The sequence below is a fragment of the Haliotis rubra genome, unplaced genomic scaffold (genome assembly GCF_003918875.1).
Source record: "Haliotis rubra isolate DU_JTF1 unplaced genomic scaffold, ASM391887v1 Scf130, whole genome shotgun sequence".
Lineage (NCBI taxonomy): Eukaryota > Metazoa > Mollusca > Gastropoda > Lepetellida > Haliotidae > Haliotis > Haliotis rubra.
In genome coordinates this window covers 1,430,171-1,491,118 of record NW_025765226.1, presented here as the reverse complement: position 1 = coordinate 1,491,118, position 60,948 = coordinate 1,430,171, and the positions used below count along the sequence as shown (strand labels likewise).

The window sequence follows — 60,948 nt, the reverse complement described above, 5'->3', positions numbered from 1 at the left end:
GCAATACGTATCGTTTTCATGTCTGAACCGGTAAATTCCGGTAAACCGGTTATATTGCGCAGCCCTACAAATAACCCATTGCATGCTCTCAGTAAATACAGTCTCGTTCCTCTTATACTAATTATCTGCTTTCTATACAAAAGATGACTCAAGAAGGAAAATTATAATCGCATGTTGAGATGGTCTCTCTAGTGATAAGCGAGGTTATAATGTTAACTTTTTATATATTTCTAGTAACATTAGCTACACAGGGGGTGATACATGTACGTTTTAATCTGACAAATGATATAGCTTTCAATGGACAATAGGCAATAATTACGCCTATACAAAGCCACATTATGCTCCTATCCATGTGATAACACGTTATCTGCGAGTGGTTTCCTTTTCAAGGAATTACTATATCCGTTTGTTCTTCTTTACCATATACTTAATTCTATACGTGTCTGTCTCCCACATTGAAGAGAATATTTTACAAAAGGAGTTCAGTTCAGCTTTAGTTGATTTGATAAGTCTAGATTGCCCCGGCCATGAAATAATAAGCATTGTATATTGTTCTGAGTTCCTTTTTATTTCTTCTCTTACAGATTTATGATTTAAAAAAAAAAAATTATTTCTGGTACTATATATCAGGCTGTTTTATACATGAAATTAATAATTCCCACCACAAGCCATTGCACTATAGGGGCGGTGGGGTAGCCTAGTGGTTAAAGCGTTGGCTCGTCACGCCGAAGACCCGGGTTCGATTCCCCACATGGGCACAATGTGTTAAGCCCATTTCTGGTGTCCCCCGCCGTGATATTGCTGGAATATTGCTAAAAGCGGCGTAAAACTAAACTCAGTCAGTCAGTCAGTCATTGCACTGTTGTATAAGAGTGAGTGAGTTGTGTTTTACGCCGCTTTAGTAATGTTCCAGCAATATCACGTCGGGGAACACCAGGAATTGGCTTCTAACATTATGCCCATGTGGGGAATCGAACCCGGACCATCGGCGTGACGAGCGAACGCTTTAACCACTAGGCTACCCCCCACCTTCCCGCTTTACTAAGAAGCTTTCAAGTTTTCGCCATGTCCCCTCCATCTTTCGTGGAGTGACATATACATATGGGAGCATAATCGATGACAACTATACATCCTTCCAAACATCACATACTTTCCGTCGTCTATCTAATTTCCAAGTCCTGTGTATGTTTTCCTCGATGAACAAGAATTGGTACAAACCGTCATTTCAACACTTTTCTGTCTGTACGTTCTTCAAGACACTTCAATGTGTAATGTAGCGAAACTGCTGGTTACAATAGCTGGACTAAGCCTGAGGGAATAGGAGAAGCTTCTCCAAATGTCTATCTACAGATTACCCTGATCCAAGACGCCAGCGATATAGCTGAATGGGTATTATATAGAGTTAATGGGCCTTCTATACACCTGAAATAACGAATACTGTCGTATATCATACAACAATACTACCCATTGCGAGTACTGCTATTCTCAGCAAACCTTATAATTATGCGTGTTATTTATAGAAAGTGGCCGTAAAGGTGTTGCTGGGAGCATTTTCGGCGAATGGATCTTGACATTGTTATTGTATTGCAGGGCTTACATTACGTCCGTTTTTTCTTGCGTTGCGTCGTGCGTTACGTCAAAAAAACGCAAGTCAGTTATTTTATCATTTATACCTTACACTACGTCCGTTTTTTGGGTGCGTTGCGCTGCGCTGCGTTGAAAATAGGTCTGACAGTATTTTTGACGCAACGCAAATTGAAACGCAGAGGGAATTCCCTTGATGACGCCATTTTAACAAGGTATTTTGCCAACACGTGAGTAGTTCCGGTGAGTTGATTTTGTAATTTCTTGAACGAAACAAGCCAATGTAACATGTAATCCTCGTAATTGGATGACTTATCACTCCAGAATGCTTTATCTGTTTGTATATGACTTAAACTATGTCATAAATATTAAGTAATATACCATATAATACTATTTACATAACTGTTGTGGTTGTGATTAATTCCTCCTCTTCTTCGAATTCCTCCTCTTCCTCCAACACCATACTCATCACAGCTATGGCCGCCATCTAACGCATGTTCAAAACGCATATTCACGCATATAGTGTAAGAGCAAAAACGCAACGCATAACGCATGCGTTAAAAAAACGGACGTAATGTAAGCCCTGCCTAAACGTTTGGGTGTATGTTCTTTCTAGCATCACTTGTAAATACAAGACAAATCTTATGGATATCAACCTCTTGATTTATTTTTTTCACAGCGTTTCTGGGCTCGTTCTTGTCCCTCTTCTACATCCACCTGAAAGAAGGGGCAAGAACTAGCCCAGAAACGTTGTGAAAAATAAATCAAGACGATGTTATCCATAAGATTTGTCTTGTATTACAACTGTAATACTACACTAACTTCTAAATGCCTTTGAAGAATTTCATCACTTGCAAATCCGACCTAAAAGGAGAACATACATATTTAAACACAGTAATTGAAAACACAACTCATATCATAATCTAAGTATGTTAAAATGTTCAGATACGTGAATAAAATGTAATATCTGCCACCTTTCCTCTTAATAAAATCACTGAATTAATGAAAATATCGAAATACATTAATAGCATATTCTCAAATGTCATAATAATTGATATAAGTAACTAGGTCATAAGGTTATTGTGACGCTGTAAAAACCAAAATACCAAGTGTCAAATAGGAATAAATTATGTGACGAAATAGCGTGGTTCTCGACTGTTCTCGCTCCGTCACAATCGTCCCTTGAACGCACGTGTTAATGTTTTGATCCCATTTGTTCTCGCGAGAAAATCCTTTTATATCACGTGACCATTGCCCATGAACCAATATGGCGGCCACCTGCCAAAGGAATTGGTGATTGTTGACAGTTTCATTGGATATTACTTGATGTGTTTATGAAGTAAAAGAAATTTTGACGCTATTGAAATATGGTTCTTTCTAAAGTCGAGGCATTTGAGCTACTGGAATTACCTGTTGGTAAGCACATACGCTGTTTCAAAACCAGTATGTTTGAAGCGGAATCTGTCAACGTTGTCAAAATTACGGGAATCCCCGCCAATATTGCAATGTAATAGTTGAGTGTTTGTTGAGATAACAACATAGTGAGAATATGTATGAAATTATGTAGTTTTCTTTAATTATGTGATGAGTAAAGTGACGTTTGTCCTCCTATATTAAGAAACCGACAACAGTATATTCTGTCTCTGTGTCGGTAATGGCACCACAAGGTACGAGATAACGTTAGCAAGTTTTCCTGGTTTTCCCGATCACACTGTCAACTAAATCTTTGTAGGGTCAATTTATTTAAACAGATGTGTAGTTCAGAATCCAGTGTTTGAATTAACCCAGTAATTTCTGTTATTTGTCTGTAACTGTCACAGTATGATACATCCAGGTCAGTGTGAAATGTGGGATATTTCGTCGTGGTAGCCTAAGCTTTATTTTTATCCACAGTTACCATGCTAGATTATCTGAGTATCGTCAGTGTCTAATTATAAACGCTGACAGATTTTCTAAATAGTTATTAGTCTCTTTTGGTCAGAGGAAGAAATAAACATGTTTGGGCATATAATCATGTCCTTTAAAATCTTATAGTGATAATAGGTTTACAAAAGCCTGGCCACATGGTGAGGCTACTAACATAAAGGCTTTGCATTCTTCTAGCCTAGCATATATAGAAACTCTGTCTTGTTCCTTATGCTTGTGTGTTAAGACAATTTGCTTTCATGAGTACAGTAAAAAGATTGATAAGATTAGGAAGTCATATGTCTATTCCAGTTAAAGTGTGAACTTTTACTTTCTGTTTTGAGAATTTGAACATTATATGGGTCCTGTTTGTAAAGGCTTATGGAATGCAACTTTATCTTTGATCAAGAAACAAAGGAAACATGCAAAGAAACGAAATATGTTGTAAGGGTTCAGTTGCTCTTTAGCCAAACATTTTTGTATATATCAAACGTGCAGTCATATTTTTTTTTTTGCTTCTCTGTTAAACAATATTTTTTATGGGCCAGTAATCAGAGTGAAAGGTGTTTTTAGGACAAATGAAGACAATGAAGTACAAATGCAGTTTCATCTAAGATAGCAATGATGATTAGTTGATTTTTGTTGCAAATATCATGAATATGGACATATGGCATATGTACTTTTGGTTGTTTAAACATGTTAAAGGCACTCTCAGCAATATGCCAACTCTATGTTGCACAATTGTGACCTCCAAATAATCAAGTGTGGACAGATAATCCAGTATTGTGAGGTAGAATTTGTTCGGGTACAATGACCTGCAATCAACCATGTGATGGACACCACACATGATGAACACAACAGAACACCCTGTGTATATGGCCGCATCTTACGACCAGCATGCAATTGCTAGGTGTCTTATCTTTTTACCTAGATACATTTCTGGTGTCCCTCGCCATGATATTGCTGGAATATTGCTAAAACCAGTTAAAGCAGCGTAAAACTAAACTCAGTCAGTCAGTTTTACCTAGATGTCTAAGGTATTGGTACTTTTTACATAGACATGATAAAAAGAAGGCTAAGACTTAATCACGGCAATGAAGTGTCTTCTGTTTGATCAAACCGACCGTCTCCGTAGTGTAGTGGTTAGAACTTAGAGCGTCCGTCCGGAGAGCGGAAGGTCGCGGGTTTGATCCAAACCGCGTTAAAATATGGTACTTGTTGGTCCCAGTCTGGTTGGTCCCTGCCTGGCGCTCGGCATTAATGGGTACAACAAGGACTGGTCGGCTCGGAGTCAGTATAATCTGTCTGAGTGGTATTCATGCTTCACTGAGGCATGGTATCTCAGTGGGCTAGCACTATAGTATAAAACCAGCTTAAGTCTGGGCTAGTACAAGCAGCCGCACATCCACATACACACACATGCACATCGTCATATGAGCGAAATATTCTCAAGCACGACGTTAAACCCAATTTCACCTCACCTGAGCAAACCAATTTGAACATTTCTTATCTCCACTGATAAGAGGTTTTTAATTGTAGGATAATCATCCAAGGACAGCTAAAAAGTTAGGCTTAACTTATTTAAGTCAGTGATGCAAACCATTTTTCAAAGGTCTGTCATGGTAATCACTTCTTCATACAATGCAATGGCATTCAGATGAATGGGTGATTATAGTTAAATGCTACATTAGCAACCTTGCCAGTTTTAGCGCGCCAAACTGTATTCAAACTTAACAATTTGGCGCTAATGACACTCCCCTGTATTGGATATCACAATATCTACCAGAGGGCAGATAAAATGCATGCTGTTGTGATGTACCATCTTTGTAGGTTTGCAGTGTAATAACATAACAACAGGAACAGAAATAAGTCGTCGTGACCTGGTAGTATAAGACTAACAGTTTTAGTCATTTGAAATTACCATGATATTTCAATGACCAGAAGCAACTGAAACCTCAACTGGATATGTGTGCTCCTTACTATGAAGTTTGTACCTGATTTATAAGTTGATTATCTCGTCACGCGGAAGACCCGGGTTCGAATCCCCACATGGGTACAATGTGTGAAGCCCATTTCTGGTGTCCCCCGCCGTGATGTTGCTGGAATATTGCTAAAAGCGGCGTGTAAAACCAAACTCAGTCAGTCAGTATAAGTTGATTATGATACATATGCTCGTGACTGATCAATATTTATAAATAGGCATGGTTAGGATTATTGAAATGTGCAGGGAATTTTGCAGCAGATGTCTGGTTGAGTTATCAGTGAACAGTGTGTCCTTGTGGTGTGAAACTTGTTGCTTGATGAAAGATGTATAATATCTGCTCTGTTAGAAACTGTGATCCTTGACATAAACAGCCATTGTATATGATTTAATCTAGGTGTATTTCTTCATCCTTGAGTATTGTTAATATATTGGTTTTACTGCTTATGACAAGGGCCCTTGATTTTCATTCTTAGTTTCTAACATTGATCTGTATTTGGTAAAGAGGTTAGTCTTTACCAATACTATAGAACTTCTCTATTTTTCAATTTCAGTTAAATACTTTTTTACAACACATGCATTAAATTAAATATAGAATACTACACGAGGTCTCATTACATACGAATTATACGAAACAAGTGTCATTCCTATGGTCTCTGACCGAGCGAAAGCGAGGTCAGACACCATAGGAAGGTCACGAGTTTCGTATAATTCATATGTTATGAGACCGAGTGTGGTATTTTTTTATTACCCACTTTTACATGCATTAAATTGACAAAATAGCGTATTTTTGTTATTTTTATGGTTTCAAACCGAAACCGGTTTCAGAAAGAGGTTGCGGAAGAATTTTGTTCTAGTACACTTTTTGCATGACGTCACACTGTAATGACATCACTACGTCTGTCCCCTTCGTAACCGACATCACGATGCATGTCAGTTGTGATCACCTCATACAGCCTCCTACAATAAACTACTCCGTAGCACCCCATTTCTTAGTTTGCAGTTGCTTCACTCGGTTAACATCAATGGTGGAAACATTGCGTTTATGTCTGATGGATAGTATGTCTCAGTTCGACTCACAATTAAACAGCGATACGGCAACATTCGCAATGTTTACATTCCCACAATGCATTTAAGCTGTAGAATGAATGAATTCACGTGTTTGTCATGAATGAAAAAGTAGTTTTGTCACAATGTGACCTAATTGAGAGATCATCGGTTATCCAATCAAATCGTTAGAATCTCAGGTCAAGTCATTACGACACAGGTCAACGCGATACGACACTCGTGTGACGTACAAGATCAGTATGCAAGTACCCATACGTTGACCACGTGGGTAATAAATGACATTATTGCATGAATGTCTTATAATATGTCTTGTGATGTTTGATTGCAAGTTTCATGTACATACATCTATTTTTTATTTACAAAGTTTTGTTTTTTTTCACCTCCAACAGTACGATATAGTTTTGACTGGGCACAATACACGAAATAGCAGTTTTGTTATGTCCATGGAAAATACGATTTTACTTGGCCTTTGTTCCTCGTTATGTAATCGTTACTTATAACGCGGGTGTCTAATAACGCGGGGGGTCATCCATGGACCCCAAGACCCGCGTTATGGCGAGGGATGCCTGTACATTATTATGATATGAGATTGGCTGATCAAATCCCGACTTTACCATGGTAATCATGTGAAAGGCATTTATAAGTGATATGTTTAGGGGAATGTTTATGAGTGAGTGAGTTTGGTTTTACTGCACTCAGCAATGTCCCAGCTATATGGCGGCGGTCTGTAAGTAATCAAGTCTGGACCAAACAATCCAGGGATCAACAGCATGAACATCGATCTACACAATTCGGATACAATGACATGTGTCACTGTCAACCCAGTCAACCGATCCCGTTAGTCGCCTCATACAACAGGCATGGGTTACTGAAGTTCAGTTCTAACCTGGATCTTCACGGGTCGGAATGTTTGTGAATGTCAGTTTCTTTATTATGTGGAACACAACATCTTCGAGTTTATTATTAGATCCTTGTCTTATGATACTTGGTTGGTTATGCTTGTGCTTTTCACTGGCACTCATTCACCCCTGCACATTACAATTTTATATAAATATTTTCAATTAAAATTCGATTTTTGGTCTTGTTGATCATGTTGCTATGTTTGTATTATGTTGGTGATGATGACATGTTTGTTTACGATGTTAATATATCCATGTATGGTATTGTTTTGTTTGTTTATGATGGCTGTATGTTTTAATATGTTTGTTCATATGTTTGTCAATCAGTGGCTGACCAGGATTCTATCAGGACAAGCTACAAGCGACTGGCTCTTAAATGGCATCCTGAGAAACATGGCAATTCAGCTGATGCAGTCAGGGTTTGTATTCCTTTATCAAAATAATATTTCTTTATAAAAAGTATTTTTGTATGAAAATAGTATTTTTTATGAAAACTGTATTTCTAGATCATGTTTGGCAATGCAGGATATACTTCAGACGGCCCCAATATGATATTTGTATGCCTGGAAAGCCAACTGATAAAACATTTCACTTCTTACCCAGATATTCTGTCTTGTAATTGTCAAGGAAACTCATCAATAATGGAAACAATGAAATTTTTATGTGAGGTGTCAACACATCAGCAACACATCATCGTGTCTTTATTAAAAAATTAAAAAACCCATAAATGTACAATAAAACAATTTTCCCTAATGTTTAATCAACACAGGCATGTTTGAATCAATATGACGAATACTGGTTTCCATTCATTTACTGTTTTACACCTACATGGTATTTTTAACTGTAATACGATGACATTCTTTGCATGCTGAATTTGATAAACATGCTATCTCTGCAGTAAATGAGCCTCAGCCTATTCAGGCCGTATGGTTGCCGTGCTAAAACTTCTAACGAACTGGCACCCAGGCACCTGCCATGAGAAGGGAGCTTCTCTAACAAGAGGCAGGCATTTCAGTATTTAAAACAACTAAAACTGAACAGCTAACATTTATGTTGGAATTTTAAGATAAAGTAGAGTAAGACTGGATTTGATGCGCTTTGTATTCTGTTACCATGGTTTTTCATAAGTCTCAGACTTTAACAAAATTACATTGTTAATTCAACTTTAAGTTGTATAAAACTTGCAATGGCCAAAAGAAAGTTATTCAGCATGTTAGATCAACTCAAACATATTCAGAAGAAAAGAAATATTTTGCTGCCTGAGGTCAGCTGTTGCAGGCCAGGCTGCATTCCAGGCGTACATGTTGTTTCAGTGTCACTTTCTCTCATTATAGGGACATATTTTCTTGTATGTGGTTAGGGGCGGTGTGGTAGCCTAGTGGTGAAAGCGTCCGCTCGTCACGCTGAAGACCCGGGTTCGAATCCCCACATGGGTACAATGTTTGAAGCCCATTTCTGGTGTCCCCTGCTGTGATATTGCTGGAATATTGCTAAGAGCAGTGTAAAACTAAAAGTCGCTCATATGCGGTTACCTACCACACTGAGTTCATTTACACCTTTGGATACCTGTGGAATAAACGTGGTAGAATTTTCATCATCTTCCTTTCATAATTGTGAAACATTTTCCAACAAGATTTATGAATTTAGGGTTTTCATTAAAGTAAACCTTAACAAATACCATATTGGTAATGTGTAGAACACATATATCAAAACTGAATTGTCATGAGCTATTGTAGACAAACTTTTAGATAAATGAATTTCCTATACAATTACCCTAAAACCCCATGTGCCCAAAGAATTTTTACAGAGTTGTTATAATGTGGACACATGGCTACTGTGAAATGAAATATGACCAAGTATATTTTTTCCCCCCGTAACGCGTTTTGCGGGGGGTATTAAAATGGACTCCGTCTGTGCACATTTGTCTTTTCCGGAGCAGAACTCTAAAACCGTTCAATATTTCTTCACCAAACTTGGCACATAGATAGATCTGGTGGTGTAATGGTGCCTTTTGGTAGTTTTGGAATTCTGACTAAAACATTTTTGGCGTTTCCATGGCAACAAGTTCGACTTAGCCTGAAATTAGTGGTAGTGCTCTTTTCCGGAGCAGAACTCTAAAACCGTTCACTATTTCTTCACCAAACTTGGCACATAGATTGGTCTGTTGGTGTACTGGTGCCTTTTGGTAGTTTTGGAATTCTGAATAAAATATTTTTGTCTTTTCCGTGGCAACACTTTTGACTTAGCCTGAAATTGGTGGTTGTTCTCTTTTCCGGAGCTGAACTCTAAAACCGTTCCCTAATTCTTCACCAAACTTGGCGCATACAAAGATCTGAATAAAATATTTTTGGCATTTCCATGGCAACATATTTGACATAGACTGAAATTGGTGATAGTGCTCCTTTCTGGAGCAGAACTTTAAAAACCTTTCAATACTCTCCTTCCACTTTTCTTTATACACACCTAAATATTTGACATAATCATTACTCGTAGACGTAATCATGAAGAGTATTTTGCCTTTGCGGGGGATATTGATGACTTTGTCTTCTTGTTTTATTTCATCTATTTACCATGCCTACCATGTATTACCATACTTGTCATTATTTTCCCTTCTGCCTTGCCCTCCCTGCAATGGTAAAGCCCTAAATGAAGCAAGTCCAGATTTCCTCCGGTTCAGGACCCGTGAAGGTCCGGGTTAGAATATTGATCTTCAGTAACCCATGCTTGTCGTAAGAGGCGACTAAATGGATCGGATGGTCAGGCTTGCTGACTTGGTTGACACATGTAATCGGTTCCCAATTGCGCAGATCGATGCTCATGCTGTTGATCACTGGATTGTCTGGTCCAGACTCGATTATTTACAGACAGCCGCCATATAGGTGGAATATTGCTGAGTGCAGCGTAAACCTAAACTCACTCACTCACTCCTCCGGTTCAGGATCTGAGTCTCACATCTCACTGGGGCTTTTCAATTTAAAGGGAATTGTTTGTGTCTATCAAAATTATATACGTTCAGAGACTAAGCAATAGTCTATCTGGAAACAAGTTCTATTAGTTTTTGTAATCAGTGAGAAATAGGGATAATGTAATATTTTGTTGTCCTTATTTTGTTTTCTGTGTTACAGTTTCGCAAGGTATATGATATTTTTAACTAAAAATAACAGGAACTATTGATGCCTAAGAAGGCCATTCAATCAGTATAGGACAAGGTCATTGTGACCTGACTATTTCAGTTAGGAGACCTGAGCCCAGGCTGTGTTTGTTAGTATAATGAACAGGGCTACAGATAAGGGGCGTACAGGTGTAATGTACGCCTCAAAAAATAAGTACGACATAATATAAGATTTCAAGCGTATCGTGTACGCGCATAAATACCTTTGTACGTCTAACATTTAATTTCCGTGTGTATCCTGCAAATGGAAATCTATTTCGGATAAATACTTGTCAAGTTTCTTTTGCGAAACAAGATTTGACACATGAGGAAACCCCGACAGTAGGAATCACTTGCGTTGCCATGCAAGGATATGCGTCACTATTTTTCGATTGGCTAGAAACTCCACTGTTCCTATTTATATCCAGTCGGACCTGACATTTCGCGCATCACACGGTCGCTCAGTTATTTCTCACGCGTCTTCAAATACAAATACATGGTTGCAAATAGTGATCGATGAATCGTCCAGACAAACCACATCACCAATTCGCTCACACAAAAACATGTCAGTACTCCTTCAAAATTCTCAGTACACCTCCCCTTGCAATATGATGTGTAAGTACACTCGCACCCCCAAAAGTTATCTGGAGCCCTGATGAAACTCTGACACCTATGCAGGTAACACATATTTGTAGCTTATTGATTGAATGATAGTGTCAGCCACATGGTGTGCTGATAAACATGAATAAAACATGACTATCCACTCCTTCAGTCATGCTATATATATGTGCTCCAATAAGCATGGCTAAAAGCAGATGATTTTTTCAAACATTCGCTGTTTCAGAAAAAATGCTTTTGGTTTCACACACAAATATGTAATTTTCCACAGGATGTTTTGAAAAATGTGTTGTGAGGCCCAAACAAGCTTGTTTGTCTCATTCCTTTAGGGAAAAAACATATGCACACCTTTTGAATGTAGCACAATTTCCTGTGCACTGGGGGTGGTGGAATAGCCTAGTGGTTACGGAGTTCGCTTGTCGCGCCGAAAGACCAGGTTTCGATTCCCCACATGGGCACAATGTGTGAAAAGCATTTCTGGTGTCCCCCGCCATGATATGGTTGTATCTATGGACAATTTACGAATGATCTCGGTGCCATTTGGTGCACTTTTCCTATTCTATAATCTACCAGATAGCGAATGTTTTGGAATGGTAGATCGTAAAATGAAAACATCAGTTGACATCAGTCATCTTGTATCATATTACGGTATGCATGAATAACACATACTTTTGAAAATAATCATTGGGTGATTTTGTGATTGAAAAGTATTGTAGTGAAAGAACACTGTCAGGATAATGCGGATTTGACCAAGCAGTAGGCATGAGCATGTCTGGTGATGCCATGGAAAATCAGCTGTTGAATTATTACTGAACACATTTAGTCTGTGAAAGTGGTGTAAATGCAAGTTCTTTGACAATTTCCATTAACCCAAATTTTCATAGTATTCTTTTGACATGTTTGTGTGAAAAAAGTATAAAATATGTGAAAGCCAAAAAATTACTAACATACCCCCAAAAAGCCTTGGCTCCCTTCCTTTAAAATACACGAGAGGGGGAACAATCCCCGTCAATTACCAGCACTTGTCTTTCTTGATGTTTTCATTACAAACCAGGGCCTAGATTTTCGAAGCTCTCTTAGCGCTAAGATACTCGTAAGTTAATGTTTATGTATGGCACTTACGAATATCTTAGAGCTAAAAGAGCTTTGAAAATCTAGGCGCAGGAGCCTAAAGATCTAACTAATTTATTACAAAAAATTCCCATGCTTTGATAAATATACTTGATATACTCCATTCCTGTGTAATGATGCAAATTAATGAATGATATTAAAATATATATATGTACATTAGTTTCCATTTATTGTCCATTTAGTCCCATAAGTTGAAAGTGAAATATAAAATATATTTAAAATAAAAGGGCTGTCATAAACTGACGCTTGCTATAAACATCGCCACAACCTGCTCTATTATTACAGAAATATTGACTCCCATCATCACTGGCCTTACTCAATGACAATATATATAGAGACTATGGGAGGAGCTCAGGCACACTTGAAAACCCTGCAAATTTCTGACCTCACAGAACCCGTGAAGGTCCAGGTTACAATGTTGATCTTCAGTAACCCATGCTTGTCGTAAGAGGCGACTAACGGGATCGGGTGGTCAGACTCGCTGACTTGGTTGACACGTCATCGGTTCCCAATTGCGCAGATCAGTGCTCATGTTGTTGATCACTGGATTGTCTGGTCCAGACTCAATTATTTACAGACCGCCGCCATATAGGTGGAATATTGCTGAGTGCGGCGTAAAACTAAACTCACTCACTCACTATGACCTCACAGGACATTGTTTCACTAGTGTATTTGTAAACAAAGTTTCACAAATAACTACCTGAGGTAGTGTGATGTTTTTTGGAAAGTTCATGGTGCTGAATTCTAAAAGCAGGCCGTGAAGACATACAGTAAAATATAAATAAATATATGATATTCTGTGTATGAATAAAAGAGGCGTCATGTGTCAGATGTCAATTTTGTTGATAATTGCTCATCTATGATGTGTGAGGTTAAAGCTTCATATGCAGCCATACTGCTGAATACAAAAATCATCTCATTTACATGCTACACACAGAGGAATCAACCATCAATGTTTTGGCAAAATAATTGCACTTTTGACCCAATTGTTACTCTATTACAGTTATCTTTATACTTTTAGCAATTTTTCTTGAAGTATTTACCTGTATAAAAATAAATTTGAGATCAAGATCAGAAATAATACAGTATACCTGACAACTTCCACATGGTTTTCCAGTGCCCATTTTTGTCACCAATAGCTTGAAAACTAGTTTTAGATTCTATTCAAATTTGAGAACCACCTTTTTCGTCTGAAGGAGAGGTGCATCGTTTTTGCTATTTTAATTGTTTTAAGAATTACAGAAATGTACAAATATGAACTAAAAATAGATCAAATTTATAAAACAGTTTCTATATCAAACGGAGAGATGCAATGCAATGTTTAAGAGTTGCAACATTTTATATATTTTCAGAATTTTTTCTACAACCAATAAACTGAACACATGTGAACATATTGTATTAAACTTGGGGGATCACCCTCCATATCTATTCGATAGATGCAGTGCACAGTAATTTTAATTTATCAAGAATTATCACAGTTCTCTAGTTCAAGCAATAACTTTACAGTCATTTTATGGACAGTTTTAAGATTTGGGTATTGGTTTGTTTGTTTATAGGAAAGGTGCAGCGGAAAGTTTGATACAGATCTTATATTTTTGTCAAGAATAATCATTATTAATTGTACTGCAGAAGTTAGGAGTCATGGTCAGTGGTATTAGTGAGCCTTCTTCACATTTTTTGTCTTGTTTCAAATAGTGATGCTGTCTGAGGTGGCTTGCTGTAAGATTCTCTTCATGTGTATCTGTGTATTCCTCTAGTCCTTGGGGTGGTGGGTAGCCTAGTGGTCAAAGTGTTCGCTCGTCATACCGAAGACCCGGTTTCGATTCCCCACATAGGCAAAATGTGTGAAGCCCATTTCTGGTGTACCCCACTGTGTGCTGGAATATTGCTAAAAGCGGCGTAAAACCAAACTCGCTCACTCACTCACTCCTCTAGTCCTTGAAGCGAAAACCTGTATTATGGTACTCATACTTTTTACACTACTCCAAAGCTTCAATTAAGGTTGGCGTCTATACATACATTAATGATACATTAAAGTGCTATTTTATTACATGCCCGATATCCACTTAAGTTTAAAGAGTGCATGATGTTAACAGGGTCCTTGAGATAAGCTGACTCTTGAGTCTGAGGAGCCCACCAGTCTTCATTAGTGTTTATATGAATAATAATCAGGGTTATGTCAAGAAATCCACACAGTTGAATTTTGATACAGATAAGCAATATTAAAATAAGGCCAATGCTTTTCATGGGTTGTAATTGGATACAGCATTTAGTTTTTACTTTTGCACTTGCAGATTCTTGTGAACTTGTACAATCTGCAGTGTGTGCAGTTTGGTTATATTAATTTTTTGGAATATCTTATCAAAGGGAAGGTAAACATTAACTGATTAAAATATGCTTGTATTCACAAAACATGTTATATCTGCAATAGACGATGCTAAACTAAATAAGTCAACAGGAGACGATGGTATTCCAACAGAATTTTTAAAGAACATTAAGGATATGATTGCACCCTACCTTGCTTTATTGTTTTCACAAATATTATGTAAAGGTCATTTCCCAGCTGCATGGACTACTTCTATTATGATATCTACCGGTATGTATAAAAAGGAAAGTAATAATGAACCTAGTAACTATAGGGGCATATCGTTATTGAACACTTTGTGTAAGTTATTCTTTAATCTATTGTTCAAAAGCACATAGCTCGAAGAAAAGGCAGATTCTACTGTGCTTTCGTGGTTTTCAAGAAAGCGTTCGATATGGTTAACCGATATAAATTACTTTATCTTCTTTTAAGAAATGTTACGTATCCATGGAAAAATATTTTGATTGTTCCACTGGTGTTAGACAAGCATGTTCAGTTAGTCCCTTGTTGTTCTCCATATTTTATCAAAGTGTGGACCAAGCCAATTTTAATTAGGGGTGACCAACATGGTCCAATTAATTAGTGTGCTATTTTTATCTGCATTTTGGAAGGGCTTCGTTTTGGGAGGTCTGCGTTATGGGAGTAAACTGTTTGATGTTGCTATATTAATTTGTCTTCAGTTCAGTCATTTGCCAATTAGCTTGGTGTCAGTGATTTTTGCCATTTGGCATTGACCAGTTATCAGGGTTTTTTCACAGTCTTTCATGCACTATATGTTATAATCAGAGACTGCTATTTTGTGTATATTCCTGTGTGTATTATCAAGCACCTGTTTCCACCTTGCAAATGGTATTTTTAAGTGAATAATACTAGGGAGAAGTCAATCAATATGTGTCAGTCACGAATAGAAGTTAGGCCTAAAAAAAATGTTGTGGTTCCGATTACCCGACCGACCCTTGAATTCTGGTGCCAACCCTATTTTTTTTAAGCGGTATGTATAAAATAAGTGTTCAGATACCATTGTTTTTTGCCAGCCCCGATGGACATCGGTCATTCTGATGGAGAAAGTTGACATGATGGACACAAGCTTGATTAAATAAATAATTTTGTTTGTACTTCACTTCTAAAGGAAGATGAAAAAAAGAGAAGTAATTCCGACCTACCTACCCTAAATTTTAAAGAGCTGTAATCAGAACCACAACATTTTTTTATTTGGCCTTATTAATGATTGAACGTTTTGAACAAACAGTTAATTTTTTCTCCATTGTCTGCAATATTGGCAATCGATCATTGCATCTGTGCAGAGTAACTGGTCAATCGTCATTGACAGTCATTCACCAGAATCTCATTAATTACTGCATAACTGCTTTGTCAGTTACATTTGAAAATTTGACATTTGCATTCTACACTTGTGAATATGAAAGCTGGCTAACAAAAGTAAAATATAAATGATATTATGATCATCATTGTTACTGGTGATGTAAGTGAACTGATTTAACTAGAAATATAATTGAAACAGCCTTTTTGTAATTCTTGCCATTTGTTCGGGGTTCCTGCATAAATTAAGCAAAATACTATTTCCTCTTTCTGCTAATGTACTGTGTCTGCCAAGAACTTGGTCCAGAAAAATTGTCTAAACAACATACAGGACTTATTGTTACAAGAGCAGTTGCATTTCATGAAATGTTCATTGGGGAGAGTTCATGTATGATCAGTCCTTATGGTTTTAAGAACACTGTTCTGAGATGCAACTTAATAAGAAACCTTTACCATCTCCGACATCAGTGATCAGGGACAAATGGCATGAGGATGTGATTGGATGACCTTGAGAGCCAAGTATACTCAGTTATTTTCCAGGTGTCACAGCTTGTGTACGTGACATAAATCCAAACTTGTACTATGTACTCAAGAAAATATGTTGCATGATCAGTAGGCAGTTCATGGCTGAGTTTGAAGGTCAAGGTTATTGAACAATAAGTGAAAGTGTGAGTTTGTTATTATGGCAGTTAGAGGCATGGGACTTTTTATAAGAAAGATATACTGGCTTTGGGCATGTGTTTTCCCAAATTGAAAGTGCTGTCATTAAACTTTGAATGCTTGTAACTTTGTTTCAAAGCAGTCAAGAGCCAAAGACTTTTCTGTTTCAAATGCGTGCAGTAGTGGCCATGTGAGGGGTCAACGTTCACCTGAGTGAGTGAGTGAGTTTAGTTTTACGCCGTACTCGGCAGCATTCCAGCTAATTGGCGGCGATCTGTAAACAATCGAGTCTGGACCAGACAATCCAGTGATCGACAACAGCATGAGCGTTGATCTACGCAATACGGATACAATGACGTGTCAACCAAGTCAGTGAGCCAGACCACCCGATCCCGTTAGTCACCTCTCATGACAAGCATGGGTTACTTAAGATCAAGTCTATCCCGGACCTTACCGGTCTCGCCTGATAAAGTCGAAATGGTTCATGATACATTCTGATCAGAAGGTTATTGGCATTCATGGAAAATTGGAATAAAATTTGAAGGACATTTAGGAATATAATAATGTCACAGAAATTGAACCCCTAAAAAATATCATGCTAAATTTCCAACATTTTCAATGAACATCAGATGAGATGTTTTTTCTTGAAAGTATTCTCCTCAACGTTTGCTAAGGACCACACCTCTCACTAAGTAGTCGGTCAATGATAAAGGTGATAGTAATGACATGATGATGGTATAATTCGATGAGTAAACGGGGCGGTGGGGTAGCTTTGTGGTTAATGTGTTCGCTCACGTGGAAGACCTGGGTTCGATTCCCCACATGGGTAGAATGTGTGAAGCCCATTTCTGGTGTGCCCTGCCGTGATATTGCTGAGATTTTGCTAAAAGCGGCGAAAAACTCACTCACTCACTGGATGAGTAAACACTTCATAACAACATTAGCAATTAATTATTATACCTCTACAACTAACTGCTATATTTGTTCATAGAAATATAGAGTAGTATCTACTACGGTGTGTTCTGCAATTTTCTCACAGTATTAAATGATGTTTATTACATTGCATGTGGCTGTATTTTAATATCAACACTTGTCATTTCAGAGGTTCAAACAAGTGAGCAATGCATACAAGAGACTGCAGACAGATAGCCAATCAGATATGACGCTGGTAAGTGCCACTCTGTGATTGGCCAATTTGTAGGTCTTGTTCCCAAGATTTTTATGTGACTGATGTCATTCCTGGGTCTGATTATACTGAATGGGATTGGCATCCACATCTTATCTTTTAGGACAGTGTTAAGCATGTTAAGTGTGTCAGTCTTGCTGGGACAATGCTGTAATACAGTGGACCGTTAGAGAGTTTGTTTGTGTTTTAAGAACCACATTCAGTAATAGTCTCTCAATGTGAAAACATTCTGTAAATATTTGAGTCTGGATCAGTGGATGAGTCGATTGACATTAGGAGAAATTATTATACTGTCAGATATAAAGACAAGCAAACACACAAGTTTTACTACCTGATCCCTTTACTCACCTCTTGCAATCAACACAGATTACTGAGAACCAAATCTGACCTGGAATCTCCATTGTCTCTGAATAGATATGGTTTTGTGCCACTTTCAGTAATATTGCAGCCTACTGGCTAAGGCTTTGGATGTATATTGAAAAAATTGTTTTCGAGTTTCTACTTTGTGCCATTTGTGAAACCTGCTTGTGGTTTCCCCAGCTGTGATGTGAATAGGATAGTCCTGAAGGGAGTAAACCCACTTACTACCTACTCCTAGAGGTTCAGCTGTAGTGGGTCTGCCTCCGTGGATAGTGTCTTCCTGGACGGAGGTTGATGGTTGGATTCTTGGGCGCGTCATACCCTTAAGTGTTTAGACATGGTACTTGTTACCCTATCAGTTATTTGCCTTTAGAAGGATACAACAAGGACTTGTCTTTTTACTGTATTTAAGTGGATGTCGGTGTTAGACTAAGGCAATGTATCTCAGCATGTGAGCTCTATATAACCAGCATTTGTTGGGACAAGTACAAGCTGATGTCAGCGAAGTGTGCATACACTCACTATTTGAGTGAACGTAAATCTATCATGGCTCACCTTTACCTCGATTATATATGACTACATGTATCACCACAAACTCCAGTTCATTGATACTTTGGAATTTGATAAGGGAGGTAACTGACTTTTCATGTTTATGACTAACATTTTTCTCCTATCAACCCTATGTTTTTTTCGTTTCAGGATGAAATGTTACGGATGTTTCAAGAAGTATTTTTCTCTAAATCTTTGGGTGAGTTCAGTTCAGTCCCTTCAATCTATGGCAATAACATTATAACTTTTAATATGGATCTCCATGCCATACATGCAGCAGAGACAGTTTATCTTTTCAAATCTAAGTCCTGCCTATGTTTCTGCTTTCAATTAGGCTAATTATGGTGACAGTAACATTTAATCTCAATTATCCCAGTTGCCCTGATTATGTGTCTAGCTTTGTCAGGACCGTACTGGGTGGGGGGTGGGGGTGTTACCATGGTGATGATGTGATAAATGTCTGAGGTCTGTATCACTTGAGGCTCTCCTATCACAGTAAGCTTACATTCTGTGATATAAAAGTTAAAATCTGCATTAAACATCTTACTCACACACTAATGTTAATTGCATAAATATTTTGTATGAAATAATACCATCACAGAATCAAGTAAATCCAATATAAGTAACAAAATGTCTCCACCTGTTTTACAGATAATTAATACTTTCTTGTTTTAGGTACCCTCAATGGGTCTGGGTATGACACATCCGATGACGACGATGACGATACAGATGACTCTGATGACGACATCCCGTACCCCTTGTATACTGACAAGATCAGGCTAAAACAAGATCTGAAGAAAAAAAGTATGTTGGATTATGTTTTGTTTTGTCAGTGTGGAAAACGTTCACCTCTTTCTTTCATGTTCCCGTCCGCCCGGAGAGCGGAAGGTCGCGGGTTCGATCCCCGACCACGTCATACCAAAAGACGTTAAAATATGGTACTTGTTGGTCCCTGCCTGGCGCTCGGCATTAATGGGTATAACAAGGACTGGTCAGCTCGGAGTCAGTATAATGTGTCTGAGTGGGGTATTCATGCTTCACTGCAGCATGGTATCTTAGTGGGCTAGCACTATAAAACCAGCTTAAGTCTGGGCTAGTACAAGCAGCGCACATACACATACACACGCATGCACGTCGTCATATGAGCGACATATGCTCAAGCATGACGTTAAACCCAATTTCACCTCACCTTTCATGTTCCTGTTGTTACAATGTTACTATGTTCGCGATATGGCTGCAATATTGCCGATGCGATGTCAAATGTTTACTCGCTCACTGTTTAACTATAGTATTTTCAAAGAATTGTGTGTGTAAGTTTCTTTTGAGTTGTATATGTTGTGCAAGAATGAACAATAATCTACTTTAGGTTTAAGTTAGTTAGCCTAGTAGAGAGGCCTTTGTATTGTTAAGATTTGAAACTTCTAACACCTACAGCTCCAGATTATTGACCTCATACAGGATATAAAACTCCATATTAGGGACTACACAAGATGAAACTAAGCATTGGGGGCAACATGCAGGATATACAACTAAGGATTAGGGACTGCATGCAGGATATAGAACTCAACACTAGGGACAACACAAGATATGAAACTAAGCATTAGGGGCAACATGCAGGATATACAACTAAGGATTAGGGACTGCATGCAGGATATAGAACTCCACACTAGGGACTGCACAAGGTGTAAAACTATGTAAGGGACAATATTGAGGATATAAAACAGATTAGGGACTGTACAGTTAGGAGATAAACATACTGTGTTGGAAAATCAGAGGTGTATAACAAACTTATAATAGCTCTAAATTTGATTTAAAACCAAACGTGTGGTCTAGTTGGAAATTTTGAAAGGGCTCTTTCCCTGTAAGTTATCAACTGTGTGAATATGTCTATTTATTCTCCAAGTTTTCCGTGATCAGAGTTAGTGACTGGGTTGATTGTGTGTGTCATATGATGTTCTTCGTGATATCAATTGCTGGTTCATTTGGCCATGACCTGATTATTTATAAGTTGAAAATAGTTGGAACATTGCTCAGTCAGTGTAAAACAACAAATTATCTCCATTCCACCATACCCACGTTATTATGATTTCAAAAATACATATTATGTTGGAAAATCAGAGGTATATGACTTGATTTTATGCCTCTGAATGACTATAATTAACCAGTCACAATCCAGTATTTACTGAAGTCATGGTAGAATGGATATTAAACTGTATGTGAAGGGCTTTATGTAGGATATAAAATGATCTCGTGAAAATAAGGTGTACTAAGGGCCTGTTTATAAACAAGACCTTTATCATAAAAGTTGTCAAATATGTTCTTGTGAAAGAGAGTGTTTTGAAAGTAAAAAAAGATCTGTGGGCGAAATTTAGGCTTGGCCTGTGGTCCCTGGCTAGTAAAAATTCATCAGGACCACTAAACAGTTAGTTTGCATTGGTCCTGGTGGCCAGTGAAATTTGTATTGATAGTTAATTCTACCATGACATTTAAGTATGTTCGTTTTTGATTGGCTGTTACTAAAAAATTAGAGGTGAAAAATTTTCAATAACCACTTCTGAGAGCCGGTTCACTGCGAGTTGGAATATTTTGCAATCATTAACCCTTACAAAGGTAAACAAACATGTCGTCTGAAACTGTTACGTTTGACCTTGGCGATTTCTTTGATGTGTTTGGATCGGATATGGAGGAAAATATTGACCCAGCCTGGTATGTAAGTCGAATCACACAATCACTGCTTCTTCGCCTTCGATGTCTGGTCTTTTCAAAATTGACAACAGTCAGGTTGTCATAAATAACTACTTTCGGAACTAAGCAAAGCACTGACACGCATCCAGGACGGCGTACGCGTTTGAAAATGGCACGCGCCAATGACGTCAGAACGAAGGTCAAACCAGACGAATCTATTTTTGAAGTTAGAGGGGTGTTCCTTATTACATAACTCATTCCATTAAAGTTGTCCATAACATAAGAAGTAGAATGCCAGTACAGATGTTGCAACTTGCAATGTATTTGAAGAAAACTTGGTTGTGGAAATAATTAAAACATTTGACACTATGTAAATTGTTTCTTTTTCCTGTTTCACCCGGAGTATGGGCGAAACCATTTAGAAGGCTCTATCCGCAGTAGTGTCAAAACACTACGCAAGGGTAATGAGTGCATATTTAACGCGTTCAATTTTAAATGACATTTAGCAGTGTTCAACCAACTATAATCACTTCCAAAATGTAAACACAATAGGATTATCTCCTCAGTAAACCTACGAACAGAGGTACAAAGAAGCTGCGTATCTGCATAAATTACGCAAATATGTATGTGAAAACTCAATTCATATTGAGTCGATTGCGTACAAGTACGCTTGAATTTTTGTAAATGCTCAGTAAATTGTATCTTACATGGGCACACACAAAATACAGTGTACTCTGTCAATACCGGCATCACTCGGGACCAAATAAAAATGCCGATTTTGACAGTGCCGGTTTAGGCAGGTTGCAAGTTCGCTTATGACGCCAGCGTACTGTCACTTTAGCATTAACATGTGTGAATAAGAAACAAGGCAGTGTCTGAATGCACATTCATGTTTATTCATTCAAATAAAAACAAGGTATATTTTGTTACTTTGTGAAAAGGTCACTGATCTTACTTTGTATTTTGTGTGCCGATGCCTAATTGAACTTTTGAAAGGTTTCTTTCCCTGTAAGTTATCAACTTTGTGAATACGTCTATTTCTTCTCCCAAGTTTTCCGTGATCAGAGTTAGTGACTCGGTTGATTGTGTGTGTCATATGATTTTCTTCGATATATCAATCGCTGGTTCGTTTGGCCATGACCTGATTATTTACAGGTTGAAATGGTTCGAACATTGTTGAGGGCAGTGTAAAACAACAAACACATCTTGTTCACAGCGGAGCAAACTATCATCAACATGACATTAGACCACTAAACCTGGCCTAAAGGAACATATAGTCTTTCCAGGTTACAAGCTTCTGTACACATAGTGCATGCTATGAGCATTGTAAGACTTACTGAATATTACATTCAGGTTAACGATTTTCAATAGTATGATTGTATTGTAACCATGGATACACCATAGTACTCAGCATATTTGTTATATTGATTGAAGTCTGGGTTCAATTGATTTTCCCTTTTTTTCATTTGGACCTGATTATTGTGGACATGTTTGCCAAGTAGTAGAATTAAACTGATTCACTTGTATACACATGGGGCTGTCTTCTATTTTGGAATCTCAGTAGCTCATTGCAAACATGGCTCCGGGGCTGTCTTTGTTCTGGATATCACCCTCTGTGTAGTCATGGGCAGTATTCAGCACTTGTGGAAAAGGCAGAGCAATAACGATCAGGTGGTTAATGATACTTTCTGAGAACTGATCCGTCGTGTGACCACACTCAATGTCTGACCCTACTCACTGGGTAACCCAAGTCTGTGAATGACCAGACTAATTGTCTAACCCAACTGTGTGACCCCACTCAGTGTCTGACTCCACTTATTATGTGATCCCACTCAGTGTCTGACCCTGCCCATTATGTGACCCCACTCCTGACCTCAGTGTCTGACCAGTGTCCACTTATTATGTGACCCCACTCAGTGTCTGTGTCTACTTAGTGTCTGACTCCACCCCACTCAGTGTCTGCCCACTTATTATGTGACCCCCACTCAGTGTCTGACTCCACTTATTATGTGACCCCACTCAGTGTCTGATCCCCCAGTGTCTGCTCATTATGTGACCCCCAGTGTCTGACCCTGTGTCTGCTCATTGTCTGACCTAACTGTGTGACCCCACTGACCCATTATGTGACCCCACTCAGTGTCTGACCCCACTCCATTATGACCCTGCTCATTATGTGACCCCACTCAGTGTCTGACCCCTGCTCATTATCTGACTCAGTGTCCCACTCAGTGTCTGACCCACTGATGATCCCACTCATTGTCTTGACCCCACTCAGTGTCTGTCTGATCCTGCTCATTATGTGACCCCACTCAGTGTCTGACTCCACTTATTATGTGACCCGCTCAGTGTCTGACCCTACTCATTATGTGACCCCACTCATTGTCTGACCCAACTGTGTGTGACCCCAGTCATTGGCTGACCCCATGCAGTGTCTGACCCAAAAGTGTTAGTCTACCCGACTTACTGTAAGACCAGATTAACTGCTCTTACTGGCCTTACTGTGTCCTGATCACATAGGCCATGTATTTTTGAACGTTGTATTCTTATGAAGGCATTATTGGTTCAAATCATTCAGATTTTAAAGTCAGTTTTCAGTTGAATAAGAAAATATCTAAATATCATAGTTGACATTGTTGTCAAGTGGTTATCTTTGTTGATGTTTTCAAATGTCAACAACATATCCAGAAGATATATGTTTTTAAATCTTTCCATTGAGGTGTTTGTTGATTAAGTAGGTTTTCAATACTGTCAGTAGATCATCATACCCCCAGAAATAAGAAAGAAGGAAGTAGAATGGGTAAGTCTTTGGCAGTTACCATGGTTACACAGCCAATTCCAATTAATGACCTGATCAACTATTTGTCAAGAGCCATCCTCTGTCTTTGAAAAGGTAAAAAATAGGAAATAACTTATCAAGATCAATAATTCTATGCTGACTTGATGTCAAGGCTATCTTGAAATGCTGGCAATAAATAATGCAAGACAAGGACTATTTTAGTATGTACCCACTGCTTGCATCCGGTATGCAAGGCTAAACCGGGACCTGGGACATGTGGACTGACGGCGGCCTCTGTACTGTTCGTCTCGATGATTGCATATGTAGGTGTTTTTCTTTTTTCTTTTACACTAATTTTGCTCTTTCCTCTTGAATTCATGGAATATGCCCCCTGTACCCCAAAGATGTCTCATTGGGAGCAGTTGGTCAAAATGGTCACTGCATAGCATGTTTGGATGGAGAACTGATGGTTCAACTTGTCCGATTGGGCATCTGTTTTAAACATGATCAGCAGCTGGATATACTTGTCAAAGCCAGGCTCTATGTAAACATGCAGTACCTTTAGGTTTTGTTTCATTAATTTACTGCCACATTTATTTGTCTTTGGACTGATTTTAAGCTCTATTTCATTGAATTTGAAATGTAAATGCTTGGTATTTTACAGTCAGTGTTGTGCTTCAGGTTGTATGCATTTATGATTAGTCAGCAGAATGAAGATGTATATAAACATTTGGTTCAGTATGGATGCTTTAAGAAGCTCTTGATGTGTGTATATATTGTCAGCCAGTAACAGAGCTGCTCATGTCATGGAAAGGTCCTGTGTTTCGTTGTGCAGATGCTTCAGTTGGAACGCCATCTTCAAGATGGCAGTCTTCGTATTGAGCCTATTTGTCATCATCAATCATTCATGCAGTGTCGGTTCTAATTTACCTTGTGTGCAGGCTGGATGTTTTTAAAATGCATACAGAATGACATTTATTGATTCGGAAAATCAAAAAGGAATCACAAACCACTGCAGTGTTCTGCAGCATTTTATTGTATGTTTATATTTTGAGTAAATATACTACTGAAGACATATCGTTTGTCATATTCATCAAAATCCTCAATGAGTAGTAATTATTTGTCACGAAAATGTTGTGGTTCCGATTACACCTCTTTAGGGTAGTTACACGTAGGATTTTATTTTTTACATTTTTTTTAGAAGTTAAGTACAAACTAATAACACATTTATCAATTTGTAATTGTTTATTCAATCAAGCTTGCCGCCATCATGTGGACTTTCCCTATCAAAAAGGCCGATGTCAGTCGGTGACGGGGAAAAACAATGGTATCTGAAATCTTATTTTATTCATACCGCCTAAAAAAGATAGGGTAGGCACCAGAATTCAAGGGTCGGTCGGGTAATTGGAACCACAGCATTTTTTTTAGGCCTAAATGTCTTGTGCTGGGACCATATCCTGCTATATCATGGTAAACAATGGAAAATAATCAGGTTATGGTAAGCAATAATGTCTGAACCAGGCACTCCAGTTGCTGGAAAATATGATTCTTTATGAAGTCATCTGATAAAGCATTGACACATAATCAGCCATCACATCATTTATTCAACAATCTATTTTGAAAATGACTGACCGTATCTGACAAAACCAGTTCGAAACCAGTTTTACAAGTCTTGCTGATTGTACTACCGAGTCAGCTGTGATGGAATTAATATCGGATATGGAGCCTTTGTGTGCCATGAATGTTTAATCAGTGTCCTTTGGAATGCTGGGTTAGAGGATCTCTATGTAGAAAGAAAGTACATTTGACTCATGACATGCTGGGGCGGGTGGGATAGCCTAATGGTCAAAGTGTCCGCTCGTCACGCCGAAGACCCAGGTTCGATTCCTATGTGGGTACAATGTCGGAAGCCCATTTATGGTGTCCCCCGCCGTGATATACCTGGAATATTGCTAAAAGCGGTGTAAAACCATACTCTCTCATGACATGCTGAGTTAGTACTTACTTACTAAGGATGAATTCCCTCCCTTGGTTGTTCCTGAATCCGCTGAAAGCAGGTTTTGATCATAGATTCATCCATTTCTTGATCCTTGATAATGTGATTAAACAACTGTTGCTGATCCGGGTGGGTATCTGCTGATTATCAAGGTTATGGCCTAATCCGTCGAACGTTGAACAGCCAGCAGTGCCGATCCGTCGAATCATGCTTGAGTGGTTCTGTCCTAATCGGTCGAATTTCAGACTGTGTTAACACACTGGGAGAGTCTAAGTTCATTAATTAAGGGGTCAGCTTGTATTGGGCTAAAAACCCTGACCCTGATGCATCGCTCTGCCTGTTCTGTAGAAACACAGATGAAGACGAGTTCCATGTCCTCCTTGTAGGTCCTAGGTATGAGGAGAGCAGACAAAAGTATCTACCAGAATATTATACAAAGCACCCATTTTTGTGTTAAGTTTGTAGGACCACTAGCCAACCAAAATGATAAACTTACTTTATGTTAAGCAATTTTTATAACAAAGATATTTGAGATTAGAGAGACTCCTAATTTTAATCCCTACCGTGCGACTTTGTATACCTTACATTATTACACTCCCAGGTTTATGCACTAAGTCTAAATTACTACTCGAGAAGTTTGAACATCACAAACTATATATTTCTCCTTATGAATGCATTTTATTTAATGCATCAATTTCAATTTTGTACAAAAGTAAAAAAATATAGAGAATCTAAACCTACATTTAATGCATCAATTTCTCATTGTATCATATGAGTAGGCAAAGATATACATGTATACTGTAGAAAAGTACAAAAATATAGAGAGTCAAACCATCCAACACCCCTTGCATATTTGTTTTTTGGTATGATCCAATGTTTTGATAACTAATTCATAGCTAAGATCACAGTGCTGATCCGTAGAATGCATTTTACTACTCTGAAATCAGAAATTTGATGGATCGGTACGCGACCATTATCAATCCACTTGTTGTAAATATGATCCATGATTTGTGGGCACCATACCATGGTGCCAGGGTGGAAGTACTTAGATAAGTAGTCAAGCTGTGCCTTTTGAAGATTTGGTTTCTATATTTTTGTAATTCATTATGTTTCAATAATGACAATTTATTACTGGACTGAGAATAGGGTGGTGCTCGTTTCTGGATAGAGGTAAGTCTTGTGGTATACTGGTACCTCTTGATGATTTGTGACAGCCTCAGTGGTGTAGTGGTTAGAGCATCCGCCCGGAGAGCGGAAGGTCGCGGGTTCGATCCCCGACCGCGTCATACCAAAAGACGTTAAAATATGGTACTTGTTGGTTCCTGCCTGGCGCTCGGCATTAATGGGTACAACAAGGACTGGTCGGCTCGGAGTCAGTATAATGTGTCTGAGTGGGGTATTCATGCTTCACTGCGGCATGGTATCTCAGTGGGCTAGCACTATAAAACCAGCTTAAGTCTGGGCTAGTACAAGCAGCCGCACATACACATACACACGCATGCACGTCGTCATATGGGCGAAATGTTCTCAAGCACGACGTAAAACCCAATTTCACCTCACCCAACCTGACCTCACCTTGATGATTTGTGATATTAAAAATGCTCAACAGCATTATTGTTTTCTTCACTGAACAGAAGTTATCCAATGGCAGGGAACCAAATGTAGGGTATAAGAAGCCAGACTCCATTTCTGAATTGTAGCAGACTTAGAAATATGTCATATCCTGAGGACTCTTGTTTTATTCCTTATTAAAGGATACTATGTTTTGTGACCCACCATCCCACCCCAAATACTTAATTGTGATGTGTTGAGCTAGTCAGAACTAATTCTTGTAAGAAAAGGGGGGCGATGGGTTAGCCTAGTAGTAAAGCGTGCGCTCATCATGCCGAAGACCTGAGTTCGATTCCCCACATTTCAGTCCCCCGCCGTGATATTGCTGAAATATTGCTAAAAGTGGCGTAAAACTAAACACACTTACTCACTCACTCACTCAGTAAGAAAACAGTAGATCTGATTTTTGTGGTTCAGATGCATACATTGTATCAAATCTCAGCTGTACAACAAATCTCAGCTGTAAAACAACTTTACCTCCATATGTTAATGCATTACCTACAATAACGATCCTATGTTTTTTTTAGAGAACCAATATTATGAGTAAAGCTGATATTATTTACTTTAATGGCTGTAAAAAATCTAGCAAGGAGAAAACTTGCAGGCCTGTTACACTGGGAAATTAAGATGTTTATTTAGTAAACAAGTAAACAGTTTGGTAACTGCTCTCTCTTATTTGAAGTTTTGTTGTTTGTTAATTTCTAGCACATTGCTTTGTTGTCCTGTATTGTTTGTTTGTTAGACATACACATCTTGTGTATTGATTAGCTGGGTAATAGACTGTAATAAACATTGATCCCAATACTAAGCTATGCACTCCAATGGGTTTGATGTGTTTATTGATGCAGTTGAATAGTGGCTTTCTTTTGTTGTAGGTCGAGACAACTCCCGGCATCTAACAGCTGAGGTAGGTGTTTCTTTATAGCCGACAGGCAACCATGAGTTGACTTTCCAGGAAAACTTGCTTGTTGAAAGATGTGACCAAGTGGATTGGTGGTCTGGCTTGGTGACTTTGTTATTGGCTTGTCAAAGTACCCTCATGGTTTGTTGTTCGTGATATCGATCACTGGATTGTCTGGTCCAGACTTTAATATAAGGCTGTCATGTAGCTGGGATATTGCCAATGTATATGTGTATATAGCATCTAAAAATAAACACAAGGTAACTTGTCATTTTAGTTCAGTATATTTTTTATGTAGCACCAGTACCATCTTTTCAAAACTGTTTCTGAAGCCTTAAGAAAAGGTATGTGATTCTGATTAGATTTATAAGATGAACCAAAAAGGTTTTTGTAGTACTTCACTTACACTGAACTAAATGTCCATCAGTGATGTTGTGTGTCAGTTTACCTTCATGTGACATGAAACTTTATTTTTCAGGAGGTAAATAGAAATGCTGAAGAACTTATTACAGAAGAAGAAAAAGAAAAAAGGAAAGCAGAGAAGCGGAAAGCGAAAAAGAAAGTATGTTCACCATGTTGCAAGTTATGCAGGAACACTTGCTGAAACCAGCATGTATTGGGAAAGTCATTTATAGGAGACCCGTGAAGGTCCGGGTTAGAATATTGATCTTCAGTAACCCATGCTTGTCGTAAGAGGCGACTAATGGGATCGGGTGGTCAGGCTCGCTGACTTGGTTGACACATGTCATCGGTTCCCAATTGCACAGATCGATGCTCATGCTGTTGATCACTGGATTGTCTGGTCCAGATCTATTATTTACAGACCGCCGCCATATAGCTGGAATATTGCTGAGTGAGGCATAAAACTAAACTCACTTGCTCACTCCTTTATAGGAAGGGGTTGGCCCTAGGAGTCTTAAACTTAATTTGCATCTTCATTCCCTGTTCTAAGTCTCTAGTCAAAGATATGTGCACACAGCATGTGTTTTAAAGTTAAACAGCCCCCATACATTGTACTGTGGAAAATAATAGTGTATTTCATATCCTGTTTGCAGAGAAGACGGGAGAGGAAGAAGCTGGAAAAACAGGACCAGAAGGTACAGTTGGCATGGATGACTGTAAATTTCTGTACTTGGGAGTCCCTTGTTCAGTAGTTATTTAAGCTTGAAAAGCAACACCTGCCAAACTGGAAACACCCTTTCTTTACTACTGACAAGCAGTTAATTCACTGGGCAGTTTTCTTTGAGTGGCATTTTATAGGTTCTGAAGTACAATATAGACAAACTTTATAACAACTTCTTCTATTTTGTGAGTGTGATGTTCCGATACAGATTCTTGTACTGTTGTCAGGCAGGAATGTAACATGAAGTGGACAGGATGTATATATGCTGAATGTAACAAAGAAAACAACATGATAGTTCTCAGTTTGTCTCAAGTCTGTCTCACAGACCCTGAACCACACTATTTTCCTCACTGCCAAGCTCTCTCTGCAGTGCTAAAGCCCAAAATAAAGTCTAGATTTCCTCAGGTTCTGAATCTCTGGTCTCCCTGGGTCTCCTTTTCAATTTAAATGGGCTTGTTTGTTACTATCAAAATTATATATATTCAGAGACTAAGCCTTAGTCTAAGTGTGTCTCTCTGAAACCCATTTCTGGTGTCCCCCGCTGTGATATTGCTGGAATATTGCTAAAAGCGGCGTAAAACTATACTCACTCACTCACTCTGTTTGTTTAGAGGTAGCGAGAAGTTAGATCTGATATTATTGAGAACGAGTCTCTCCTGATTCATAAGTAAGGCATAGTTGTCTCCCCTTGAGTTAGAGGACCTGTTGCATTGTTACTGTTCTTGCAGGATGAGAAGCCAAAGAGGGAGAAATCCGGTGAGAAGGGGAGGAGGTCAGACAAAAAGTGAGTTTCTAAAACCATCAACAGCTGCTGTATTGGATATAATCAATCATCTTCTTATCAATAATGTTCTGTTTATAAAAAATATGTTTATACTTGAAATTAATTTATTGGTTTCAATTGTAACCATGGTAATGATTCATTTCAGAGGTCACAGTGGATCATCTTCCGAAGCAGAAGAAGCTGTAAGTTCTCACACTAATTCCTGTTTATTGTCACACTATTGCAGTTATAATCCATTGATTGATACCATTGTGACATTGACTTGGGTGTCTGCATTGCTTTCATTTGGGCATTGTCAGCTTGCTGACATCAGCCGATGTTTACACACATGCAGTGTAGTTTTTTTTGATCTTATTGAATTTTGGTGAGAAGTCCTATCATTTTGTACATTTCGCAATATTCGTGTTTGGTGTCAGAGTAGAAAATATGTCTGAAAGTTTTATGGTTGCATTGATGGCATGAAAGTATTTTTAGCAATTGTTTGTCAGATTAGAGTCATTTGTATTAAATGGGAAGATTAAACCCCAAGCTAACATAAATCAACCAATGGGTGACAAGGAAAGTCATATCTTCTAGGATATATCTGCCAGCTTCTATGTCATATCACCAAGTAATATCTCCCAGGATATATCTCTTATCTCCTCAGTAATATCTCCCAAGATATATTTCCTATCTCAGTAATATCTCCCAGGATATATCTCCTATCTCCTAAGTAATGTCTCCCAGGATATATCTCCTATCTCCTAAGTAATATCTCCCAGGATAAAGCTCTTATCTTCTCAGTAACATCTCCCAGGATAATCTCCTATTTCAGTAATATCTCCCAGCATATATCTCCTATCTCCTCAGTAATATCTCCCAGCATATATCTCCTATCTCCTCAGTAATATCATCCACGAGTTCTTACATAAGCAGTATCTCCTGTGGGAGTCAGATTGGGATCATCTTCTTTTTGTTTTATGTCAGAGAAGTTGGTTGTCATGGTGATGTACCCGTTCATTTTCGTTTTCAGGGTTTTGACCCCAATTCTGCATTTTTCACAAAAGTTGTAAATAAAAAGAAGAAAGGTCAGACTACAACAGAAACATCACAGACAGGGAGAAAAGATAAAACAAAAGACAAGCAACAGTCCGGTGCTAAGAGTGAAGAAGAGGTAATTAGATGCATTTTGTAGTTGAACAAATTTCAGATTAAAATATTACAATTTACTAAAAAGAATTGAATACAAGAGGATTATAGTGAATGGATAAGATGTGATATGGGCCCTTTAAGGTTCATGGATTATGTAAACAACACTGAATGTAGGGAAAAGATTGAAAGGGGGTTAAAATGTCTGTTTTAAAGGTTTTCAGGGAGTGTTATTTCCATTATTTGAATATGAGCAAACGTTTTTAAAGAGACATAACATAACATAACTGATATGTGATGGTTTTTCTTCAGGTGGAAGATTTAGATCCAATAGTACTGCGGAGTCGACAGTTAGCAAGTGAGTGTTGCGTGGTAAAACCACAGCTGTCTCTTTATGAAGGGGCCATCAGTATTTAAATGGTTAACTCAGTCAGTGAAGCTGATTTCTGTCATCCCAAGCTGTGAAGTAAATGTGACAAAAGTAGGCATAAAATCTTATTCTACCATGACTTCAGTAAATACTGGATTCTGATTGGTTAGAAAAAGCTTTCAAATGAAAAGAGTCATTTTGAAGATTTAAGAGGTTGATCTCCCCCACCTAAGCCTAATGTATGACCTAATCTTAGTTCTCTCATCTGCATATTGTCCCATTTTTGGGACGGTACTTTGGCGGAAAATTGAGTATTGAAAAAATGCAAACCATTTTCGTTTTATTTTTAACACTTTCTAATGAACTTACATAGTTAAAATAGGGACCAATGAAAAAGTCATCTTACCGCACACTTTGCCGAATTGGCAGGGGACCCGCCTTGTCACTGGAAGTGGCCATGCTTAAAGAACTTAAACTCTACAAGTAATGTGAATGGTTCAACCACTAAACAATGTACTCAGCTTCATTCACATCTAAACTGCAGGTTTCTATCTTCAACAATAGGAGAGAAATGCTTTTTGAAGTACCCGTCCCAAAAAGGGGACAATATGCATAAATGGATTAACAGACTTTTTCCAGTGAAAGTATAAATAATATATTGAGTATAAATAAAAAACCAAAAAGAACGAAGAAGTTTTTGGTTGTCCTCAGCAAAGGGAGGTAACTCATCGTGGCATTGAACACGGTAACGGACAAAAGTTGTCTAATACGGACTGCTTTACAATCCGGACAAATGAGTCGGTCTCAGATTCCACTGTGCAAAATATGCAACATTATTTTACTCCAACACAATGTGTAAAAAGTATTATTTGTTCTTGTGAAGTATATCTCCACATTTCACACAACCGATTTTGTGTGTGTTTGTAACTTCAATAGTCACACCACTAATATAAACACTTTTCTGTTTCAGTAAGAGGAAATGAAATGGCCCAGTTAGGTCACTACATCCCAGCCATTGAACTTTTTACAGAAGCTATCAATTTAGACCCTAGAGATTTTAGGTAAGTTGTGTTATGGATGGACATTGATTACTCTGAGCCATTCTTCCTTCTATACAGGGGCGGTGGGGTAGCCTAATGGTTAAAGCATTCGCAGATCATGCCGAAGGCCCATGTTTGATATCCACATGGGTACAATGTCTGAAGCCCATTACTGTTGTCTCCCGCCATGATATTGCTGGAATATTGCTAAAAGCCGCGTAAAACATACTCACTCACTCCTTCAATATAGGAGTCAACACTGGATATGATTAGCTATTCTGCACATTTAGGCTACATTTGTGACAGAAAGTTCTCAAGATGAAATGTACAGACACATCAAAGTCAAAATGTTCTGATCCCTCTTGAGGTAAAGGAAACTCTCTTTCTCTAGAAGAGATTCCCTGAACAAACTGTCTGTACTGTACGTCACACAGTTCCATTGTTATGACCTAGAGTATATGAATATACACAGTAAAGAAATACACTAATGAACCTAGTCTCCTCGTCAAGGTACATTTTGTATGTTCCACATTTGTTTCCATTCTCTTCCCACAGAGGTTACTTGTCATATCTTCCTATGAACCTCTGTTCTAATACGGTCATATTTCCCGGTTCTCGTAAAATCCCCTAGCGGCAGAAAATCGCAACACGAATTATCTCCCTTCTTTCTGTCCAATCAGAACACGTGTTACATCAACTTGACTAATACAAGCAAATGTTGGGTCACAAATATCCCTCCTCTGCCAGGAACTTGTGTTGATGTGATATACAAGACATTTAATGGCTAGCTTATCCGTTGTCAACGAGGGCGATGGAGATGCCATTGATCCACCATTTACATGACCGAGTTCTGTCTATAAGAAACATTTACGCATCGCGCAGGGAAAGAGGTTCTAGTTTTCTCGAAGCATACGGAAATAACCGAGGCCTTGCGAATGATCACTTTTGAAACAACGTCGCTGATTGCACAACTAAATCTGATTGCAACCAATCACGAATCCTGAACACTCGCACCATGAAAGGGCCGTATTAGAACAGAGGTTCGTAGGAAGAAATGACAAGTAACCTCTGTGGGAAGAGAATGATTTGTTTCTTGACTGTCTGGATTTGGATTGTCAGGTCAAGACTAGATTATTTACTGGCTGCTGTCATGTGGCTGAAATATTGCTTAGTTAGGTGTTAAACAATCAGCATACGATGATGACTAGTTTTATGGATAACATAATGTCAAGCAAGTCAATGGTACAAGAACCTATATTGAAATGTTTCACTTATAAGATATTAGAAGTTGCTGTTCATAAAATATGTCATTATTGTACATCCCAACTTGTAAAATGTCACACAAAGAAGTAAACATGTATAATTTTCTAAAACTAGGGTGTGCATTATGTAGTTATGCAGACTATTTTGTGGAATGTGAACTTAAATGGAGAAAGGGAGGTAACAGCAATCACATGAAGTGCAGACCACTATAAAATTTAGCTTTGAAATATGAATGTGCAGTATTAAGAAATTATGTTCTTGTTCTGTGACAGTTCTGGGATTTATGTTTATGTTTATAGATTTTTGTGAACTTTTTTGTCAATGAAAGATGAAGTAGTAGTTGAAACGTTAAAATGTCAGACTGATATTTTGTATGTTATCTTGATCAAATGAATGGTTTACTTTTCAGATTTTTTGGAAACAGATCCTACTGTTATGATCGAATACACCAATATGAAAAGTAAGTTCATTGTAGTCATTCAGACATTTTTGAAATTGTTTAATTGATATTGAAATTGTGAAATTGAAACTTAAAACAGTTTAGTGCAGACATACAGGATTGACACCAAAACTCATCATTCTTTCATATGTTTTCAGAGCTTTACGTGATGCTGAAAAAGCCATCGTTCTTGCAAAGGACTGGGCAAAAGGTTATTTTAGGAAAGGAAGGGCTCTGGCAGGGCTCAAGGTGTGTATAGGTTTCAGAAAGTTGACAGTCCTGTACAATATTTTATCAAATGGTTGAAATTCATATCGCCTTTCATATTTCTTTCTTTAACCTATCCTTTCAGGGGATCTCAATGTCAGGAGTATTTGAGTTTCTGTTCTAATACACTCACCACCGGAGTACTGGTAATTTCTTGATAAAGATGAAGAAAAGAAAGTATCGTGATGCTTAAGAAACTGTTTAATGTTTGTTGGTAGTTTAAATTCTTTTTAGCAATATATGTAATACTGGACTTTTGCCAAAGAACATACTTCTAGTTAAAGAAAATATCATAGTTACCAGGTATACAAAATTTGATTTAGTTGTAGTTTTACAAAATGATCATGATGATATATCGTTGTAGTTATCCCAAATGACATTTGGCTGTAGCTCTACAAAGTGACAGACCCGTGAAGGTTCGGGTTAGAATATTGATCTTCAGTAACCCATGCTTGTCGTAAGAGGCGACTAACGGGATTGGGTGGTCAGGCTCGCTGACTTGGTTGACACATGTCATCGGTTCCCATTTGCGCAGATCGATGCTCATGCTGTTGATTACTGGATTGTCTGGTCCCGACTCGATTATTTACAGACCGCCGCCATATAGCTGGAATATTGCTGAGTGCGGCGTAAAACTAAACTCACTCACTCCTCAGAGCTGAACATGTGAATGTAGGTCAAGGATCTCTTTAGTTTGTTGGAATAACTGTTGACAGGAATATCAGTGTTCATAATATTTTGGGTTCTTTTTCCAGCTTTTCCCTGAAGCAGAAAAAGCGTTTATGCAGGTGCTAAAACTAGATAAAAACTGTGATGATGCTGTACAGGAGCTGTTGCGAGTTCGAACCTACCAGCTTACAGTGAGTACAGCGTTTACTCTGTCCTGACATATTCAATTAATATATATTGCTGGGTATAGGGTGAGCTTTTTGTTACCTAAGATAAGAGGAGTTTGAAGGGGGATGCCTCATGCACGAAGAAGATCTCACTATTTTTTTTGTAGCTGCATCACTTTAAGGTTCGATTGGTGATGCCGAAGTGTATGCACTGATGATTGCTTCATTAGGGTTAGTGTTGGGAATTGGCTGAACTCTCACAATTGATGATTGCTTCATTAGGGTTAGTGTTGGGAATTGGCTGAAATCTCACAATTGATGATTGCTTCATTAGGGTTAGTGTTGGGAATTGGCTGAAATCTCACAATTGATGATTGCTTCATTATCAACGAGCAATCACCGAAAGAAATTGGTTAGCATCATTTTTCAGATTTTCCTATTCAGGTTGTTCTCTGTGGGTTTTTTTATTTTTATTTTTTTGGGGTGTTTTTGTTATATATTTTTTAGTTAAAATGATGCAACTTGCTACTTTAAAGTGATGGCTAATATATCATGAAAACAAACTTCCTGGAGTCTTCAAGAAATATTCAGTCATGACTTTTCAGTAAGTGAAGTGAGTTTTCTAAGAATTGAACACGTTTTTTGTCTATGACAACTCCTATGATATGTTGCATCTCCAAGTGTTTCAAACACTAAAACAGTAGTTCCAAAATTGTTTGTGTTTGATTATGAGAAAATGTGATCAATTGCTTGGTCATTTGGTCACTGCGACCAATGTTCGATTATGTCAATTAATCGGACCACCACTAATTAGGGTTGCTTAGCTGATGGGGTATAAAAGCTGGCACTTCTTTTGGAGGTTGTTCAGGGGTGTCGCCTTATACATTGGGTCGCTTTAAAGATGGCGATAAACTAAGCCATCTATTTGGGGTAACAAAAGTCTGAATGGTTTAGTAAACTCAGCAAATAGTCAGGGTAGTTGTTACGTATGTTTCCACCTATGGTCTCACAGCAAGGGCCATTGCTAATTACTGGTACATCCATGGCCACAAAGACATCAGACTCATGGCATGCTTATGTTCTCAAGCGTGACTGCAGGACAACTCAGCATCATGATGTCATACAGTATCTCATGGCACAAGCTTGTTGTCCCCCTCCGCAACGCGGAACGGGGGACTATGTATTCAACGGCGTCCGTATGTCTCGATTCTTGTTAACGCGATATCTCATGAACTGTTGAAATAATGTTCAAATCTGTGTGGAACCTTTTTGGCTAGCAGTAAATTTATGTGTCAGTTTATTTGTTTATATAAGGACCTGAAGAGTTAAGTAATCTCCTGCAGCTTCTGAAGACTGTGGGTCCTGATAGCAGCCTGGCCATATTTCATACCCCTGACCTGAAAAGATACACATAGTATTCCCAATATATGATACTTACGACAGAGAGACACACTCAGTTAATAACTTAATCCGAAATTATCAGAATATTAGATCAGATATTATTGGACTGAGACATGACTTGAAATGATCTTGGGAATGTTTAGTTAGGATCAGTAAAGTTTGTAATAATATTACTTAGAGTAATGCGAAGAAAGTGGCCTGAGACTAAAGATCAGTAAGTGAGAGGCTCAAATTGTCTTAAAGGAAGCTACCAACATGTGTGGACTGGTCAACATATCCTGACATGTATTCCGCTTGTATCTTTCAGGAAATGGGTTTTTCACGACAACAAGCAGAAGCTTCAATAAAGAAACACGGCTCTGTCCAGACTGCATTAGACTCACTATTAGCAGGAGTTGGTAAGTGAACAGTCTGATGTAATGACAGACTAGGATATAGAGTTTGTGAACAGTCCATATTAAGCAGCCCCACTCAAATGTGATTGATCTCAATTTAGTGTTGTGTGACTAAGTTTTAGCAACAGTTTATACGGTATATAGCACTTTGATATAACCTCTATCCATCCCACTTTGTGAGGGTTTTTGCAAAAAAAATTTATGTCTGATGCGTCCTATGTTCAGCAGAAGGTGTTAGAGAATGAGGGGCGTTGGGGTAGTCTAGTGGTTAAAGCGTTGACTTGTCGCGCCGAAGACCCGGGTTCGAATCCCCACATGGGTACAATGAGTGAAGCCCATTTCTGGTGTTCCCCATTTCTGGTGTCCCCCACCGTGATATTGCTGGAATATTGCTAAAAGCGGCGTAAAACCAAACTCAGTCAGTCAGTCAGTGTTAGAGAATGAAGGATAATCCCTTTGATTGTTGATGGATGTATGGACTTAATTACAGTGGATGTTAACGTGTTCGTTCAAATGCGTATGTTTTGGTTAATATTACAAATAGAAACTTAATGATGTACAAATGTTTTTACTTATATTGTCATTGATCATGTTAATACTTTTGATACTGTAGCACAATGGTGGTCGTGAATATTATTGTTTAAGTTGCTATGATAATTTTGACATTCGGTCAACCACAGTACTTCTGTACTTTAATTATTTAACACCCTGTTAGTGCTATCATTCCCTATTTCAGCGGAAAACTCATTATCAGGAGAGGTTTATTTCTCTGATGAAGATGAGTTCATAACAACGTCCAGTTCCCGGTTACAGCCCTTTCAGCAGTCACAGCCTTCTGATATAAAAATGGAGTACGTTCAACTATCTGTCTATACGCATTACCAGCTCAGTCCTGTCTGACACATGAAGATTCGGCTTGGAATTGGTCTTCAGCAACCCATGCTTGTTGTAAGAGGCGACTAATGGGATTGGGTGGTCAGGCTCGCTGACATGGTTGACACGTGATTGTCATCGTATCCCAATTGCGTTGATCTATGCTCATGCTTTTGATCACTGGATTGTCTGGTCCAGACTTGATTATTTACAAACCGCTGCCATATAGCTGGAATATTGCTGAGTGTGATGTAAAGTTAAACTCACTCACTCAAACCTGTCTATACATATTACCAGCTCAAACCTGTCTTCATTACATATTATCTGCTTTAGCAAGTCTCCATTATGAGGTGCCATCTTAAAGCAGTCTTCATCATGTCAATCACTGGATCGTCTGTTCCAGACTAGTCTATTTACAGACCACCATCATAAAGCTGGGATATTGCTGAGTGTGGCATTAAACAACCAACTAACCAAACAAACAATAACTTCTGTATAATCAGTAGACAAAGCTTTCTTGAACAGTTATTTGTTTGAAGAAATTTTAAAATGTATCCCACCACACATTTTTAGAAAATTAAACAAATTTAGATGCATTACTAATAATTTCAAGGGAGTAATAGAAACACTGCTCATGTAATTTGCCAGTAGTGAGTCTTGGTGCTGACATGTTGTCTTGTTTTTGTTCACAGTTTCAATAATCCAGAGGGTCTCACTGCGTTGTGGGTTGGAAATGTTTTACCTCAGGTCACAGAAAAAAAATTGGTTCAAATGTTTCAAAAGTAAGTTTACATCTATTAACTTGGCATGTCTAATGATTTTCCATATTGCTGAAAGAAATAAGATGGCCTAGGAATGTTTGAGGCCTTTTGCTGTAATATATTATTGTAGCTATATAAAGTATATAGACGTTGACTTTTGACATAAGGGACCGTTCACAATTTATGGCAAGGGGGGATGATGATGATTTTTATGCAGAAGCATGTACAATGTGAATGACTCCCCTTAAAATTTACGCACAAAGTAAGTGACCCCCCTTTGCATAACATGTACAAAATCAATGGCCCCCCCAACCCCTTCCAATAATTTTTTAGCATAATCTTTTCATATTTTTAAGTACACAATTGCTGACAAACCCCCCACTCCCCAGAACAAAATGGGTGACCCCCCTTAAAATCATCATCACCCCCCTAGCCATAAATTATGAACGGTCCCTAAGCTATTCTTTCTTCATTTTGAACTTTACATAATGTTCAAGGGGTATTTTTGTACAGATATTAGGGATTTAATAGGATAGCTATTAAAATAATGATGAAAATTTTGTATGATTGAGTGATAACTCGTGAATAAAATGGAGTAAAGGAGACAGTTATTAACAGAAGATTGAGTAATCCCTCTAACCAAGTTGCTGTGGTATGTTCATCCTGGGTGTTTCACATTTATGTTTTTTTTCAGATATGGTACAGTGACCAGCGTGAGGCTTTTACCAGACAAGTATTGTGCATTTGTAAATTTTAAAATGCCTGTGTCAGCAGGAAAAGCTATGCAATCTTTACAGGTGGGTGACAAGGTCAAACAGTGGTCGTTCATTATTGTTGTGTTGGGGATACTGATGGGGTATTTCAGGGTTGTCATTCTCTTGTATGTGTGAAATCCTTTATGAACAGTGTATTGGGTGTGCGTCTGCCCCCCCGTGTTAATGTTTATGAGACCCGTGAAGGTCCGGGGTAGAATAGGTCTTCAGCAACCCATGTGCTTGCCATAAAAGGCGACTATGCTTGTCGTAAGAGGCGACTAACGGGATTGGGTGGTCAGTTTCGCTGACTTGGTTGACACATGTCATCGGTTTCCAATCGCGCAGATCAATGCTCATGCTGTTGATCACTGGATTGTGTGGTCCAGACTCGATTATTTACAGACCACCGCCATATAGCTGGGATATTGCTGAGTGCGGCGTAAAACTAAACTCACTCACTCACTACTGTTTATGATGTGTTTATGATTTAGCTCTCTAGTTCCCCCATTTGTAAGACTACCATGAATAGTTTATCCTGTGTCATTGGTTTACATTGTTCAGGTTTGAGTATTGTCTGTGTGTAATGATATCTGTAGCAATTTTGCCGGAATATTGCTTTCTGTAATGTTAAATAACATTCAACCAGACGTTGGTACATATGGATCAAAATAACAATGAATGGATGTTTCATTAAGATTCAAGTGCTAGTTGAAATAAATTGTAAGCTAACTTCATCTCAGTATTTGTACAGCTTTGTGATTGTTTAATGTCTTTAGGTCCATTTTTGGTGTTCTGCTTCTAGAACCATGCTCTTTGAATTACTTGTGACTGAGAAATATTTTGACATGTCTGACTTCTGTGTTTCAGGGCGTTGAGTGTGAAGGTCAGCGTTTGTTGATCAAGTTCCCCGACAATCCAATCTGTAATGGCAATGGCCCAGCCCAAACAATACTAAAGAAAAATACATCATCACATACAAAAACCCAACAGATACAGCAACAACAGCAACAACAACAACAACAGCAGCAACAACAACAACAGCAATTACAACAACAGCAACAACAACAGCAGCAGACCGGGTAGGTAATTATCATCAAGTTATTACCATGGTTCCATATACCCTTGCCTTGGTCCGTCTGTGGACACCGTCATGATAGTGTTGAATGTGGCATGCTGTCATCATGGTTATACACACGGTCATTCATATAGATCATACTAGGTCATGTATAGGTCATACTAGGTCATGTATAGGTCATACTAGGTCATGTATAGATCATACTAGGTCATGTATATGTCATACTAGGTCATGTATAAATCATACTAGGTCATGTATAGATCATACTAGGTCATGTATAGATCATACTAGGTCTTGTATATGTCATACTAGATCATGTATAGATCATACTAGGTCATGTATATGTCATACTAGGTCATGTATAGATCATACTAGGTCATGTATAGATGATACTAGGTCATGTATAGATGATACTAGGTCATGTATATGTCATACTAGGTCATGTATAGATGATACTAGGTCATGTATAGATCATACTAGGTCATGTATAGATCATACTAGGTCATTATAGATCATACTGGGTCATATGAATTCATACTAGGTAATGTATAGATCATACTAGGTCATATGTAGTCATACTAGGTCTTACATAGCCAGCTAGGTCATGTGAATTCATACTAGGTCATGTGTTGCCATTCTATGTAATTCATTTTCATACAAGGTTATAAGCTAATACCAGGTCATGAGGTTGTACTAGACCTGACATTGACTTACTAGGGCATACATGGTCAAACTAGGTCATGCATGGTTGTCACACTAGGTCGTATGTGGTCATACAAGATCACATGGTCTTTAGGCTGTACATAGCGCTGCTAGATAAGACTGGAATATGTTGTCATACATGTACATGCATTGTCATTCATGGTCATACACGTTATGCACGATCATGCACAAGTCACCTGCAGTCCTTTGCAGCCTCACGTAATCTGTTGTAGGCATCTAAAATTTATGACTATTGTTATGCATCCATTAATGCATGCTATCATCACACACAGACAGTTTTGGTCACAAGTAACACTCCGATTATTCATATTTCCATTACACAGGGAGGCAATCCTTGATTGATAGATATAACATACATTGATATTGTTATTGGCTTGTGTGAAAACTAGTCTGGTTATTTTGGGTCATCATTATCAACTAAATTGTAATTTGTAAATTTTGCATCAGCAGACAAATAAATAGTGTTTGAGGTTTGTTTCTAAATTATTGAATATATGGACTCCCGAATCTTATGTTCAAATTTAGGATTATGATCAGGAACATTTGAGTCGTAATTAATTTACCGTTTAGTGGTGAACACAATCTTGCTAGGACTGTAGGTTGTCCTGAACTTAAACTGTAGTATCCAACTGCATGATCTTGGACTGGACTCTCCGACGGCCTGAGTTTGAATCCCACATGTGTATAGCATGGTACTCTTGTCTCGTGGGCACATAGCTGCAAGATGGCTGATAGGTGACACACATTTGCATCAGTGTGGAATACCAGTAGAGGTAGTAGTGTGTGCTTTATTTGATAGTCATGTTTTGTGAGTGCATATAGTTGACAATCCTAACCTCTGATTTGATGAAACCTCACCTACTCCTGGGTGAATACAAGAACATAGGTTTTGGGAACATCTGTGCTGTTCTAGAAATAATTATATCATCAGATTAAGACACTGTTTTAGCATAATGTATCATAACCTGAATCTTTCATCTTATGTTGAAAAATTACACACAAAATGTCCCAAAATCTTCAAGGACATAAAGACATAATTCTTTTAGGGATCACAACGTTTTGCATTGTTTGTAGTTCTTATTGACGTTCATAAGAAACCCTGAGATGCTGTTACAAATAATAACAAAAGTTGCTTCCATTCTAGTTTCGTATTCTTCAAACATTTCAGTTGGCAAATGTCACTGAAAACTGAAAAATATCAAATAAGTTCAGTTATGTTTGCATGGTAAAAGAATAGTTCAGATATAAAACAATGAATGGTGCCAAGCAGGAAATTAAGTAAGATCAATTCAGTGCAAAAATCAGTTCTGTGGGATAATGGCTGATGGTTTGTTTCTGAAAACATGACATTTGATTTGATACTGGATTTACAAACATATTTTCTTGACATCAATTCATTTATTTTAATTTTCTAGCTTTCAGTGGCGGAGGTCTTCTAAAGCAACATGTAAAAATTTAAAGGCCTAAGAAAGACAGCCAGGCCCAGCTAAGGTTACATTTCATCAAATTTTGGTCTTACCGTTCATTTCTCTCCTGCGTATCGCTTTGTTCCATTTGTGTTGATGTGATGGGGTGGCTTTGTACAGTAACCACTCATTTGTATTGTGCCTCACTTCCTCTGGTGGCTGAGATCTTCCTTGAAAACACGATCAGATGGAAGGAATGAAATTCATGAGCTTTGTGTTTTGTCTTCGACTCTGAATATGTGTACTTTGTAACTATGGTAACTGCTGAGTTCCATGTATTAAGCACCCGTTTCTTAAAGCACCTGTTTCCTATTTGCTTGGTATCCTTGCACCCTCTGTGTTCATTCTTCAATCTCGTCTTCTCATTTTTGGAAACTATAACAATCATTTAAGGGAAATAATTGCCCAGTAGGGAATATTTTCACAAATACCTTCTCTAACAATTATCTGTGTAATTTGAAAATATTCATGATTACATTTCAATTGTTAATGGCATGTCGGAGACAACCTTGATTCTTGTGATATATTTTATTCGTTTTTGTCCCTTCGTTTAGCTTTCTTGTTATTTCTTGATATGCTTGATGCCATTTCACATGTTCTGTCATTGAACATTTTCCTCTGCTTATCCGTTTGGAATATGGGGGTATGGTTTTCAATGGTGTTTTAGTTTTCTTCCTTGTGATATGTTTGGGTGCTTACAGGTAGAATTCAGTATTCATTGATGCTGATGGAATTAAAGCAATGGATAAGGTTGAGCAGTTGTTCCATGAGTTAAGTTACCTTGCTTGATGTTTGTTTGCAAACAAACTGCACATGACATGTTGTTCCACTCAGGGGTTCTGTGTTTACCATTTTACTTATTTCATTCAGGACATTGAAAAGGAAAGTTAATTTCAATACTTTACTTGTACTACTCAACACAAGTTGAAGCATGGATTTTTTTCATATTACTATAGTTTATGGGTACAGGTTAAGGACAGACTCTTTCATCTTACTATACTTAATCTGTTTTGGTCTAGGGCCATCTGATTATTTCATATTGCAATAGTTAATCTGCCCAGGTTTGAAACCACCCAATATTCTTTCATATTGCAATAGTTAATCTGCCCAGGTTTAAGACCACCCAATATTCTTTCATATTGCTATAGTTCATCTGCCCATGTTTAAGACCACCCAATATTCTTTCATATTGCAATAGTTAATCTGCCCAGGTTTCAGACCACCCAATATTCTTTCATATTGTTACAGTTAAACTGCCCAGGTTTAAGACCACCCAATATTCTTTCATATTGCTTTTGTTAATCTGCCCAGGTTTAATACCACCCAATATTCTTTCATATTGCAATAGTTAATCTGCCCAGGTTTAAGACCACCCAATATTCTTTCATATTGCTATAGTTCATCTGCCCAGGTTTAAGACCACCCAGTATTCTTTCATATTGCAATAGTTCATCTGCCCATGTGGGGCGGTGGGGTGGCCTAATGGTTAAAGCGTTGGCTCGTCACGCCGAAGACCCGGGTTCGAATCCCCACATGGGCACAATGTGTGAAGCCTATTTCTGGTGTCCCCCGCCGTCATGTTGCTGGAATATTGCTAAAAGCGGCGTAAAACCAAACTCAGTCAGTCATCTGCCCAGGTTTAATACCACCCAATATTCTTTCATATTGCAATAGTTAATCTGCCCAGGTTTAAGACCACCCAATATTCTTTCATATTGCTATAGTTAATCTGCCCATGTTTAAGACCACCCGATATTCTTTCATATTGCTATAGTTCATCTGCCCAGGTTTAAGACCACCCAATATTCTTTCATATTGCAATAGTTCATCTGCCCATGTGGGGCGGTGGGGTGGCCTAATGGTTAAAGCGTTGGCTCGTCATGCCGAAGACCCGGGTTCGAATCCCCACATGGGCACAATGTGTGAAGCCCATTTCTGGTGTCCCCCGCCGTGATGTTGCTGGAATATTGCTAAAAGCGGTGTAAAACCAAACTCAGTCAGTCATCTGCCCAGGTTTAATACCACCCAATATTCTTTCATATTGCTATAGTTCATCTGCCCAGATTTAAGACCACCCAATATTCTTTCATATTGCTATAGTTCATCTGCCCAGGTTTAAGACCACCCAATATTCTTTCATATTGCTATGGTTAATCTGCCCATGTTTAAGACCACCCAATATTCTTTCATATTGCTATAGTTCATCTGCCTAGGTTTAATACCACCCAGTATTCTTTCATATTGCTATAGTTCATCTGCCCAGGTTTAAGACCACCCAATATTCTTTCATATTGCTACAGTTCATCTGTCCATGTTTAAGACCACCCGGTATTCTTTCATTTTGCTACAGTTCATCTGCCCAGGTTTAAGACCACCCGATATTCTTTCATATTGCTATAGTTCATCTGCCCATGTTTAAGACCACCCAATATTTTTCAATATTGCAATAGTTCATCTGCCCATGTTTAAGACCACCCAATATTCTTTCATATTGCAATAGTTAATCTGCCCATGTTTAAGACAACCCAATATTTTTCACATTGCTACAGTTCATCTGCCCAGGTTAAAGACCACCCAATATTCTTTCATATTGCTATAGTTAATCTGCCCATGTTTAAGACCACCCAATATTCTTCACATTGCTACAGTTCATCTGCCCAGGTTAAAGACCACCCAATATTCTTTCAAATTGCTGGCGACTAACGGGATCGGGTGCTCAGGCTCGCTGGCTTGGTTGACACATGTCATCGGTTCCCAATTGTGCATATCGATGCTCATGCTGTTGATCACAGGATTGTCTGGTCCAGACTCGATTATTTACAGACCAGCACCATATAGCTGGAATATTGCTGAGTGCTGCGTAAAAATAAACTCACTCACTCATGTTGCTCAGTTCATCTGCCCAGGTTTAAGACCACCCAAGACTCTTTCATATTGCTCTAGTTCATCTGTCTTGGATTAGGACCACTTGATTCTTTCATGTGGTATCTCTGTATCCTCACTCAGGTGAGATGTAGTTGTCCAGGGTATGTGTGGAACAACAAGGAACATGGCAGGGTTGTCATCTGGTGCACCTTTGGGGTTAAAAATACTGAAGCTTTTGTGTGCTCTTTTCAAATATCTAGGTCCTCGTTAGATTGAACGTTACCCCTTCTTGGACTCATTCTATGCTGTTACTGTAATTTTATAATAATTACGTGGTTCATATAGTAATAGCGTGGATATTGCTGGAATATTGCTAAAAGCTGTCAGTAATAGTCTCAGATATAAAGTACATCATCAAGGTAATTGTTTGTGTATACATCTGAAAGTTCCAGTTAGTAATTTCATGTGTCAAAACTGTCATGTTTACCTCATATACCTCATAGATGTGACGTTTATTTTCTGAAGGCAGCCTGTATTCTTATTAGATTTCAGTTGAATTTGTGATGATTTTTACCCAAGTTTATTTCAATCGATAACAATAAATTATAATCACTTATAAAACTTGAATAGCTTAGGGATGGACAGTTTGTTTTTGATCTTCTGCTTGAATGAAACTTCTGATTTTGTCACTCAACACCAATGGATTTTTCACAGATTGTTTAAACCTCTTGCCTGATAATTTCTTTAGATTCTACCTTATGTGTTGATGTAGTATTTACAGCCATTGTCTTTTGTCTACCAGTACCATTATTTTGTATCAATGCATAACTTCAGTGCTAAATGTTCTTCCGTCAGTATAGGTGAGAAGTTAATCATTATGTTACAACGGATACAACAGTTTTCCTATGACTAGAGTCAATTACTATTTTTGGTGGGGCGGGTGGGGTAGCCTAGTGGTTAAAGCGTTCGATTGTCACGCTGAAGACCTGGGTTTGATTTCCCACATGGGTACAGTGTGTGAAGCCCATTTTTGGTGTCCCCTGCCGTGATATTGCTTGACTATTGCTAAAAGAGGCATAAAACTAAACTCACTCACTATTTTGGCAGAATATATATGCTTGCATTATAAGTTGATTTCCAGTATGTTACTTATATCTGTTTATCGTATTGACATTTTCGAAGTTTGAAGTCACTTCACCACTTGGTGTTCAGAACCACCAGACATGAATATTGTCTTCGGGACTTCGGCGTGACGAACCAACGCTTTAACCATTAGGCTACCCCACCGCCCCACATGGCGTAATATATTTTAAATACTGATCCCGAGTGGCATTAACTCAAACTCACTCACTCTCTCTTTCAATGGAGTGTCATGCAACCTGGCTTCCTGGGATTAATGACCTGCGAAGATCCGGGTTAGAATGAACCTTCAGTAACCCATGCTTGTCGTAAGAGGCGACTAATGGGATCGGGTGGTCAGGCTCGCTGGCTTGGTTGACACATGTCATCGGTTCCCAGTTGCGCAGATCAATTCTCATGCTGGTGATCACTGGATTGTCTGGTCCAGACTCGATTTTTTACAGACCGCCACCATATAGCTGGAATATTGCTCAGTGCTGCGTAAAATTACGCTCACTCACTCCCCACTCCTGGGATTACATGGGTAGAGTAGAATAGAGTACATCAAGTGTGCATTATACACTTCCAAATGTCACACCTTGTGCTGAACCTTGACTGTTTTGAATTGAAGTCAACATCATCCTTTTAAGGAACCATATTTGTTTGGACACGTTATTTTGGTCATTTTGTACTCGAAGATAGAATGTACATTTTATAGAGTGAACTCTTTGAGTGTACGGTTTGTTTAGACAAAATGTGTTGTTTGGTCAGACGCTCTGACATGGTTGATGCATGTCATGTGGTGTGGTGTTAAAACAACAAACAAAGGAAACGAATATATAATAAATATCTAACCAACTGAGCACAGCCTCACCTTGAGGTTTTAGTGTCAGGTTTACTCGACCGCCTCCGTGGTGTAGTGGTTAGAGTGTCTGCCCGGAGAGCGGAAGGTCGCGGGTTCGATCCCCGACCGCATCATACCAAAAGACGTTAAAATATGGTACTTGTTGGTCCCTGCCTGGCGCTCGGCATAAATGGGTACAACAAGGACTGGTCGGCTCAGAGTCAGTATAATGTGTCTGAGTGGGGTATTCATGCTTCACTGCGCCATGGTATCTCAGTGAGCTAGCACTATAAAACCAGCTTCAGTCTGGGCTAGTACAAGGAGCCGCACATACACATACACACGCATGCACGTCGTCATATGAGCGAAATATTCTCAAGCACGACGTTAAACCCAATTTCACCTCACCTCACCTCAGGTTTACACAGAATACACAAGAATCTTGTTTTAGTGTGAGACATTCAGGTTAGAACATACTTCATCCCCATCTTCATATATTTATCATCATGCATTACTCATCAAAATTTCAGAATGTGTCAGCGTATGCATAGGACGTCATAGGCAACATTATTTGTATACAACGTAGGTTTTATTTCAACAGACTGTGGAAATAGTTTGATAGTTTGAAATGAGGCCACTATATGTATCCATGGTATCAAAAGACTTTATCAGAATACAGTTTTGTTTTCGTCTTCTAATTTTGATATAACTAACACGGCTTCCATTTTTCAAAATATTTTTTGCCTTTTTGTGCATTACTGACATACTTTTTAATGCATTTTGATTTTTAATTCAGTTATGACCAGTTACTTCACCATTTTTGCACATATTATTTTGACATTTGATATACAGCGAATAATGTTTTGCATGTAATAATGTTTATTTTTCATATTTTTGTTTTCAACAAATCACCACCTTTGACTTTCACATTTGCCTGTTTGTCTATTGTTACTGCATTCTAAATCTCTGTTAAATTACCAGTACTGGAAACTTGTATATATGATCCAACTATCGATTTGCACAAATCTTAAGCAAGGCTGCCAAGTTGTCAACATTTAGAGACCAGTTAAAGGTTTCCATTTGGCTATTTTGTTTCAAACTGTATTGAAATTCGGCAGAGGTGTAGTTGGTAATGGGCTCAACGGAAGTTCCATAAGACAACACAATACATATTGACTTTTATTCCAACCCTTACAGCAGCTTTAGGTGTAAACAAAGTGAAATCAAAATAGATGCAAAATTGAAAAGCTTTAAATCCCTGGACGTGTTTCAACAAATTATCTAGACATGGGGTAAAATGACAAAGAGTGGGATTTCACACATGGTTGCCATGGAAACTCTTTGAATGCTTTTAACAACAGAGACTGTTTAGGATGGTCCAGGGAGTTTTATCATCCAGCTTTTGATATAGGGGAAATAGCAAGTCAAGCTCAAGCATACCCAAACTGTTCACATTGGCTGAAACATTGTGTGAAAACCTTTCACTTGTAGAATATTCATGCCTGTTGCTGTTTATTCTAAGTATTCTATGGCCTTGAGTGTAAAATTAAAAGTCTTTGACGTTGATATTGGAAATATATGATCAGCACCAAAGTATTGGGGTACGAAAGTGTCATTGTACTGACATAGGTGAAAAGTACAGGTAGGAATTCCATCTAAGTACATCGGGTTGGGATAAGGCATTTCAGCATGTCAAAATGCATGGTGTTGAGATTAGGGATTTAGTACATGAAGTTGTCTTGGCCATTGATCTGCCTCAACCTTCATCAGACAGAAATAGCCAAGGAACTGAAGTTTTGATAACCATGAAGATCAGGGTTATAATTGGTCTTCAGTAACCCATGCTTGTCGTAAGAGGCGACTAATGGTATCAGGTGGTCAGGCTCGCTGACTTGGTTGACAAATGTCATCGTATCCCAGTTGCGTAGATCAATGCACATGCTGTTGATCACTGGATTGTCTGGTCCAGACTTGATTATTTACAGACGCCATATAGGTGGAATATTGCTGAGTGGACATTACACAACAAACAAACAAACCAAACCTGAAGTCTTGAAAACTATCTTCATGAAGCATGGGGATCAATAGCAAAACACAATGTAAAATCTACCGTCTCCTGCTTTACTTAAATGAAATCCTTTTATGTATTTACTGCTGCCTTGTGCTCTAACTCTATCTTATTAAAGCTAGCACAGATAATTGATTGTAGGAAATATTCTTCATCATTTCTACATTAATGTTTTTATGCTTAAGGAATGCAGTATTTAATACATGTTGTGTTTTTATTTTTCCAGTGTGCGGAATCAGCCAAAGCAAAGTGGGCCTGTAAATGGTGATGAATGTTATTTTTGGAGAACGACTGGTTGTATATATGGTGATAAGTGTCATTGGAAACATTTGCCGGATCATAAAGGCGTGGATAAAAAACCGTGGCAAAAGGTAAGGCATGAGAATTTGTGACTTTTCTAGACAGGGGGCGGTGGGGTAGCCTAGTGGTTAAAGCGTTGGCTCGTCACGCCAAAGACCCGGGTTCGATTCCCCACATGGGCACAATGTGTTAAGCCCATTTCTGGTGTCCCCCGCCGTGATATTGCTGGAATATTGCTAAAAGCGGCGTAAAACTAAACTCAGTCAGTTTTCTAGACAGAAAATCATTCTCATCAACCTAGGGTTTATTTATAACAAAATCTGTGGTGTTAATTTAAAATTAATTTGGTAGAACAGCTCTAGAAACTCCCACGTAACTGGGCCATTACTGGCCCAATGAAGTCAGAAAATCTGGCTCATTTTAGCCATTCCGGAACTGGGCCTGTACTATTTTGCACACTGGCGTTGAACTGGACCAGTACAGGCAAAGAGGTATGGCCCAGTACACAGCTGTAGTGATTGCACATTGGCCCTTTACTGTTTGGCCGGCACTGGCCTGGTTAAGTTTAACACAGTTTCTACTATGTAAACAAGCTGATACCAAAAAGAAAACACAACAAGAAGAAGACACAAGTTTATCAGAACGAGTTTAATTCATGAAACAAGATGAAAACAATGATGCATCATTCTTTCATTGATTCAGAGTTCATTCTCCTTCTGGATGAGCTTGTTCAACAGAAGTTTCAAAATTCAATTCAATTTCATTTACTATTCAATCTATCCAACGTTTTGTCCAGTATGACATGATTATCAAACAATACTATAATCTAGGCCATATATTGAATTTTTTTTTTTGAATGAGGCATGTCAGCAAGCTTTCCTTGATCTAACAACATGACATACATACTGAATGTTTCAAACTACCCTTGTTCCAGCGAAATTCATACTGCATGTTATGGTTCAAAATTTAGCTCAGCACTTAACCTTAGTTGAAAAAGTAGTCTCTATAAGTTTTTCACAACAAATACCATTACTTTCTAGTGTCACATTAATTCAATCTACATTCAGAAATGTGGAAAATGTTACACTCTACCTTTTGGCCACCTCTCTTGAGCAGACAACATGGTCCTGAGATAATCCCCAGCAAATTCACCAGACAGGAAGTGCACTGTCTGTACTGGGCCAGTACTGGGCCGGTACAGTATTGCAGTATTTATGGTAACCACCCAATATATGTCCCAGTACAGTTTTGCCTGTAACGGGCCACTAACAGAAAACAAACATTGGTCCAGTACTGGCTCTATACTGTCGTACATTATGCCAGTGCCAACGGTACAGGCCAGAACGATGCCAGTACTGGCCCAGTTACGTGATGTTAGCTGGGCTATTGTTTTTAGTCAACAGTTTATTATAATGATAGGGCGGTGGGGTAGCCTTGTGGTTAAAGCGTTTGCTCGTCACGCCAAAGACCTGGGTTCGAATCCCCACGTGGATACAATGTGTGAAGCCCATTTCTGGTGTCCCCCACCGTGATATTACTGGAATATTGCTAAAAGAGGCGAAAAGCTAAACCAGGGATTGGGATAGAGAACTTTGACAATGGGCCATTTTCAGGGTTATTAGCCATTTTCTGAATTTAGAATGGGCCACTGCCCTTGTATCAATAGTAAACTTCAAAAGTTTAATGGGCCATTTTATATTCTAATGTGTAAAATGGCCCATTGTCCCTGCCTTTCCCAAACCCTGGCTAAACTCTTATCAATATTATAATGATAGCTTGTAGCAGAATGCTTCAAAGTTATACTAGTCCTTCTGATACCATCTTGGTTTGGCTGTTTGGCTTTTTTGCTATAGGACAAGAGCCAATATCTGTAACCATTATAAATGTGAATGAAGAAATGATCACAGAAAAGTATGTGTTCCGCAATGTTATTGGTTGAAAAAGCATCTGATTGTCATTGTGTAGAGCTATGGGGGATCCTAGATCGTTTGGATAGAAAAGGGTCTCCAGCTTTGGACAGCTTGTTAAGAGGTGTTGTTAGATCGAGTGGCAAGGCCGACTGACTTGGTTGAATGCATGTCATGGTATCCCCATGGCTTGAATTGTTGGTCACACTGTCAATCACTGGATTGTCTGGTCCTGACTTACTGCACTTACTGCCATTGTATGGCAGGAATATTGCAGATGTATAAAACTATGGAGAAAATAATCACTCTTGTTTGTGATGATAATTTTGTATTTCTTCTGTTCATGATATCCCATACTGTAAACGTGTTCACAAATTGCTGTTTTACCTGTTTGTAATACCTTTTTGTGTTTCACGTGTTCATAAAATTTATGTAACTTGTTCACAAGCTTACCTGTTTCATTTGTTCATGATACCCACTGTGTGTTCAGCCTTTTCACAAAGTCCTGTTTCACCTGTTCGTGACACCTAACTATGTTTTTCACCTGTTCATAAAATCCTGTTTCACTTGTTCATGACACCCAACTATGTTTTTCACCTGTTCATAAAATCCTGTTTCACCTGATGATACCGTCTTTGTTTCATGAAGCCCTGTTTCACATTTTCATGATTTCCTCTTTGTATTTCATCTCAAAATCCTCCTTTTCCCTGTGTTTATGATTCTCTTCTTGTGTTTCAGAATTCTGTATAGCAGAACATCCACCAAAATTTGTTGTTGTTATTGGGTTATCTCCCCTGCTCCATTCGTGGCCTTGCTCAGACTGCCTCGGAAGAGGACCCTGGTGGCTACATCAAGACTGGCGGTCTGCCCCTTGACTATATGCAGCTTATAACAGAACTGTGTACTTAACAGGATATACTGTGATGGGACTTGAAGCAGCACACTGCCTTGGCTAGGACTTGAGGCTGGTTACAAACAATTTTTGGATTACAGGAAATAGCCAGATGATGTAGCTTTGTGACTGTAACCAGCATCTGTAGGCAAATGCATCAAGAGGTAATGGTTGCATGTTACCATGGTTTCCAGTTGAGATGTCCTATGATATTATCTTGGCTGCCATGGAAAATCATCACAGACATCAACTGGTGAAATAAATATTTTCCACGATATTATCCTGGCTGCCATGAAAAATCATCACAGATATCAACTGGTGAAATATTTTCCAAGGCTGAAATGATGTATTTTGATACAGGGAATTCTTGTCTTTGTCATCATGCAAGACTTTGTCATGAGATGGACGTGAATAGGTTGTGGGAGGACTCTGTATACAGGGGCCATCTGTGTCCATCACAGGTTTGAACCAAAGTATACCTTTAAGTAAGAACTGACAAAATTCCATATTTTAGTCCCAGCGTTAATTATAGGAAATATGGCATATTTTATCATTGTGATCTGTGACACTGTTTGACTTGATTTTGTGATAGAAAAATGGCTTTCACTTAACTGGTGTGGGTTGTATTTTTTTCAACTTCTATTTGTTTTATTATGAGCACTTTGATGGTATTGACTGCTTATGTCATCATTCAACGTCCAAGGATGTTTGAGTTAAACCAGCATCTGTAACGGCTTGATAAAATTCACAGACATTTTTTTATCATCATTTATATAATTCTTATTTGTATTTATCATCAGTTATTTTATTGCTTGGCTGAGGTAAATTGAAGGTTCAATTTTGCAAGTGTCACAATTTTCATCAAGAATTTGAAAAAAACACCAAACCCATTATTATGTCATTGACAATAATAATGATCATGGTCGGAATAAAATACCAAATGATGTGTATTGCAGAAATGTATGTTGAGTTCATTATGATTGTTGGTTGAAAACTGGGTAAATCAGCATCACATCAGACAATTCATTTGAATTCAATTTGGATGATAAGATAGATAAATTGTAGTTTTTTCTTGGAATTATTTTTGTTACTCTTTTTTTTTTGCATTTCAAAAACATTAACATGACTAAGAATATATTTTAAGTTGACCTTCTGTGAACCTTTCAAATCAATTTATTTACTGTAATGTTTAATTGTATCGCAGAAACTGTAGATAAACGAAGAAGATAAAACACTGGCCTCAGTGGATAAATCAACAGCATCAAGATGTTTAGTCCTCTAAGCCCAAGCATGGATTGCTGTAGAATTGATCTTCAGCAACCTGTGCTTGTCGTAAAAGGAGACTAACGGGATCAGGTGGTCAGGCTCGCTGACTTGGTTGACACATGTCATTGGTTCCCAATTGAGCTGATCGATGCTCATGCTGTTGATCACTGGATTGTCTGGTCCAGACTTGATTATTTACAGACCGCAGCCATATAGCTTGAATAATGCTGAGTGTGGCGTAAAACTAAACTCACTCACTCACTCACATGTCATAGTATCCCAATTGATCCATGTGCATGCTGTTGATCACTGGATTGTCTGGTCCAGACTCGATTATTTACAGACCGCTGCCATATAGCTGGAATATCGCTGAGTGTGGCGTTAAACAACAAAACTAAACCAAACCAATCAATCTAAGCCCACCAGGAATAAGTTTTTCAGAATTATCCAGGCATATTGGCACTTAAGTTAAAATGTAGTTTTATCCTGAAAGTCATCATTAATTACTTTGCAATGGAAGTATGAGCTGACTAATGGTCAGTTAACAGGAATTCCTGCAACTGATATATTTGATACCATCCATAATACTGTGCAGTAGTTATGATCACGTTTTGGTCCATCCTCTATTATCAAGGGAACTATCTCTACATTGTGTTAGGATAAGTACCCTGGACACATTCATAGTCTGTATCAAGGCTTATTTCTCACTACCGTTACAACTAGTATTCACAGGCCAAAACAAAACAACTTTGCAAGGACTGACTGACCCGTAATACCCAATATTTATCCTATAGTTGACATTAGCCAATCAGAAAGGAGCTCTCTGTTGCTTTATGGCATAAGTTTCAAACAGGCAACATCAGGCAATCCTGATTTAGAATTTAAAAACTGAACAATTGAAATTTCTGGAATATCTAAAAGATGACTAATATTTTGCTGCAGTATTTCGAGTAAGTCTTCCATTACAATTGTTTTTCTGTTTGAAGCGAGCGATAGTGATGATTTTGACAGAATCAATCATACAGCCTGTAACTTGTCATTCACCAGAATACCCTTTTTAAATCCTGAATTTGAATTATGAGTAAACACAATCTGACTGTTGCTTTCCCATTCTGATAGCCTCGTTTTGATCGGTGTAAAGAAAGGTTGTTCTATTCTGACACATAATGGATGTCCTCTGATCTTTGTTTAGAGGTAGCAAGAAGTAAGATCTGATATTAATGAGACCGAGTCTCAACCTTTCCTATCGTTCACTATATTCACTTCCTCATGGGGGCATTTCTGGTGTCCCCCGCCGTGATATTGCTGGAATATTGCTAAAAGCGGCATAAAACCAAACTCACTCACTCACTCACTCCTCATGGGGACGGTGGGGTAGCCGAAGACCCGGGTTCGATTCCCCACATGGGTACAATGTGTGAAGCCCATTTCTGGTGTCCCCACTGTGATATTGCTGGAATATTGCTAAAAGCGGCATAAAATGTAACTCACGTACTCACTTCCTCATGGGTGTAATCTCATTTGGCGGCTATTTGAAGTGATGTTTCTTTCAGATCTGTTCAAAATGGGTCCATGTTATTTATCCTAATAAAATGGAGATATGTTAAACTGGATAGCATCTGAATGCTCAGATTTAACTTACACTTCAACAGATACCGTTGCATTAGTTTTGCCTCTAATGTGAATTTTATCATGTACAAGACACAAAGCAATATAAAAAAGAAAATTCTTGCCAGATTCATAGATTTTTACATTGGGAAGGATATCATATAATTCAATCTGGCCCATTCGTGGATGATGCAGGTCGAACAGTTTGGGATTCTGATATGTGTACACTATTCCAGTGCTGCAGCCAGACTGCATAATTGTGGGATTCCCGCAAATTGTACTTACCTTGGCGCTTTATTTATGAATTTATAATAACACGTTTTTATATATCAGGAGCCATATTGATCAAATAAAAATATTGAAACTTTCGGAATTCAAAACGAGGCTTCCTAAGCTGTACACATTGCTAGTATGTCTATTTGCATACAAATCTGTAATATGAATGGCTGTAAGGAGCTCCTTTCACTGTCGTCTTGATGTACAGAGTTTATCATCAAATATTTTTGGCTGTCAGAGTGTCAAAGAGAAGGATTACAGATTTTTTCACTTTTGGTTATTGACTCACATTTCCAAGGAAATCCTGGCGGCAGCACTGCTATTCGAGGCAGTAGATTGGTTTCCTTGCCAGTAGAGGGCTGTGTAATCTTGTCGTGGAACCTTCACTACTCAAAACAAGTAAAGGATACCTGATGTTATAGGCTATAGTTTACCTCAATGGTGTTCTTCACTTTTTCTGAATAGTATCATTAAAATTTGATTGAGCAGATGAATTGTGGGATGTTTTAACTATTCGAAACAAACTAGCTGGCACTGGTGTATTTTCTGAATCTTTATACTGTCAAAAAAAAGGCCAGTCATGCTTTGTATGTTTTTAAAGTGTTCATATTTATTGATACAGTTTTGCGTAATGTTCTGAACTTTCCAAGTACGCATTGAAGTTTTGATAAAACTGGTTTACAAAATGGCAGGGATATTTAGTTTCTTTTCTGAAATGAAAAGATTACAAAAATGAAAATCAGTTTGTAGGGGATTGACATTTGCAAGGAAGGCTTAAAGCAAGGATGAAAGTGAGATGTGTAAGGTTTCATTTGGGAGCACCTGCCTTACCCTCATAGAGGCATTAATGCTGATGTAAATGCTGCACTTATTTCCAACTATTAAGATAACAGTTATTTAATTTTGATAGAACTTTTTAAGGAAGTGAAAAGAGTGAACCATTATGGGGACGGTTCTGAGAAAATGTTTATCTTATTCTTGATTTGTTGTTGATAATTTTAATGATAATATTCATGATAAACTATTTTGTCAGTTGTGGTGGGTCCTAGAAGCGGACAAACTCTTGGTGATTGAGGGATGCATCCTAACCTGAAATTATACTACTCATTTTCAGCTGAATTTGACTGTTTTGGTCTTTAACAGATGTTATATTTTTATTAAATGATAAGAAGTCCACACAATAAATGACCAGACCTGTTGTAAAAGAAGATTTGTTGATAATCAACAATTTCAGCTCTGATGACTTCACTTAAGCTGTACACTTGAAGGTTGCTGAATAAAATGTGTAAAAATAAGCTGAAACAGAAACTAATGAATGTTTAATGATAGTTTATGATTACATGAGCATGTGCCTGCATAGAGTTATGAAACAAGGGGGATAACTCTTGTTTTTTGTATAGATGAATGATCATTGGAATAAATTCATGCTATTGTATGCAAGACAGTGTTTTTATGTCCAAAGTTGCGAATCATTGCTGCATGTCCATTATATGCCATAGTCAGAATGATATTAAGTTAATGACTATTTTCATATATAGATTGGTTTAATATGGATGTGTCAAGTTTCATTTATAAATGTTATGCCCAGTATTTCTAGGAGACATCTTGTACATTGTTTTGATGATAATCGCTTGAACCATTGAGCAAGTTGGTGACTGTTTAGACAGTTCCCAGATGGTACTAAACAGTTCCCAGATGGTAAAGGGGAATTAACAAACTTATTATCATGCAGACACACTGACCCAGTCATCAAAGGCACTACAATTTGCAATACAGAGTTGAGCCCCTTGGGTGAGCCAGAAACTTGGGTTTCGTGAGTCCAAATCCCTGTTTGGCCTCATTATGTTTCTTAGCTTGTCAGCTCTAGAACAAGAAGGGGCGTTGGGGTAGCCTAGTGGTTAAAGCGTTGGCTCATGGCAAAGACCCAGGTTCAATTCCCAGATGCGGTGGGGTAGCATAATTGTTAAAGCTGAAGACCTGACATCGATTCCCCACATGAGTACAAGCCCATTCTGGTGTCCCCTGCCTTGATATTGCTAAACGGGCTCTAAAACCATACTTACTCACTCGACAAAACACAGAACTTGTTGTTGATGCAAGGTGTCCATGATTGTGCTGACCCAGCTTTGAAGGAGCATCGTCTCACATGTTGGTGTCTGTTACAGTTGCACTTAACCCGCTCTTGGACTGAGTGAATTCAGGTAAAAATTCTGATAAAATTTAGGTATGACACAGATATTAGGATACATGAATCTCGCCATTTCACCATCTTTGATGGAAGTATCATCTGTGTGTGATTGGCTTACAATGGCTTCTTGAAAGAAAACTAAGTTTTCTGCCAGGTTTCCAAGGACAGAGCATTTTTATTTGTCTCTGCAACTCATAACAATTTTGTAAGTCAAGGCTGTAAGGGGATACTGTATGATACATAGACGAAACAGCCATTGTGAGCCCCACAATGTATCAGATGATATTGTCAGTGGTTGTTATGGCAGTTATCAGAGCAATGTCTAGATACCTGGGAATACATGCCCTGAGATACTGACTGATCTTGAAGCTATGACTGTAGTCAATACACCCTGTTATCAACATCTGAAGAGCAGGGATATGGGTTTAGTTATACGCTGCTTGGATATGTTTGTGGAACTTGTGGTTAACATATTTGTTTTGTAATACTGAAGACCTGGATACTTCCAGAGTAAAATGACCATTATCATGCGGATGATTGGAGTATTTCCCCTCAATTTTCTCCCAGTTATGTTCTAACAAAGAAGCACTAAGAAATTTAGCAAAAGACAGGTCGAGGTTGGGTCAGTCAAGGTCGAATGGGTTGGGTCAGTCAAGGTCAGACTGGGGTTAGGTAGGTCGAGGTAGGACTGGGGTTGAGTAGGTCAAGGTCGGACTGTGGTTGAGTCAGTCAGTCAAGGTCGGACTAGGGTCAGGTAGGTGTAGCAGTTCTGGGGAACTATCCAACTTGCATCAGTCATAGCTCCCAGATCACTTTGTAGAACAGGACGGATTTGAATCATGGTGGGTTCTATGAAATAACAAAAGTACCAAACCACTGCCTTAAGGATGTGAGCTGATGTACAGAACAGTTGTCATGACAACCAGATTTGTGTATGGTACGTACTGTACATATCGAGTGATAAAGCTGATGTTTGTTATGTCTGCTGTTTACTTACCCACCTATGCAACAATGTTTCTTCGAGTTTCTACTTTCATTGATGTCTTTTCTGTTTGCAATGTTTTCCTCCATCAAAGTGGTTGAGAAATTAACATGTGAGAATTTTATAATGAAAATTCAAAATGGGTACATTGGTGAACAAGGTGTTTGATTTTATGATTTCCGATACTCATCTGAGTTATATTTGTCTAAATTTCTATTAGTATCAATGTTTTCCTTAAAGCATGACCACTATATGATACCTTATGAATTACATCATAGGTGCGTGATTTCATATATATACCTGCAAATGCCCCAAAGAAGTGTACAGTTTAATGTTCATCAGGTAAATTATTGTGCCGTCAACTTGTGTTTTCTTTAAAAATGTGAAAGAAAATGTAAACTAGGCATCTCAGAGTTTAAATTGACCTCTAAGCAGTCTGCATGGTGCTTTTGAAAGACTGACTTGTTGGTTAGGCTAACTCAGATGAACTGTAATTCATGCAGTGTAATCAACCCATGCCAGCTGGCTGCAGTGATATCCCAGGAAAGTGTATGATGCGTCTCTGATTCATCAATATGTTTGTGTATGTGTGTTCTAGTCCATGTTTCTTGCCCATACTTCTGTACCTCCAATATGGTCGTGTCCTCTTAGGTGTTCTCACTGCATAGCTGCCAGAGTCCTTTTGGGTTAAGAGCCAAGATGATTTCTGTTGGGGTTTTGGCACCCATTCTCTTTAAAATCAATCCTAATGCTTGTGACTGCTACACAAAATCTGTGAACATACCAGGTCTCATCAGAGTGACTTGCATCCCACCAATTAGAGTTCTAAATACAAGATTATGAAAGTGAAAGTCCAAATTGTGCAACCTTGAAAAGTCCTGTAAAGGTTGAGAAAGCTGCTCTTTGATTTGCTAATAATGCCCTGTTAGTCATTTCATGTTGAGTTTGTGAAATGTCCACCTGATGATACCTGAGTAGGATGTCTACAGATGTTAGTGTAGTCGTATTGGGTCCTAAGATTTCTCGTTAACAAGATTGGTCAGCACCAGTCTGTCTCAGATCTGCATCATTGGAGTTTTTCCTTCTACGTTATGATAGAACTGAAATACTTTTGGACATTGACCCAAACTTGTTCAGGTTCCTCAGTGGAAAATATTAACATTATTCCCAGCTATTGACCATTTCAAAATG

General features: G+C 38.3%; 1 protein-coding gene across 5 annotated transcripts; it reads left to right on the top strand.

Moving 5' to 3' along the window:
- The first annotated feature begins 2,846 nt into the window (after positions 1-2,846).
- Positions 2,847-54,152, top strand: LOC124267283 (hsp70-Hsp90 organizing protein 3-like). 5 transcript variants are annotated; one of them, XM_046702195.1, is made up of 23 exons: positions 2,847-3,000; positions 7,765-7,856; positions 17,782-17,847; positions 18,925-18,973; positions 19,450-19,578; positions 28,718-28,749; positions 29,222-29,305; positions 29,799-29,840; positions 30,595-30,650; positions 30,796-30,832; positions 31,663-31,803; positions 32,091-32,136; positions 33,119-33,209; positions 34,861-34,911; positions 35,049-35,139; positions 35,913-36,017; positions 37,702-37,792; positions 38,526-38,640; positions 39,355-39,444; positions 40,118-40,220; positions 41,046-41,257; positions 50,565-50,709; positions 53,284-54,152. In XM_046702195.1, exons 1-23 carry the CDS (start codon positions 2,952-2,954, stop codon positions 53,293-53,295), a joined length of 1,929 nt encoding a protein of 642 aa, XP_046558151.1. In that variant the 5' UTR covers positions 2,847-2,951; the 3' UTR covers positions 53,296-54,152. The 5 variants fall into 5 exon arrangements, with proteins under 5 accessions (XP_046558151.1, XP_046558152.1, XP_046558153.1 ...); XM_046702196.1 differs by lacking the exon at positions 53,284-54,152 and adding an exon at positions 43,392-43,467 and having other exon boundaries at positions 50,565-50,708; XM_046702197.1 differs by lacking the exon at positions 53,284-54,152 and having other exon boundaries at positions 41,046-41,261; positions 50,565-50,708.
- The last annotated feature ends 6,796 nt before the right edge of the window (positions 54,153-60,948 follow it).

Coding starts and splice junctions, on each gene's coding strand:
- LOC124267283 (XM_046702195.1), top strand. CDS start 2,952: ATGGTTCTTTCTAAAGTCGAGGCATTTGAGCTACTGGAATTACCTGTT. Junction 18,974..19,449: donor ATTTTTCTCTAAATCTTTGG/GTGAGTTCAGTT, acceptor TTCTTGTTTTAG/GTACCCTCAATGGGTCTGGG. Junction 35,140..35,912: donor GGGCTCTGGCAGGGCTCAAG/GTGTGTATAGGT, acceptor TTCTTTTTCCAG/CTTTTCCCTGAAGCAGAAAA.